This window comes from Oncorhynchus nerka, linkage group LG16 (assembly GCF_034236695.1).
Source record: "Oncorhynchus nerka isolate Pitt River linkage group LG16, Oner_Uvic_2.0, whole genome shotgun sequence".
Taxonomy (NCBI): Eukaryota; Metazoa; Chordata; class Actinopteri; order Salmoniformes; family Salmonidae; genus Oncorhynchus; species Oncorhynchus nerka.
In genome coordinates, this window is record NC_088411.1 from 27,863,201 (window position 1) to 27,935,289 (window position 72,089).

Here is a 72,089-nt window from a genome sequence, read left to right on the forward strand (position 1 = left end):
CCCCAAACTGTTGCCACAGAGTTGGAAGCACAGAATCGTCTAGAATGCTGTAGAGCAGGTATTCCAAACTGGGTACCCCCAGGGGTAGGCCCAATACCGTCGGGGGTGCGCTAAATAAAAATGTGATTCACATTTGAAATAGGTATTCCCAAATATTTTTTTCACATTTTCAAACAGTCCATTTAGATTTTACAACGGGACTATACATTTGGGTGAGTTTTTTGTTGTTGACTGAGTAGCCTTGTTTCACTGCCAAAAAATTAAATTAAACCATCTAGTGTTCAGCAAAATAACAACCCAATGTCAAATACAGGTAGTCTAGTCAAATATTTAACATCCAATCACATTAACCGTTGCTCTCTTGCGGGAATTCCACTAACAGTCCGTATGTAGCCAAACGTAGCTTCTGCTCATTCCGTTTGCTCGAAAATTGATTAATGGTTACTACCAGCAGTACTACACCTGCACCTGTTGACGACACAAGTTGTTCTGCTTCCACGAGCACATCCAATGCTAGCATTAGTAATTCCACATTTGTTGTTAGCCCTGCTAGCAAAAACACTGACAGTTTTAAGTTTGATGCAGCCGAAGAGCTACTGCCCCCTTACCCGGGAAAGCACCGAACAACAGACAGGGACGTTGGACCATCGAAGAGGTGCAAATATAATGAGAACTACATTGATTTGGGGTTCACTTATATTGGGAGTAGTGCCTTTCCTCAGCCACAGTGTGTTATACAGTATGTGCAAAAAGTACTATCTCACAACTCGGTGAAACCTTCACTCTTACCCAGACATTTAGAAACAAAACATGCCAATTTGAAAAATAAGCTACGAGTTTTTAGAGTGAGAATTAAGACAACTTTCGAGTAGTAAGACATGTATAGAAGCAACAGATACCATTAATAAGAAGGGGCTAGATGCATCTTATATGGTGAGCTACCAAGTGGCTAGGACAGGCAAGCCCCATACTATTGTGGAGGACCTAATTCTTCCTGCTGCCATGGCTATGGCTGGGACAATGCTGGGGGAAAAGGCCCAAAAAAACTATACAGACAATTCCATCATCAAACAACACCATTTCACAACGCATCAGTGACAATACAACCCAACATTGCAGAGTTATGTGCATTCTTTCAAGCACACCCTTCTCATTAACCTGTGGGGAGTTATTCACAATTTTCGATGAACAAATAAGGTTTAATTTGTAAGATGGTTAAATAAAGAGCAAAAATATTATTACTAGATTATTATTTGTGCCCTGGTCCTATAAGAGCTCTTTGTCACTTCCCAAGAGCCATGTGTCGTATAGTGTATGTGTGGCAGGCTTACAATAACAGCAAAAAACAACATTTGAGAGTGCGCTGACCCTGGTGCTAGAGGGAGTACGCAGCTGGAGGATGAATGTTTAAAAGGGTACGGGACTATAAAAAGTTTGGGAACCACTGGTCTAGCATGTCCTTGTATCATTGATTTCCCTTCACTGGAACTAAGGGGTCTAGCCCGAACCATGAAAAACAGCCCCAAACCATCATTGCTCCCCCACCAAACTTTACAGTTGGCATTATGTGTTCTCCTGGCATCCTTCAAACCCAGATTTGTCTGTCGGACTGCCAGATGGTGAAGCATAATTCATCACTCCAGAGAACGTGTTTCCACTGCTCCAGAGTCCAATGGCGGCTAGCTTTACGCCACTCCAGCCAACGCTTGGCATTGTGCATGGTGATCTTAGCCTTGTGTACTGCAGCTCAGCAATGGAAACCTATTTCATGAAGCTCCCGACGAACCATCCTTGTGCTGATGTTGCTTCCAGTGATAGTTTGGAACTCGGTAGTGAGTGTTGCGACTGAGGACAGACGATTTTTAAGGGCTACGCACTAAAGCACTCATTCTGTGAGCTTGTGTGGCCTTTGCTTCATGGCTGAGCCATTGTTGCTCCTAGACGTTTCCACTTCACAATAACGGCACTTACAGTTGACCGGAGCAGCTCTAGCAGGGCAGAAATTTGACAAACTGACTTGTTGGAAAGGTGGCATCCTATAAAGGTGCCACATTGAAAGTTAATGAGCTCTTTAGTAAGGCCATTCTACTGCCAATGTTTGTCTATTGAGATTGCATGGCGGTGTGCTCGATTTTATACATCTGTCAGCAATGGGTGTGGCTGAAATAGCCGGTTCCACTCATTTGAAGGGGTGTCCACATACTTTTGTATTAATAGTGTATCTCCACTAGACACTCCTGAACCCTGTCAAATGAACCAGAAGATTAACTCTTGACGGTGTGAGTTCCACTGTGGTGCTAGCCCAACAGGGTGCCATGTCGCTGCCCAGCCACTGATTCTGTTGGGGAGGGCAGTGGAGCGGCAGGCATAATGATTCCTCCCAACCCATCAGAGGGCACACTGTCCTGGGAAAGAGTGTTCAATGTCCCAGCTAATGTGGCCAACCCAATGCCAGTCCGGTCTCTAATGTGGGGGGGTAATGTTCCATCACTGCAGTTGATTCTATGCAAGCCTAGCGGCAGTAATCCAATATGGATTGAACAATGTCGTTAAGGGGCATGGATGACATGGTGGGAGAAAAGACATGAAGGTTGTTAACCCCTGTGATGTCACAAGTCCCTCTGCACTGCTAGAACACAGAGAAGGCACCTGGCTGAGGAGAATCTACCTGCTCCTCATATTCCAATGCTCCTCTCTATTTCCTATCACTCTTCTCCTCTTCTGTTCTGGACTATTTGTTCACTAATATAATATATGCCATTTAGCAGACACTTTTATGCAAAGCAATTTACAGTGATGTGTACAAACATTTCACATATGGGTCCCTGCGGAATTGAACCCATAACCCTGACATTGCAAGCACCATGCGCTCCCAATTGAACCACACAGTACCACTGAAGTGGACAAAATAGCTGAATTATGACTGTGACTGAACAGCCAGCTTGTACTGTATGTTCAGTCTTATTCAGAACACTGGCTAAATCAAAAAGAGGATTGTAAAGGATCTGTTTTCAATCTTATGTGTTGACCCCTGACTTTCCTGTGGGACTCTGCCTAATCCCAGGGCAGTTGCCTGATGGTCTGACGGTCTGATCCAAAGGCAGTTTGTTTGTGTTAGACTCTAATCCCAGGGCAGAATGTTATTCTGATAGCCAGATCCCAGGGCAGTTTCTATCTCACTGTAAACAAAACCCCTCTTTCTCATGATAGCTGCAGTGGATAATTGCCAATAATGAATATGTAGCCATTCAGATCCTTCAAATTCTTTTCATTGTTTCCACATTTATGTATGCCATCATATAAACTCCTCGTTAGTTACACACAACTAACAATAAAAGATAAGACTAACCCGTGTGGACAACAGAAAGGTCTGAAAAATCCCCCAGAAAAGGGTCCTGCAAAGAGCGTTTAGGCCTCTGTTTGTCAGAGAGTAGCAAACAAAATGTCAAAGGATATAAGAGCGAGAGAAAGCAGTTTTATTCAAAGAAGAAAAATATCTCATGGTCTTGAAGAGAAGTACCCATCCAATCGACTCGAATTTCACAAAGAAACAAAAAATAGACAGCAAGTGATTATATTCTGTCAATATAGAAACATAAATACAACTCAAGGAGACAGGATATCCTTTACAGTACAAATGAATAATAAACTAATTCCTTCAAATAATGTGTCAGGCAGGAATAATTTTCAGGATGTGTTTATACATAGATAAAAAGGTTGCCTCTCCTGGGTTTTCTCTCTAACTTTTGTTTTACAATGTTAGGAGTGAACAGTGTGGGATAGAGCAGATATCGCTCCTAAAATCTTCTATTTCACACATTTTCAGACACATGTTAAACTGTCTGCAGTTTCCATCCATAAACAATTGCAGTCTCTACCCAAGAGGTATCTTTACTCCTAGAGTAAAGGATTTGTAGTTTGTTCTGGGGTTGTTGATGTTAGTTTTTTTAGGGGGAGCTGCAGAGGTTGCTTCTTTATATCATTATTTTTCAGAAAGAAAATCACATGGAAGAAGTCCCTTAGATAGGGATATACAGCACCTTGGACAGGACATATCATCTCGCTGGGCTGCTTTCTCTCTATATATATCTTTTCAAGTCAATAAAGTTTTTTATTCATTTATCAACATGATATTACATAACACTAATAACAACAAAAACATAACACTCAACAAGACAGCAAACAAGACAACACCTTTCAACCATATATCAGTGGTTGGAATATTAAACAACAAATCAAAATAATTACACTAAAAAATGCACAAAAAAACACCCATTACATATATTTGTTCTAATTTATGCCCTACGTCCCTTATATCATTCAAAAAGTGTTCCCATATCTTGGGCATACATTTTAAAAAGTGTTCCCGTAATTTTGCTATCATTGATTCTCTACCATGAGTTTGAAAATCATAAAATAAACCTTCCCCCTCTGTAGGTTTGTCAACAACAAAAAAGCAACACTCTTCTTCAATAGTCTAGTCATAAACAGATTAAGGTGAAAACTTTCTTGCTGATTTGAGTCAGACATAGACTGTTCGTGAGAACAGATCACAGCATTATGCAGAATTTGACATGCCGCTGATTTAATGGTGGAAAAAAATAAAAGAGAGGCTGTCATTCTCATCAGTCTAATCTCATTATATATCCCATCTCCAGGCAATGACAGACATGCAGCTGAATTCAGCCAGATCGATCAATCTCGCAAATCGATCTGACCATCACATCTGGTAGTCTGCAGTACCATTGGTAGAGCATGGCTCTTGCAACGTCCGGATAGTGGGTCTGATTCCCGGGACCACTCAAATGTAAAACATTTATGCACGCATGACTTGGTTTAGATAAAAGTGTCTGCTAACTGGCATAGATTATTATATATATTACATCTCAAAATAATGCATTTTGGGACAATGTCTCAAACAATGGTTTCAGCTACATCTATGAGCTATTTGTCTTGAATATCTGTCTTTTGAGTAACCTTGTGACCCAGCCAGTTGGCTACCTAACCCTTTGATGACCTGTTCAACCCAGGGTTTGAAGGTTTCCTGTGGGGGCTGACAAGGCACTCAGAGCGCATACAAGAGAGCACCCAACTGCAGCGAAACCACAGCTTCCGGGTTGGTATCACAAGGACTGAGCTTTCTCATGAGAACCTTCTCAACTCCTTACCTCCTAACACTTAACTCACAGACAGACTGTACACACTTGTCTGTCTGCGTCTATAATTGTCTTTGTGTGTGTGTGTGTGTGTGTGTGTGTGTGTGTGTGTGTGTGTGTGTGTGTGTGTGTGTGTGTGTGTGTGTGTGTGTGTGTGTGTGTGTGTGTTGTGTGTGTGTGTGTGTGTGTGTGTAAGTGATTAAGTATGTGTTTTATTCAGACAAATCTTACTATCTGAATGATTTTCTGGCATATTTTAACAAATGTTTGTTATTATCAAACTTTTCCCCTTACTATTCTGCAGAGAACTGAAGAAAGACAGAAACGTTAGTGTCTGAAACAATGTAATTTAGCAGGATGCGGTGTTGCATAGAGTGCTTGTTCACAGTGACAGTGTCTAGACTGTTTTCCACCATGATTCACTTCTTTGCACACAGACAGATCCTCTTCCGGTTGGGTGTGTATATAGAACCCACTGTGAACATTTAACCTGCCTTCATTAAGAATCACAAACTGACTACAGTGTCAGTATCACAATCCCTCTCTTAGAGCAGCACCATTTTCTGATGTCTACTGTATCCCATCTGGTGGTATAAGTGAATCACTGCATGAGTTTATACTATTTAGCAGATACTTTTATCCAAAGTGACTTACAGTAATGCCTGCATACATTATATGTATGGGTGGCCCCAGCGGGAATCCTACCCCCGACACTTTGCGTAGCAAGTGCCATGCTTTACCAACTGAGAAACACAGGACCACATTCTGATGCCTTTTCCCCCTTAAGAATAATGGAATGATAGACTAGTATCACAGGGATATTAGGTGGCCTATTATTAATTTGTTTTAGGCAAGTCCTAGGAAACCAGTACTAATAAAGTGTATTTTCTAAATCAATCAATGGCATATTGTGAGTTTAATATGTTACTAGTCTGTAGGTTGCTGCATGCACATGAAATCAATATTGTGTTCATTAAACAGACAAAACACACTTAGTTACTTACAATGTGTCACGCCCTGGCCTTAGTATTCTGTGTTTTCTTTATTATGTTGGTTAGGCCAGGGTGTGACATGGGTGATTTATGTGTCTTGTTTTGTCTGGGGGTTTTGTACTCTATGGGGTTGTGTTCAGTTGAGTGTTCTAGGTAAGTCTATGGTTGCCTGGAGTGGTTCTCAATCAGAGGCAGGTGTTTATCGTTATCTCTGATTGGGAACCATATTTAGGCAGCCATATTCTTTAGGTATCTTGTGGGTGATTGTTCTGGTCTCTGTGTTTTGCACCAGTTAGGACTGTTTCGGTTTTTCCATATTTTCTTATTTTGTATAGTGTTCATGTTTTCATCTTTCATTAAAGATGTTTATAAATAACCACGGTGCATTTTGGTCCTCCTCTCCTTCCCAGGAAGAAAACCGTTACACAATGTCAACAGTGAAGAGGCGACTCCGGGATGCTGGCCTTCTGGGCAGAGTTGCAAAGAAAAAGCCATATCTCAGACTGGACAATAAAAAGAAAAGATTAAGATGGGCAAAAGAACACAGACACCGGACAGAGGAACTCTGCCTAGAAGGCCAGCATCCCGGAGTGGCCTCTTCACTGTTGACGTTGAGACTGGTGTTTTACGGTTACTATTTAATGAAGCTGCCAGTTGAGGACTTGTGAGGCGTCTGTTTCTCAAACTAGACACTCTAATGTACTTGTCCTCTTGCTCAGTTGTGCACAGGAGCCTCCCACTCCTCTTTCTATTCTGGTTAGACCCTGTTTGTGCTGTTCTGTGAAGGGAGTTGTACACAGTGTTGTACGAGATCTTAAGTTTCTTGGCAATTTCTCACATGGAATAGCCTTCATTTCTCAGAACAAGAATAGACTGATGAGTTTCAGAAGACAGTCCTTTGTTTCTGGCCCTTTTGAGCCTGTCATCGAACCCACAAATGCTGATGCCCCAGATACTCAACTAGTCTGAAGGACAGTTTTGTTGCTTCTCTAACTAAACAGCACAACAGTTTTCAGCTGTGCTAACATAATTGCAAAAGGGGTTTCTAATGATCAATTAGCCTTTTAAAATGATAAACTTGGATTAGCTAACATAACGTGCCATTGGAACACAGGAGTGATGGTTGCTGATAATGGGTCTCTGTACGCCTATGTAGATATTCCATAAAAAATCTGCCGTTTCCTGCTACAATTGTCATTTACAACATTAACAATGTCTACACTGTATTTCTGATCAATCTGATTGGCTGTTTGAAGGAAAGGACCAAGGTGCAGCGTGGTGAGTGTACATTTTCTATAATTACTCAAAATAATGCCGACAAAACAAACAATACAAAGCAAACCGTGAAGCTTAAGGCTCTGTGCCATCAAACAAAGTTAACTTCCCACCAAGACCGGTGGGAAAAAAGGCACCTAAGTATGGTTCCCAATCAGAGACAACGATAGACAGCTGTCCCAGATTGAGAACCATACCCGGCCAAAACATAGAGATAGAAAATCATAGAAACACAACTCATAGAAATGCCCACCCCAACTCACGCCCTGACCAAACCAAATGTGCGGACTCTGGCCGCAAAACCTAAACCTACAGGGGAGGGTCTGGGTGGGCATCTATCCGCGGTGGCGGTTCTGGTGCGGGACGTAGACCCCGCTCCACCTCTGGCTTGGCTGGGGACCCTGGACTGGGGACCCTCGTAGCGGGCCCCGGACTGGAGACCCTCGTTGTGGGTTCCGGACTGAAGGGCGCCTCTGGAAGCTCCGGACTGAAGGGCGCCTCTGGAAGCTCCGGACTGAAGGGCGCCTCTGGAAGCTCCGGACTGAAGGGCGCCTCTGGAAGCCCCGGACTGAAGGGCGCCTCTGGAAGCCCCGGACTGAAGGGCGCCTCTGGAAGCCCCGGACTGAAGGGCGCCTCTGGAAGCCCCGGACTGAAGGGCGCCTCTGGAAGCCCCGGACTGAAGGGCGCCTCTGGAAGCCCGGACTGAAGGGCGCCTCTGGAAGCTCCGGACTGAAGGGCGCCTCTGGAAGCTCCGGACTGAAGGGCGCCTCTGGAAGCTCCGGACTGAAGGGCGCCTCTGGAAGCTCCGGACTGAAGGGCGCCTCTGGAAGCTCCGGACTGAAGGGCTCCTCTGGAAGCTCCGGACTGAAGGGCACCTCTGGAAGCTCCGGACTGAAGGGCTCCTCTGGAAGCTCCGGACTGAAGGGCGCCTCTGGAAGCTCCGGACTGGACGCAGGCACAGGACTCACCAGGTTGGAGAGACACACAGGAGACCTGGTTCTGGGAAAAGGCACAGGACTCACCAGGTTGGGGAGACACACAGGAGACCTGGTTCTGGGAACAGGCACAGGACTCACCAGGTTGGAGAGACACACAGGAGACCTGGTTCTGGGAACAGGCACAGGACTCACTAGGTTGGAGAGACACACAGGAGACCTGGTTCTGGGAACAGGCACAGGACTCACTAGGCTGGGGAGACACACAGGAGACCTGGTTCTGGGAACAGGCACAGGACTCACTAGGCTGGAGAGACACACAGGAGACCTGGTTCTGGGAACAGGCACAGAACTCACCAGGCTGGGGAGACATACAGTAGGCCTCTTCCTTGGCTGAGGCACCGGATACACTGGGCCGTGGAGGCGCACTGGCGGTCTCAAGCACAGAGCTGGCACCACCTGTGCCGGGTGGCTGCCCGCTTCCACCTGGCAAATGTGGGACGCTGACACAGAGCACACCGGCCTGTGAATGCTCCGCCTCGACACCGTGCGCATCACCCCATAGCACGGGGCCTGACCAGTCCCATGCTCACAACGGTAAGCACGGGGAGTGGGCTCAGGTCTCCAACCTGACTCCGCCACACTTCCTGTGTGCCCCTCGGGCTTCCTTGCCAGCCGTGTTCCCTCATAAAGATGCCTCTCTGCCTCTACCTGCTCCCAGGGCAGGCAATCCTTTCCGGCCAGGATCTCCTCCCACGTGTAGGATTGCCGTCCAGGATGTCCTCCCATGTCCATTCCTCCTTACCACGCTGCTTGGTCCCTTGTTGGTGGTAATTTCTGTTTGGTGTTTTGCACCTTTCAGGACTGTTTCGGTTATTCCCTTTGTTATTTTGTTATAGTGTTCAGTTTTAATAAAGAAAGCATGAGCACTTACCACGTTGCGCTTTGGTCCGATGATTCCTCTTCTTCAGACGACGAATACCTTTACACTGATGTTATTTTCATGGACAAAAAAATAGTTTTTCTTTCAAAAACAAGGACATTTCTAAGTGACCCCAAACGTTTGAATGGTAGCGTTTATATATATATATATTTTTTTTTATTGCAGAAAAAACAGTATACATACAAGAGGTATACAAAGAGACAATGATTTCATATGGTTGGGGGTACAACAAATTATAGATTATACAAAGACCTTAAAAGATACACACGTATTGATTGTTTTAACAGCTTTCTTATTAGAAGAATGTATAATGGTCTTAATGTACTGCTCAAATTCCTTATAGAAAACACGGAACAGTGTTTTTTTTATTAGTGAATTTACATTCATGAATATTACATTTTCCATTAGCACAATTCGATTTATGAGGTATAAAAAAATCTTTAGCGTTATTATAGTTAAGGAAACCCAGTAGCACATTCTCCCATAACAAACTAAAGTCATCAAGCATATTAACAGTTATAAACCTATAAATATCTTTACATAATTTCTTTACATGTAGACAATGCCAAAATAAATGCAAAACTGTTCCTGGATGGTCAACACAAAAAGTACAGCTAATGTTAATGTCTTCTTTGAGTTTCTTCAGGTAATGAGTTGCAGGGTAATACTCATGGATCATTCTGAAAGAGACCTCTTTGATCTTGTTAACAAGAAGGTATTTGTGTGGTAATAACCAGGCTTTTTCCCAACAGATATTATTGACACATTTAAGTTGTGACATAAGGAATGGATACAATATCCCTTTGAAATAAAGCAGGGATGGATCTGTTGTTCTGAGGGAGCAAGGAGAAACACATTTTTCCTATTGGAGAGTCAACTGGATTAAGTGAGGGTAGGTCAAGAAGGTGAGGTCTGGCTACACCTCTAAACAACATGAGAGTTCCAGATGGAATAGCATCAAAGACAATGGGCAACTCTCTAGGTGTAACAGAGATATTGTAAAGAGATAAAAAAAAAATATATATCATAATTGAGTAAATCAAATCAAATCAAATCACATTTATTTATATAGCCCTTCCTACATCAGCTGATATCTCAAAGTGCTGTACAGAAACCCAGCCTAAAACCCCAAACAGCAAGCAATGCAGGTGTAGAAGCACGGTGGCTAGGAAAACAATCCTTCTGCATTAAAAAGTTGATTCACCAGCAGGATATGATTGTTATACCAGTTCTTAAAAAATAAATACTTTATTTTTATTTTTTATCAAACATCATTATTGTTCCAAATTACATACTTATGCGTGGAAAAATTATGTTTATATATTAATGACCATGCTAAGAATACTTGTCTATAAAAAGCAGATAATTCTGTAAGAATCTTATCAACGTTATAGTTACAAAGTAACATAATATTAAAGCCACCAAATGGGAGAAGATATAATGAGGGATGAAATTCCAAATTGAAGTTGGATTCTTTAAGAAATGTTTTGCCCAATTTATCTTGAAAGTATCATTCAAAGTAGGAAAATCAAAACAATTGAGACCACCATATTCATGTGTGTTCATAACGATTTCCTAATATAATGTGTACAATTTTTCCAGATGAAGTTGAAAAGCATCTGGTCAACACCTTTACCTATTTTGTTGTCAAGATGGAGGGACTGGACTGCATAAGTAAGTCTGTCGATACCTTCAACTTTAGAAAGCAATACTCAACCTTTCAAGGATAAATCCCTCTGCAACCAATGATTCAACTTCTTTTTGTCTTTTTCAATAATAGATATGAAATTTAGTGAGCATCTTTCCTATTGATCCTTAGATATGATAATCTCAAGGTATGTTACTTTTTCCTTGACTGGAATATTGCATATAAAGGGTATCACACAGTCTTTAACAGCAAATAATTCACACTTATTAAGGTTTAGGCAAAGACCAGATGTTTTTGAAAGAATATTCATCACATCGACTGCTCTAGGAATCTGGTCAGCATCTTTCAAAAGGTGGGTGGTGTCATCTGCAAGCTGACTTATGATAATATCTCTGTCAGTAATAGAGATCCCTTTTATATCGCTTGATTTAACAAAACTTGTAAGTTGGGTTGCAAGCAGGAAGTGGTAAGGCGAAATTGGGCAACCTTGCGTAATTCCTCTTTTCAAATCAAATGTAGGAGAAGTGGCATGCTTTAATTTAATGGAACTGTTCCCATTCATATAAAGAATTTTAATATGACTAATTAATTCCCAAAAACCACATTTCTCAAGGGAGAGAAATAGACACTCATGTCACTGTATCGAAGGCTTTATAAAAGTCTATTCGAAGATTAGATCAGAGTAGTCAATAAGGTCTATCACAAGTCAAATATAATTTGATATATGTCTATTCCTCATGAATCCAGATTAGGTCTCTTCTATAATTGAGTCCAATACCTTTTGCAAATATAGAGGTTAACATTTGGTTGTCATTATTGCGCAGACAGATTGGATGCCAATCATCGAGGAAAAGCAAGTATTTCTTGGGTTTAGGGATTAATGTAATCAGACCTTGAGTCAGACTGGGAGGGAGAGCATTATTTGCAATGCTTTCAGAAAAGACCTCCAACAGAAATGGGGCTAACTGTTGAGAAAATGTTTTGTAAAACTCAGCAGATATACCATCAGTCCCAGGAGACGTATTATTTTTAAGGTGTACAATAGAATAAATGATCTCTTCAACTATAATAGGGTCATCACACTGTTCCCTCTCAGCATCCCCAATTGATTTCACATCCCCCAGAGAGTCAAAGAAAAGAGTTGAGGAAACCTCACAATACTTAGAACTATATCAATTCCTGTACAAGTTGCAACTAAAGATAGAGGCTCATTTGGGATCATCTGTGATGAGACCATTAATATTTAATTGTTGAATTGTATTATTTTTAAAGTGGTATTTTTCTAACTTGAAAAAACAAGATGAATTTAGTTCACCCTCTTCTAGACACTGACAAAGGCTCCCTCTGCTTTCTGTTCATACATATCATCCAACTTGTGTTGTAGCTCAAACAGAACAGATGTGTTCTCCTCTGAGAGACTTTGAACAGGCTTTTGAACAAGAGAGGTGATCTTTGTAATGACATTTTCTTCTTCAGCTCTCATCGTCTTGGCAAGAATTCTCCCACAATTTCTTAAATATTTTCTAACCTCATATTTAAAAAGCTCTCAGTTATTACTGTATTAATTGTCATTTGTAGCTTTGTCCAGAAGTGTGTAATTAAATTGTTTTTCCATCTTGACCAACTCATGTTTAAATATTGAGCTGTTAAACTTCCAGTAGGATGCTCTGCCAAGGCCATTATCAGAGATAAAACGTTTAAAGTCATTTTGAATAGCTCTATGATCAGTAAGGGGAGTGGCTTGAATGTTAACAGAAATACCCTGTTTATCAAAACACTTAGACACCAGCCAAAAATATATGCGTGATTGTCTGGAGCCTGCCTTATTACACCAGGTGAATATCAATATCAGACCTTTCCATAAACTGCCTTAAACTTGTATTCATAGAAGTGGACTGTCCCGGAGGCCATCTATCAATTGAATTATTCAGATAAATATTAAAATCCCCACCTGTTATGAGTAAAGCATCAGGGAATAGAAAATGGAGAATATGCTTTTCCAAAGATTCAAGTAAACATTACGCCTGATTTTGGTAGGTAAACCGACGCTATAGGCTCAGACCACCATTCACCCACAGAGCCTACTCACCCCTAGAGTGCATGCACCATTCACACCTATCACTTTTTCATGGCTGTTCCAGCGCAATTCACAAGTCTATTTACTAGCAACCAGTCAGTATCTGGTGTGCCAACCACTTGCCTCGTGCAGCATGACACATCTCCTTTGCATAGAGTTGATCAGGTTGTTGATTGTGGCCTGTGGAATGTTGTCCCACTCCCCACTCCTGTGTGAAGTTGCTGGATATGGCGGGAACTTGAACACGCCGTCGTAGACGTCGATCCAGAGCATCCCAAACATGCTCAGTGGGTGACATGTCTGGTGAATATGCAGGCCATGGAAGAACTGGGACATTTTCAGCTTCCTGGAATTGTGTACAAATCCTCAGCATTATCATGCTGAAACATGAGGTGATGGCGGCGAATGAATGGCACAACAATGAGCCTTAAGATCTCGTCACGGTATCTTTGTGCATTAAAATTTCCATAGATAAAATGCACTTGTGTTTGTTGTCTGTAGCTCATGCCTGCCCATACCATAACCCCACTGCCACCATGGGGCACATCGGCAAACTGCTCGCACAAACAACGCCATACACATGGTCTACGGTTGTGAAGCTGGTTGGACGTACTGCCAAATTCTCTAAAACTATGTTGGTAGAGAAATTTACATTTACATTTAAGTCATTTAGCAGACGCTCTTATCCAGAGCGACTTACAAATTGGTGCACATTCACTTCTCTGGCAACAGCTCAGGTGGACATTCCTGCAGTCAGCGTCCCAATTGCATGCTCCCTCAACACTTGAGACATCTGTGGCATTGTGTTGTGTGACAAAACTGCACCTTTTAGAGTGACTTTTTATTGTCCTCAGCACAAGGTGCACCTGTGTAATGATCATGCTGTTTAACCAGATTCTTGATATGCCACATCTGTCAGGTGGATGAATTATCTTGGCAAAGGAGAAATGGTCACTAACAGGGTTGTAAACCAATTTGTGCACAACATTTTTGAAATATAAACTTTTTGTGCATCTGGAAAATTATGTGATCTTTTATTTCAGCTCATCAAACATAGGACCAACACTATAAATATTGCGTATATATTTGTGTTCAATATACATAGCCTTCCTGTATTTTGTTTAAATCAAAGCAGATTCTGTATAGTGGCGTGCGCTATTGAGTTTTGGCCGCTTTATATATATTTTTTACTATTACATTTATATTTAAGTCATTTAGCAGACGCTCTTATCCAGAGCGACTTACAAATTGGTGCATTCACCTTATGACATCCAGTGGAACAGTAGTGCATCTAAATCTTTTAGGGGGGGGGTGAGAGGGATTACTTTATCCTATCCTAGGTATTCCTTAAAGAGGTGGGGTTTCAGGTGTCTCCGGAAGGTGGTGATTGACTCCGCTGTCCTGGCGTCGTGAGGGAGTTTGTTCCACCATTGGGGGGCCAGAGCAGCGAACAGTTTTGACTGGGCTGAGCGGGAACTGTACTTCCTCAGTGGTAGGGAGGTGAGCAGGCCAGAGGTGGATGAACGCAGTGCCCTTGTTTGGGTGTAGGGCCTGATCAGAGCCTGGAGGTACTGAGGTGCCGTTCCCCTCACAGCTCCGTAGGCAAGCACCATGGTCTTGTAGCGGATGCGAGCTTCAACTGGAAGCCAGTGGAGAGAGCGGAGGAGCGGGGTGACGTGAGAGAACTTGGGAAGGTTGAACACCAGACGGGCTGCGGCGTTCTGGATGAGTTGTAGGGGTTTAATGGCACAGGCAGGGAGCCCAGCCAACAGCGAGTTGCAGTAATCCAGACGGGAGATGACAAGTGCCTGGATTAGGACCTGCGCCGCTTCCTGTGTGAGGCAGGGTCGTACTCTGCGGATGTTGTAGAGCATGAACCTACAGGAACGGGCCACCGCCTTGATGTTAGTTGAGAACGACAGGGTGTTGTCCAGGATCACGCCAAGGTTCTTAGCGCTCTGGGAGGAGGACACAATGGAGTTGTCAACCGTGATGGCGAGATCATGGAACGGGCAGTCCTTCCCGGGAGGAAGAGCAGCTCCGTCTTGCCGAGGTTCAGCTTGAGGTGGTGATCCGTCATCCACACTGATATGTCTGCCAGACATGCAGAGATGTGATTCGCCACCTGGTCATCAGAAGGGGGAAAGGAGAAGATTAATTGTGTGTCGTCTGCATAGCAATGATAGGAGAGACCATGTGAGGTTATGACAGAGCCAAGTGACTTGGTGTATAGCGAGAATAGGAGAGAGCCTAGAACAGAGCCCTGGGGGACACCAGTGGTGAGAGCACGTGGTGTGGAGACGGATTCTCGCCACGCCACCTGGTAGGAGCGACCTGTCAGGTAGGACGCAATCCAAGCGTGGGCCGCGCCGGAGATGCCCAACTCGGAGAGGGTGGAGAGGAGGATCTGATGGTTCACAGTATCGAAGGCAGCCGATAGGTCTAGAAGGATGAGAGCAGAGGAGAGAGAGTTAGCTTTAGCAGTGCGGAGCGCCTCCGTGATACAGAGAAGAGCAGTCTCAGTTGAATGACTAGTCTTGAAACCTGACTGATTTGGATCAAGAAGGTCATTCTGAGAGAGATAGCGGGAGAGCTGGCCAAGGACGGCACGTTCAAGAGTTTTGGAGAGAAAAGAAAGAAGGGATACTGGTCTGTAGTTGTTGACATCGGAGGGATCGAGTGTAGGTTTTTTCAGAAGGGGTGCAACTCTCGCTCTCTTGAAGACGGAAGGGACGTAGCCAGCGGTCAGGGATGAGTTGATGAGCGAGGTGAGGTAAGGGAGAAGGTCTCCGGAAATGGTCTGGAGAAGAGAGGAGGGGATAGGGTCAAGCGGGCAGGTTGTTGGGCGGCCGGCCGTCACAAGACGCGAGATTTCATCTGGAGAGAGAGAGGGGAGAAAGAGGTCAGAGCACAGGGTAGGGCAGTGTGAGCAGAACCAGCGGTGTCGTTTGACTTAGCAAACGAGGATCGGATGTCGTCGACCTTCTTTTCAAAATGGTTGACGAAGTCATCTGCAGAGAGGAGGAGGGGGGAGGGGAGGAGGATTCAGGAGGGAGGAGAAGGTGGCAAAGAGCTTCCTAGGGTTAGAGGCAGATGCTTGGAATTTAGAGTGGTAGAAAGTGGCTTTAGCAGCAGAGAGAGAAGAGGAAAATGTAGAGAGGAGGGAGTGAAAGGATGCCAGGTCCGCAGGGAGGCGAGTTTTCCTCCATTTCCGCTCGGCTGCCCGGAGCCCTGTTCTGTGAGCTCGCAATGAGTCGTCGAGCCACGGAGCGGGAGGGGAGGACCGAGCCGGCCTGGAGGATAGGGGACATAGAGAGTCAAAGGATGCAGAAAGGGAGGAGAGGAGGGTTGAGGAGGCAGAATCAGGAGATAGGTTGGAGAAGGTTTGAGCAGAGGGAAGAGATGATAGGATGGAAGAGGAGAGAGTAGCGGGGAGAGAGAGCGAAGGTTGGGACGGCGCGATACCATCCGAGTAGGGGCAGTGTGGGAAGTGTTGGATGAGAGCGAGAGGGAAAAGGATACAAGGTAGTGGTCGGAGACTTGGAGGGGAGTTGCAATGAGGTTAGTGGAAGAACAGCATCTAGTAAAGATGAGGTCGAGCGTATTTCCTGCCTTGTGAGTAGGGGGAAGGGTGAGAGGGTGAGGTCAAAAGAGGAGAGGAGTGGAAAGAAGGAGGCAGAGAGGAATGAGTCAAAGGTAGACGTGGGGAGGTTAAAGTCGCCCAGAACTGTGAGAGGTGAGCCGTCCTCAGGAAAGGAGCTTATCAAGGCATCAAGCTCATTGATGAACTCTCCGAGGGAACCTGGAGGGCGATAAATGATAAGGATGTTAAGCTTGAAAGGGCTGGTAACTGTGACAGCATGGAATTCAAAGGAGGCGATAGACAGATGGGTAAGGGGAGAAAGAGAGAATGACCACTTGGGAGAGATGAGGATCCCGGTGCCACCACCCCGCTGACCAGAAGCTCTCGGGGTGTGCGAGAACACGTGGGCAGACGAAGAGAGAGCAGTAGGAGTAGCAGTGTTGTCTGTGGTGATCCATGTTTCCGTCAGTGCCAAGAAGTCGAGGGACTGGAGGGAGGCATAGGCTGAGATGAACTCTGCCTTGTTGGCCGCAGATCGGCAGTTCCAGAGGCTACCGGAGACCTGGAACTCCACGTGGGTCGTGCGCGCTGGGACCACCAGATTAGGGTGGCCGCGGCCACGCGGTGTGGAGCGTTTGTATGGTCTGTGCAGAGAGGAGAGAACAGGGATAGACAGACACATAGTTGACAGGCTACACAAGAGGCTACGCTAATGCAAAGGAGATTGGAATGACAAGTGGACTACACGTCTCGAGTGTTCAGAAAGTTAAGCTTACGTAGCAAGAATCTTATTGACTAAAATTATTAAAATGATACAGTACTGCTGAAGTAGGCTAGCTGGCAGAGGCTGCGTTGTTGACTATGTAGACTAGCTGGTAGTGGCTGCGTTGTTGACACTACACTAATCAAGTCGTTCCGTTGAGTGTAATAGTTTCTACTGTGCTGCTATTCGGGGCTAGCTGGCTATTCAGCTACTAATCAGCTACCATCCTAATTCTAATTTTTGGCGTAACAGTAACGTTATACTATTATATTTGGTACTGTTATGTAGAATGCTAATGAATTATTATGTAAACTTCCAAGACATTGATTCAGCTTTTTATCTAACTTTACCAAACAAGCACCATTGTGCGAAGTGGAAAATATGTTGAATGAGAAACTAATGAGCATGGAGAGCCATCGGTGAAATACTTACTGTATAGTAGTTAGGCCTAACGGGCCTCTCCAAGTGTATCTGGAATCTAGCCCTTCAAGGATTTGAGAAATATGATTGGTTGATGATAGGCCTATGACATTGGCCTAAATTTCGTTGTGCGCTGCGCAGAAGAATATCAGTTCTCAACAATTATTGGAGGGTTTAACATCATCAGTTGGCTTACGTTTTCATAAACCCAGCGTGACTTTAAAAGACAGGTCGGAATGTCTGACAGCAATACTGGACAAGTTTACATTTAATTTCTAAATTCGGGGGCCTTACATTTGTTGATGAAATGCCGGGCTTGATTATTTGGTTGCGGGATAAAGGGCCAAAATGTTGTACTCTCCTGCACTATCCGGGACATGTGGTCACCCTTGGCTAGACGTTGGCTTATTTCAACTTGGAATGTAATGCTGGGGCTAGAGGTTGTTACATTACAAACGTGTGAAATAAATATCTAATCAATCATGAAACTTGTTTACTAATATTTTGTGTCAGAGGGAAAACCAGTACGTAGAACTACTGTCACCTGGTGGCGAGAGAGATGATAGGAGATTTATTATGATGTGTTATGGTGTGAAGCGTTTCAGCTGACGTTAGTGGCGTGCAATGATTATTGAGATATTTAAGCGACATTACTATCTCCAAATTTCACATAATGTTAAATTCCCCCAAACACATGTTTTTGATGGGTTATCTTTTTCCAACTTTGCTGTAAATCGGAATTTAAGTCACAAACGCTTTCTCTCGTTTCTGATTGGACAACGGATTACGACGTGACTATGGAACCTACTACTTCTGTACTTTATTACTGTTAAAGTGGTTCTTTCCGATGTTTATAAACATTAAAACTACGAAATCATTGTTTATTAAATGTTCCCATTGATATTAGGCAGAACGCATACAGAGCATATTTTTATGTACCCGTTATCAGAACTGTCGTTCCTGAGAAGTAGGAGCAGGAAGCGTCCCTCTGGTTCTGAAGTAAATTATATCGCTAAATATGGTTTTATGTCTGATGCATGATGATTTTCCCGTTCAGATTCACGTCGAATCAGTCAGTGTTACATTTACTTTATTACTACAATAGTAAACATAACCAGTGAACTGTTTGAACATAATGCTGCCTTATACATTTTGTGATAGAAGTCATTTATTATGTAATCCCCAATTTCACATGACTCAAATGGCCTATATTAGCATGGTCCCATATCTGCTGTGCTCTTGCTGTCATTCTCATTGTTCTAAATGAACATGCAGTGTCGTGCTTGATGATAACTTGAAATATAATTGCATTCAGTATTACATTTTCTCATCTATGAAACTCAGTGTCATCCTGAAAAGTCTATACATTGCACACCCCCCATCATCTGTGAAGACCACTTTCTTCATGGCAGATTTTATTTCTCAATAAAGGTATTACAGTAATGTGGGAAAGCCACTAAATATATTTGTATGTTTGTCTCAATATGTAATGCGATCATATTGTAACAGGTAGAGTTCTTGAGGTTCACAGCCCTCATGGCTGAGGCAAGAAGGATACTTTCAAGTACTCCACCTGTTACCAAATGTTCCAAGCACTAATATACTACATGACCAAAAATATGTGGACACCTGCTCTTCAAACATCTCATTCCAAAATCATGGACATTAATATGGAGTTGGTCCCCAGTTTGCTACATTAACAGCCTCCCCTATTCTGGGAAGGTTTTCCAGTAGATGTTGGAACATTGCTGCGCAAACTTTTTTCCATTCAGCCACAAGAGCATTAGTGAGGTGGGGCACTGATGTTGGGCGATTAGGCCTGGCTTGCAGTCGGCGTTCCAATTCATCCCAAAGGTGTACGATGGGTTTGAGGTCAGGGCTCTGTGCAGACCAGTTAATATCTTCCACACCGATCTCGACAAACCATTTCTGTATGGACCTTGCTTTGTGCAAGGGGGCATTGTCATGCTGAAACAGGAAAGGGCCTTCCCCAAACTGTTGCCACAGAGTTGGAAGCAGAGAATCGTCTAGAATGCTGTAGAGCAGGTATTCCAAAACTGGGGTATGCATGTTTTTTATCTTTAAAAAATATAGAATAATTATTCACATTTTCAAACAGTCTATTTACATTTTCCAACGGGGCTATACATTTGGGTGAGGTGTTTTTCTCGCCTGAGTTGACTTAATGATTAATTAAATCATTTAGTGTTCAGCGAAATAACAACACAATGTCAAATACATGTGTCCTAGTCAAATAATTAACATCTAATCACATTAACCGTTACTCTCTCGTGGGAATTCCACTAACAATCCATATGTAGCCAAACGGTAGCTGCTGCTCATATTGTTATCTGTACTGATGGCGCAAAAGCCATGACAGGGAGACATAGTGGAGTGGTAACGTGCGTGCAAGCAGTTGCTCCCGACACCACTTGGGTACACTGCAGCATCCACTGAGAGGCTCTTGCTGCCAAGGGAATGCCTGACTGCTTGAATGACGTTTTGAACACTAATGTGAAAATGGTTAAGGCCCCTGAACTCTCGTGTATTTTCTGCACGGTGCAATGATATGGGCAGCGACCATGTAACGTTTTTACAACATACTTAGAAGTGCGCTGGTTGTCAAGGAGCAAAGTATTGACACTTTTTGAATTGAGAGATATCTGACCACCTGTACGATGACGAGTTTCTCACATGACTGGCCTATCTGGGTGAGGTTTTTTCTCACCGAAATGATCTGAATCTAGGATTACAGGGACTCTCTGCAACTATATTCAATGTGTGTGACAAAATTGAGGCTATGATTAAGAAGTTGGAGCTCTTATCTGTCTGCATTAACAAGGACAACACACAGGTCTTTCCATCATTGTATGATTGTTTGTGTGCAAATGAACTCAAGATTACGGACAATCAAATGTCAAATGTGATACAGCGAAGCACCTGAGTGAGTTGGATGCGCAGGTACTTTCCTGAAACGGATGACACAAACAACTTGATTCGTTATCCCTTTCATGCCCTGCCTCCAGTCCACTTACCGATATCTGAACAAGAGAGCCTCATCGATATTGCAACAAGCGGTTCTGTGAAAATGTAATTCAATCAGAAGCCACTCCCAGATTTCTGGATTGGACTGCGTTCAGAGTATCCTGCCTTGGCAAATCGTCTGTTAAGACACTGATGCCCTTTGCAACCACGTACCTATGTGATAGTGGATTCTCGGCCCTCACTAGCATGAAAACTAAATGCAGGCACAGACTGTGTGTGGAAAATGATTTAAGACTGAGACTCTCTCCAATTCAACCCAACATTGCAGAGTTACATGTATGTGAATCCTTTCAAGCACACCCTTCTCATTAACCTGTGGTGAGTTATTCACCATACAGAGTTACATGTATGTGCATCCTTTCAAGCACACCCTTCTCATTAAGCTGTGGTGAGTTATTCACCATTTTCGATTAACAAATAAGGTTGTATATGTAAGATGGTTAAATAAAGAGCAAAGTTATGTATTTATTATGATTATATTATTATTCTTTGTGCCCTGGTGCTATAAGAGCCCTTTGTCACTTCCCACAACTCATTCTTATGTTTAATAAATGTAACGTATAGTGTGTGTGTGAGGCAGGCTTACAATGACGGCAAAAAACAACATTTGAGAGTGCGCTGACCCTGGTGCTAGAGGGGTACGCAGCTGGAGGTTGAATGTTTAAAAGGGTACAGGACTATAAAAAGTTTGAGAACCACTGCTGTAGAGTTAAGATTTCCCTTCATTGGAACTAAGGGGCCCAGCTCGAACCATGAAAAACTGCGTCAGACCATTATTCCTCATCCACCAAACTTTAAAGCTGACACTATGCATTGGGGCAGATAGCGTTCTCCTGGCATCCGCTAAACCCAGATTCGTCCATCGGACTGCCAGAGAACGCGTTTCCACTGCTCCAGAGTCCTTTACACCACTCCAGCTGACGCTTGGCATTGTGAATGGCGATCTTAGGCTTGTGTGCGGCTGCTCAGCCAAAGAAACCCTTTTAACTTTGCTCCAGATGAACAGTTCTTGTGCTGACGTTGCGCTGACATTGCCTCCAGAGGCAGTTTGGAACTCTGTAGTGAGTGTTGCAACTGAGGACAGAACACTTTTACGCGTTTCAGCACTCAGGTCCCATGTGGCTCAGTTGGTAGAGCATGGTGCTTGCAACACCAGAGTTGTGGATTCGATTCCCACGGGGAACGAGTATGGGAAAAAAGTTTGAAATTGTATGGATAAGAGCATCTGCTAAATGACTCAACTGTAGCACTTGGTGGTCCCTTTCTGTGAGCTTGTGTGGCCTACTGCTGTGCTGATGTTCCTCTTAGATGTTTCCACTTCACAATAACAGTGCTTACAGTTGACCAGGGCAAAAAGATCATTAACAGACTTGTTGGAAAGGTGGCATCCTATGACGGTGCCACACTGAATGTCACTGAGCTCTTCAGTTAGGCCATTCTACTGCCAATGTTTGTCTATGGAGTTTGCATGGCTGTGTGCTTGCCAGCAATGGGTGTGCCTGAAATAGTGTCCACATACTTTTGTACATATAGTGTATTTGCAATTGCTTTTAACACCCAGAAAAATAATTCACAAATTTGAGAATGAAGAGGACACTGATATGCAACTACATTCCTGTCTACACTTGAATCAAGTCTACTTCTGAGTTTTGTTTTTTAATGCAGTGAGTATGGAATGACGTTTACATTTTACGGGAACAGTCTTGTTGATGTACATTTCTGTCAATTAAAAGCTTGATGTTTGATTTGTATAGAGTATTTTAGTAAAGGTTTTGCAATGTAACTGAGGACATTGTAAATAACTGAGGACATTTAAGTTGTTCTAATGACTACATAGCTCTAACAACATCTTAGTGTTCTTTTCCCATTTTCGTCCAGCAGAGAGCAGTAGCTAGCTTATATAATTGGGAGAAGTGTAATATTTATTGACAGTATATTATGCCATTTGAGTAAATTAACCTTGCTTGTGGTGTCTGGCTCCCCTCTGATCTGGGAAAACATTTTTTTATGTGCTGTTGGCCAATGATGGTGCTGGATCGTGCGTTACCGGTATCGTTACCGGTATCTGTGTCCTTCTGAATTGAGACAATTTTCCGTAGGATCTGTAGATGCTTAGCTTTATATGCCTTCAATACACTTACCTGGAAACCCAACAGTGAATTGCATAGAATTCTACGTCGGGTAGAAATGAACGTTTGAATCAGGAAAGTTTCCTCTTACCATCTCTAAAAGCCATTATGTTGAATAAAATGATATTTGAACATACTGGTTATCCATGCAGTTGGCCCTTTTGGCGGTAGGAATGTGAGACAATATATCCACAGGAAAGTATCATTTACATCAACTTTTCAATGCCCTGGTAGTGCATTCACATTTCTATCACCTGAAGCATGTGCACAAGATACAAATGCATGTGCACCAGACAGACCATGTATACTTGCTGAGATTGTGCACGTGTTTACATGGTTCTACACATTTAACATGTTTTGCTCTATGACATTCACAAGTCACGCAAGAGTCTTTAGAAAATATTATTTTCTTCATAGATCATAGGAAATCCAAGGACATAGTGTCTATAATACTGTAATACATTCACACAAAGTTGCTGTCACAAACTCCAAACTCCATACAGTTGTCACTGACTAGTTGGATAATAATAATAATTTCCCACAGAGAAAACATTTCTGTACATTCATATAAATTCATTTTTTTCTGGATTTTGCTTTGGCAGACCTTTTTTTATTGACATTTGTCAATAAAACTTATGAATATAACTGTTTATGTCAAATCTAGTTCTGTTCTACTTGTAGCCCTAGGTGACTTGAAAAGAAAATGGTGAAACACTTCACTGTGAAGCTAAATCTGAGGGTTGTAGATGCAGATCAATTGAAGGGTTAAGGAAGGTCGTAAATAAACCAACCTCCCAGTCCCACATCAACCAAGAAAATGACCTCATGCCAGGCGTCAGACGTCCGAGCCAAAGATATCCATACTCAGGCCTTATGCACTAGCCCCTCCTCACAGGAACATACAGCCACATAGACTCACATGTCTGTACATACAGTATGTGTATGTACAACACGCACTCTAGACAAATCAAATCAAACTTTATTCGTCATAGGCTCGAATACAACAAGTGTAGACCTTACCGTGAAATGCTTACTTACAAGCCCTTAACCAACAGTGCAGTTCAAGAAGAGTTAAGAAAATATTTACCAAATAAATGAAAGTAAAAAATAATAAAAAGTAACACAATAACGAGGCTATATACAGTCGGTGCCGGTACCGAGTCAGTGTGCAGGGGTACAGGTTACTTGAGGTAATTTGTACATGTAGGTAGGGGTGACGTGACTATGCATAGATAATAAACAGCGAGTAGCAGCAGTTTATCAAAACAAATGGAGGGGTGGGATCAATGTAAATAGTCTGGTGGCCATTTGATTAATTGTTCAGCAGCCTTATGGCTTGGGGGTAGAAGCTGTTAAGGAGCCTTTTGGTCCTAGACTTGGCACCCTGGTACTGTTTGCCATGCGGTAGCAGAGAAAACAGTCTATGACTTGGGTGACTAGAGTCATAGACATGGATGAACACACATTCATATTTTCTCACACTCAACATACAATACAAACCCACACACACTACCATTACCATGTCGACATGTTGTACCCCGGCTCTGCCTCTCAGAGCCTTACGTCACCCATCTATTTCAGAGACACACCTGTCTGTCTCTTGCATATAAACACACACAGTCACACACACACACACCTGCTTGTGGTGGCTTAAAGCTGAGGAGGAGTCAAGGTGAGAAAGGGACTTTAGGATTAGATTTGTGTAACATCTACATTACAGACTCATCTAGTCTACCTCAGAGAAAAGTAATTTCTGTCACTGTGTCTGTCTCCCTACGAGTGGCTTGACTTATGAAGGCATTGGAGATGGCCCCAGATGGCCCCAGTAGTGATAGTACATCCTTGTAAGTGGAGAGTACTCTTTCAGCTGTTTGCCTACATCAGCTGGCATATGTCATCGATGTCACACAATAGGCACTGAGACGTGTCATAACTGGCTCTGGGCTGGTGAGCGATAGGGTGAAACTATCATCTTACGGGCGACATCATCTTGGAAGCGTCTTTGCCTCGCCAGGCCCGTACTGACCGTCAGCTGTCACTGATGGCCTTGCGCCATGTACCCTAAGCGATGTGTGTTTGAACTTTGATCTATATCATACTGTACAATATGTCAGGGGGGCTCTCTACCATTCTTTTGAAGCCCATGAAGGGTGATGACATCCCCTAAGGCATATAAATGAAGTTCTTTCTCCACAGGGTGATGTCATCCTCAGGCGAGGTCAGCAATCAAAGTGTGAATGACAGTCAGTGCTGTTATTAGTTCCATATTTAGAGTTCCTATGAGTACTGTCTGCCATCTTGGTCTCCTAATAATATACTATTACTCTTGGCTGATGACGTGTCAGGATGGTAACCAAACATATGACCTTATGATCACAGGCAAATTGAGATCATAGGTCATTTAACTAACGTTAACTTTGTTTATATATGGCTAGCTTAAGGATAGCATGACAACATGTCATTGGTAGTCATGATCCATCAGAAGCAGCCACATACAGTGGCTATATAAGTATTCACCTTTTTATTCACCTTTATATTCACATTTTATTGTGTTACAAAGAGGGAATAAAATAAATTAGGTGTAATTTTTTTTGTCAATGATCTACACAAAATACTATAATGAAAATGGGGAGGGAAAATCCTTACATTTCTTAAAAAGTTGAGAAAAATTATAACTTGATTAGATATTGTAAGTATTCACCCCCCATGAGTCAATACATGTTAGAAACACCTTTGGCAGCGATTACAGCTGTGAGGGTTCTTCGGTTAGTCTCTAAGAGCTTTGCCAACTGGCTTGTGCAATATTTAATACCTCCTTTGTCCCACCTCCCACACATGCGGTGAACTCACCCATTACAACCAGCATGTCCAGAGATACAACCTCTCTTATCATCACCCAGTGCCTGGGCTTACCTCCGCTGTACCCGCACCCCACCATACCCCTGTCTGCACACTATGCCCTAAATATATTCTACCATGCCCAGAAATCTGCTTCTTTTATTCTTTGTCCCCAACGCTCTATGCGACCAGTTTTGATAGCCTTTAGCCGCACTCTCATACTACTCCTCCTTTGTTCCGCGGGTGATGTGGAGGTAAACCCAGGCCCTGCGTGTCCCTAGGCACCCTCATTTGTTGACTTCTGTGATCGAAAAAGCCTTGGTTTCATGCATGTCAACATCAGAAGCCTCCTCCCTAAGTTTGTTTTACTCACTGCTTTAGCACACTCTGCCAACCCTGATGTCCTTGCCGTGTCTGAATCCTGGCTTAGGAAGGCCACCAAAAATGTGGAGATTTCCATACCCAACTATAACATTTTCCGTCAAGATAGAACTGCCAAAGGGGGCGGAGTTGCAGTCTACTGCAGAGATAGCCTGCAAAGTAATATCATACTTTCCAGGTCCATACCCAAACAGTTCGAACTACTAATTTTTAAAATTACTCTCTCCAAAAATAAGTCTCTCACTGTTGCCGCCTGCTACCGACCCCCCTCAGCTCCCAGCTGTGCCCTGGACACCATTTGTGAATTGATCACCCCCCCCATCTAGCTTCAGAGTTTGTTCTGTTAGGTGACCTAAACTGGGATATGCTTAACACCCCGGCAGTCCTACAATCTAAGCTAGATGCCCTCAATCTCACACAAATCATCAAGGAACCCACCAGGTACAACCCTAAATCTGTAAACAATGGCACCATCATAGCCGTTATCCTGACCAACTGGCCCTCCAAATACACCTCCGCTGTCTTCAATCAGGATCTCAGCGATCATTGCCTCATTGCCTGCATCCGCTACGGGTCTGCAGTCAAACGACCACCCCTCATCACTGTCAAACGCTCCCTAAAACACTTCTGCGAGCAGGCCTTTCTAATCGACCTGGCCCGGGTATCCTGGAAGGATATTGACCTCATCCTGTCAGTTGAGGATGCCTGGTCATTCTTTAAAAGTAACTTCCTCACCATCTTAGATAAGCATGCTCCGTTCAAAAAATGCAGAACTAAGAACAGATATAGCCCTTGGTTCACTCCAGACCTGACTGCCCTCGACCAGCATAAAAACATCCTGTGGCGGACTGCAATAGCGTCGAATAGTCCCCGCAATATGCAACTGTTCAGGGAAGTCAGGAACCAATACACGCAGTCAGTCAGGAAAGCAAAGGCCAGCTTTTTCAAGCAGAAATTTGCATCCTGTAGCTCTAACTCAAAAAAGTTCTGGGACACTGTAAAGTCCATGGAGAACAAGAGCACCTCCTCCCAGCTGCCCACTGCACTGAGGCTAGGTAACACGGTCACCACTGATAAATCCATGATAATCGATAACTTCAACAAGCATTTCTCAACGGCTGGTCATGCCTTCCTCCTGGCTACTCCTACCTCGTCCAACAGCTCCGCTGTGCAATCTGGTTTCCGAGCCGGTCACAGGTGCACCTCAGCCACGCTCAAGGTACTAAACAATATCATAACCGCCATCGATAAAAGACAGTACTGTGCAGCCGTCTTCATCGACCTGGCCAAGGCTTTCGACTCTGTCAATCACCATATTCTTATCAGCAGACTCAGTAGCCTCGGTTTTTCTAATGACTGCCTTGCCTGGTTCACCAACTACTTTGCAGACAGAGTTCAGTGTGTCAAATCGGAGGGCATGTTGTCCGCTCCTCTGGCAGTCTCTATGGGGGTGCCACAGGGTTCAATTCTTGGGCCGACTCTTTTCTCTGTATATATCAATGATGTTGCTCTTGCTGCGGGCGATTCCCTGATCCACCTCTACGCAGACGACACCATTCTGTATACTTCTGGCCCTTCCTTGGCCACTGTGCTATCTAACCTCCAAACGAGCTTCAATGCCATACAACACTCCTTCCGTGGCCTCCAACTGCTCTTAAACGCTAGTAAAACCAAATGCATGCTTTTCAACCGTTCGCTGCCTGCACCCGCATGCCCGACTAGCATCACCACCCAGGATGGTGCCGACCTAGAATATATGGACATCTATAAGTACCTAGGTGTCTGGCTAGACTGTAAACTCTCCTTCCAGACTCATATCAAACATCTCCAATCTAAAATCAAATCTAGAGTTGGCTTTCTATTCCGCAACAAAGCCTCCTTCACTCACACCGCCAAACTTACCCTAGTAAAAATGACTATCCTACCGATCCTCGACTTTGGCGATGTCATCTACAAAATAGCTTCCAATACTCTACTCAGTAAACTGGATGCAGTTTATCACAGTGCCATCCGTTTTGTTACTAAAGCACCTTATACCACCCACTACTGCGACCTGTATGCTCTAGTCGGCTGGTCCTCGCTACATATTCGTCGCCAGACCCACTGGCTCCAGGTCATCTACAAGTCCATGCTAGGTAAAGCTCCTCCTTATCTCAGTTCACTGGTCACGATGGCAACACCCACCCGTAGCACGCGGTCCAGCAGGTGTATCTCACTGACCATCCCTAAAGCCAACACCTCATTTGGCCGCCTTTCCTTCCAGTTCTCTGCTGCCTGTGACTGGAACGAATTGCAAAAATCGCTGAAGTTGGAGACTTTTATCTCCTTCACCAACTTTAAACATCTACTATCTGAGCAGCTAACCGATCGCTGCAGCTGTACATAGTCCATTGGTAAATAGCCCACCCAATTGACCTACCTCATCCCCATACTGTTTTTATTTATTTACTTTTCTGCTCTTTTGCACACCAGTATCTCTACCTGCACATGACCATTTGATCATTTCACTCCAGTGTTAATCTGCTAAATTGTAATTATTTGCCTACCTCCTCATGCCTTTTGCACACAATGTATATAGACTCTTAATTTTCTACTGTGTTATTGACTTGTTTATTGTTTACTCCATGAGTAACTCTGTGTTGTCTGTTCACACTGCTATGCTTTATCTTGGCCAGGTCGCAGTTGTAAATGAGAACTTGTTCCCAACTAGCCTACCTGGTGAAATAAATAAAACAAAATTGCCCTTTTTTAAAATATTTTTTATTCCTCAACCTCTGTCAAGAGTTTTGGGGGTCATGGCTAGACAGCAATTTTCATGTCTTGCCATATATTTTCAAGCATATTTAAGTCAAAACTGTAACTTGTCCTCTCAGAAACATTCACTGTCTTCTTCGTGCACAACAAAAGGTGGCCTTTTGTTACAGGTTATAGTCCTGCTGAAAGGTGAATTCCTCTCTGGTGTCTGGTGTAAAGCAGACTGAAGTAGGTTTTCATCTAGGATTTTGCCTGTGCTTAGCTCCATTCCGTTTCTTTGTATCCTGACAAACTCCCCAGTCTTTGCCAATGTCAAGCATACCCATAACATGATGCATCCACCACCATGCTTGAAAATAAGGAGGCAGTTACTCAGTGATGTGTTGGATTTGCCCCTAACATTGGGCTTTGCATTTAGGCCAAAAAGTTTAACATTACTATGCTTAAAGAGATATTCAATGTCTGATTTGTTATTGTTACTCATCTACCAATCATTGCCCTTCTTTATGAGGCTTTCAAAAAGCTCCCTGGTCTTTGTAGTTGAATCTGTGCTAGAAATGCAATACTTGACAGAGACCTTACAGATGGTGTATGTATGTGGGACAGCGGAAGGGGTAGTCATTTCAAAATCATGTCAATCCCTATTATTTCCATATAAGTTCAAAATGTACTTGCCTAAACATAAGGGTGAATACTTTTGCAAAACAACTATATTGTATTATGTATTTTTGTTTTGTCAATATTTAAACATTTGTAGAATTCTATTTTCACTTTGACATTATGGAGTATTTGATCAATGACAAAACAAAAAATCACAATTAAATACATTTTTAATCCCACTTAGTAACACAAAATCTCTGTTTTGGCTAATACTGTGTATTACCTTTACATACACAGCCCACATTCGGTCTGACAAAAGAATGAAGCAGCAGCAGACGGGGAGGATGATGCAACACAGAGCAATCCACTCAATAAGAAGTTGTGTGAGCAGCCAGGATAACAACAAGGCAACCCAACTAGACATCCAGCCCCTGTCCAACCCTCCATACCAGTCCAATTAGAACTAAGCCTCCTTAAAGTGGCGGGTACTAATTTGCCCCTCTGTGCTACTCCAACAGTTTGTGACAGGCGTATTCAACGACTCATTCTGATATTTAGTCATTCTCGAACTGTTGACCCACCAAAATACCTGCAAGTTTCTTCTCTCACCTGTTATTACACAATATAGCAACAGATGAAAGACTGTGAATGTATTGTTCTCAAATACAATCATTTCCCTTCATGTTAACATGATCAATATCAACATCTCTGTAAAAAAAAAAATGAAGAACTGTAATGAGAGTTCTCGTTTCATGTCATGATGCGCGTTTGTGAGACGGAACATCCTGAGACAGAAGGGATATTGTTGCATCTGTCAGTGTTTACTCAGTACATAAGCCCCACGAAACTCCTTCCCTAAAATGTACCAACTCTCCAGAGCCCCATGTGATCTTTGGGAGCCAGTCAGTCTGCTGCAAACAGTATAAAAATATCATAGACCCCTCGAAGCACAGGACTTCACAGCATCACTCTATTTTTCATCCAAATGATGAGCTCAGATGTCATCAGGTTGTCAGTTAAATCACAGAACTCATGAGATCTCAATTATGTTTAATATATTAAAGGTCACTTTTTAGTTTCGTATCACCAAAATAAAAACAAAGTTACAAAAGAGATTGTATAGAGGGTTTTCAGGACTCTTGAGACATCTTATAGACTTACAGTCACAATGTGCCCTAAATCCTTCAGACCCAAATGCTGGTATGAGTGAGTGAATGTACATACAGTATGAAGCCTGTAGGGAACTCTGGCCTACAGGTATACATGTATACAGTATCTGACCTTAAAAAGCTCCCAGATAAGCATACAGGGAAAGCAGAAAGGACAAACAAAGAGAGAGAAGCATCTGTGTGTGCATTCCTACCCTGTTTCTCTCTCCAGTTGAAGTTGGGCAGATGTATTTCACATACTGACCGCTTTTCGCATCTAGAAACACTTTTCCTCCTGCCTGTCCAGTCAGATAAACATATCAGGGAATTCATCGTTACAACTGGTCTGACCAGTTTGGGCAGGAGGCAGAATCACTTTGTAAAGAACCTATAAAACAAAGTTCATAGGAGCAAACAGAATACGGGCTAGGAAAAAAAAGTTGCTAATTTGACAAAAAGGAGTATTGGTTAAAGCTTTAGGCCTTTGTCCTGACTCCTGACTTAGAGGCCCAAAGCCCAAGCAAACCAAAAAAACGGTCTCATCAATGGCAGTCAAGTCAATAGACAGTAAGTAAAATAAAAACATTTAATTTATTCATGAATAATTATAAATCAAGTACAGTTATGAACAATATTTCTACAGCTCTAATATCTCAAGAATGATTCTCAGGCATGGGTACATTTAAAAATATAATATATTACTCTAAGCAGCATAAAACTTTAACCATAATAATATGTACATGTTTCCTTTTCTGTCTTAAAAAAAAAAATCCTTGTCAGCACAAGGACAGGTTGGCTTCACTGCAAGGAACACACCTCAAATGGTTTTCACATATAAACCACATCAACATAGATTACAGTTTAAAAGGCTAAACTTGAGATGACTGGGTAATGAAGCAGACACTGTATACTCTCTATACCGAATCACTGTGAGAGTCAGCTTCAGTACACTACACCTCAACGCTAATACAATAAGCCTTATGCCAACCAGTTCTTACAGTGCCCAATACTATTCTGTGATCAAAGATCCATAATTGGCATAATTCATATCTCGTACTACCATGTTGTAATGTCATGTACTTCAAAAAACACATTTATAGCTCAAAGGTCTAGTAACAATATGAAATGTACACACCACTGGTTACCCTTCAAAACATGTAAGATTGTATCTTTTTAGGCTAGAGAGATACTAAGATTAATCTGAAAAACTAAAATGTAATACCTGGTCACTCTGACTGGTGCCAAAAAAAGCTATTAGTGCAGGTCTGAGATTGGCAGGAGCCAGGGCAATCACACTGCAGTTTGGGTTGAGTGAGTGTGTGTGTGTGTGTTTGTTTGTTAAAAAGAGGCTTAACGTTTCTCTTCCCATCACGCAGGCTACCGAGCCTCTGCCAGAGAGTTTGTTGATTTCAGCAACATGTCAGACTGGTTATATTAACTGAGCATGGGACAGAATGAAGACGAATGAGCTTCGGTTTAGACTCCGAAACCTTTTGGCAACATTAAGGTGCTCGGTCAATTGATTGATTGTGGGCAAATCTGTGGATATGTTTTGTGCATTTTATAAAATAAAAAAATGGCTTAATTTTTTTTTTAAAGTCAGGCATCCGTTGGAAGGCCTTGGAGTTGCTTGACTCCTCCCTATTACTCTTTCCATTTCATTTTCTGTACACACCAACTTGTATTCATCATGTAGATGCAGGTCAATCCTTGTCATTGGCTGGGTTACCAGGGTACCAGAGTACCTGGCTAATAAATACCATTTGGATACATTCATACATCTATGTTTCAGCTAAGCTTGTCTCGCTAGTTACTCGTCTTGAAGATCACTTTGGCCACAAGCACGGAATGTTCAACAACGAAGGACATAACAAAATTAAACAGAAGTTCAAAATGTTGGGAAGGATTTGAGTCCCTGGCCTCAGTTTGATGCACATCCAGTCATTGCTTTTATTTGTCGATGAAGGCTTCTCAAGGGCTTTGTTCAGCCAAAGTCTATTCGTGGCCTGTACTCCAGGACCATGGGATATGTCTGAGGAGAGTGTAGAAAGACAGTGCTGTTTATTCTCAGTTTCCTGGAAGTTTATACAAAGATAACTTGCAAAGTAAATAGCCTAGTAGATGCTGGCACGTTCTGACGAGTGTATTTAACTAATATTTCACAGGAATGGATGCATTGAGACAGAATTGCCCCTTTCAACTGACTTCAAGCCAAAGCTTTCATGCATGGTGTTTTAAGGAGAACATACTATCCTGTGAACCATCCCAGATCCCTATAGCTGACAGCTGAAAGAAGACAGGGGGCAGTATTGGACATTCAGATTAGAGCCCTGCACAGGCATGACATTTAAGACCAAACCCTGTGACATCCCGGCGACATTCAGGCCCAATTTAATCTGCGAAATTTAAGGCCTGGCCAGAACCTGAAATTAGAAATAACATTATCTGTTAGCTGCTCATCTCTGTCTGTCCCTGCTCTGCATCTGCTCCATTCGCTCTCTGCGTGTGTGAGTATCCATAGAAACAGCTACGCTTGGATGTTGAGGAGAGAGAGCTGTTAACTAGCTACTTTTTAATCATTCTAAACTGTGACAAAACTCACTATTATTATTTTCTGTGAAGTAATCTCTCCTGTCGACTCGGATGATGTTCTGGTCTTATTTTATAAAAATGTTCTGGTCTAATATTTGACAATGTTCTGGTCTAATATTTGACAATGTTCTGGTCTAATATTTGACGAGGTTGAAGCACTTCTAACACCATGTTATGACAGTAAGATATGACTGTAGAGACACAGAGCAGCAGTGCAGAAGAGAGCAAATGGCTCCGCTTCAAAATGTTAGTGATCAATTGAATCATTCTATAAAATTATACCCAAGCCTGGCTCGTACACTAGTTATTGAAAAAAAAAACAGGCCCTACCCAGCCCTAACCTGATGTATAATGTCAGGGCCAGGTAGCAGAGCTCCAAGGCATTAAGTTATGCTTTTGGGATGTCTCAATTAATTATCTGCAGTCAGTGCAAACTTTACTGCTACTGATGATTTCTAGGGGTTTGCTGGATATCCATCTATAAAACACTGTCTAGATGTATTTGTAACGCTACACACACACACACACTCCCCTTCACACTTATATCTCTATTGTTGTATTCTACTAGGCTTAGTCTGGCCTAGTTTGGTGTGGCACAAGGTCAGGGCCTGAGTCTGGTATAATGGGTAAAAAGACCCCCTCTTTTTGAGGGGGAGACATGTAGTTTAAGGTAATCTTTATTTATTTTTCATAGGCTGATGAGCACAATATCATTCAACTTTCGATGCTTCTTTCCATCCACTTGGCTCTGTTTAACATGAGCGAGTTGTTCAGGATGTGGCAACATGACAAGGCTTAATACTCAGCCCCTTTAATAGGTCTAATGCCTGACCGTGGTACTAGTGACAGTTGGGCAAGAAGACGGAATTACTAAAGCTGAACTGCTAAAGTAAAGACAGCTGGTCGGAGGGCAGGGACAGGCATTCTGTTTTCAACAAGGTCCAGGGGACCGCATAGAAACTGGTATATTTCCTCACCATCAACATTTGGCAGAAATAGTCCTCTATCCATCGTTTCTGGAATTGTCTATGCTCTGACTGTCTAGCTTTCATTTGGGTGATTATTAACGAGCTGGACAGACAAGAAAGTGTATGAATGTAGGTCAAAAAAATTTTTAAAGTTCGTATCGAGTTCGTTCGTTCCCCCCCCCCAAAATCAAATCAAATTTACTCAAACCACCCACGGGCCGGATTGGAACCCCTCACGGAATGTTTGACAAGCAGTGATCTACGGTGTATTGGCTATTAGGGCGGGTATGGGAGATTTCTGGGCATGCCAGAGAGAACATGATATCTAAGAACCGGATGAGACAGGGGAAGTGTGGAGGAAAGGACAGAAACAGGACATGATATAAGAGACTCACGTTGTCACCGTGCAGCCTCCAGCGGGTCATGTAGATGAACTCCAGAGTGTGGTCCTTACCCATGATCTCCCCGTTACACAGCACATCCAGCTAGCGAGAGAGGACAGACACACACAGAGAGACAAAGAGAGAGACAGATAAACACGTGCTCGCTCGCTCGTAAACAAAGGCACGTTATAGACATTTTCTATACCCATCAGCAGTATAATATAAAGTCAAGTTATGTACATTATAAAATAATAACAGTAGTAATCTTACCTCACAAGAGCTTGAAAGCTTTAACTTTAGACTGAGAAACTTCTTGATGGTTCCCACCGTGACTCGACTAGAGCAGCGAAGGAACTTCTTCATTAAACACTGGGGTAAACAACAGGAGCATGTTTATTGTACATTCATATAGCACACAGAGTACACGCAAAGAATACCTGAACTGGCCCTGAGCATGTTGAAAGAAACACTCACACAGAACACTCCTATCGGAAGAGGAAAAAAGTTCAAACACACATACCCAAAAAATCTGAGTGGGCACAAAATATGTGAGGGGTTGTAGAATTTAGCATTTTTTAAACACCCAAAACAGCTTTTTCCTGCAATCTAGAGCCATAATCATTATGCTTAATTCTATGTAAAAAAATATGTTTATTTTTCTGCATAGCTGTCTGTATTCTCCTGACTGGTGGTTCTTCTTTTAAAGAAACTAAATATGCTTCTCTGCATCTCTGATAAAAAAAAAATGTAAAGATTGAAATTAAATGTGAGTCTTATTCAGTACATTTAGCAATTGCTTGCTTTTCTAAAGTCTACGAACCTTGCCAGCAGGCATGCCAGCTAAGATAAGTAGACAAGCTAGCTACTCTAACTTGATTGATATCCTGAAATGGCTTCTTGGTAGCTAGTTATGAGGTTGGGAGATTGGGAACCAATCTGGGCTGGCTAAAGACAACTTCATAAAATTGCTAGCTGGCTAGTAGCATTACAGAGAAACAACAACGACAAAAATATGTTTTTGTATTATTATTACAGGACAAATCTGAGGGGGCACGTGCCCCTGTTGCTTCCTATGGGCATGAAACTGCTACACACACACCTTTACTGTGTCGTCTGCAGCATATCCATTGTTGTGGAGACAGTCCAGGCAGATGGCTATCTGGGGGTCACTCCTGTGATAATCCTGACCATCTTCATCACCATCCTCATCATCACTGAGCCCAAGCCTAGACCCAAGGCAGTCTCCTGTGGGATAGCAGAGCACATGTGATTTTAGGAGATAATACTAGCAAGCCTGGCTGAAAAAGGTTGTCCAATATCAGTGCTTTACTCTATTCATGTGTAATGACATACTTATTACATTTTATAGTAACACACAGTACAATTTGTGAGTGTGACTTAGTTACTGAGATTTATTCTGTACCTTGTCCATTTTCTTTGGATGTATTCTTCCTCCAGAAATCAATCTCCTGCTGTTCCTCTTCTGGTCAACACACACAGTCATAAAGAATACAGAAGAAGTGCAAGGTACTTTCATGAGTCTCATTACATCTAATGACAAGTCTCCTCTAAAGAGTGATTGAAAGTATTGACTGACAGATCATTTAGAAATATGTCAGTTTTTTCCTAGATGACAAGAACTCACTGTCTCGTAATCCAGGTACAAGCTTGAAAATGATTTCCTCAAGAGTATTGTCCAACCTGAGAAGAGAGAGGACCAGTGAAGATGAGGACGTGACACGGGTAAGAGAAAGAGGAGGCAGTGGTTTGTGCTGACAGTGCACTTGCAGTATTTAAAGCAAAGTGAAGGCCAAGTGTTTGTTGTTAGCTTCACTCAGAAAAATAGTTTCAAAAGGGTTCGGCAGCTGTCCCCAGGTAGAACCCTTTTAGTTTCTATGTAGAAGCCTCTGCGATAAGGGTTCTACATGGGACCCAAAAAGTTCTACCTGGAAACAAAAAGGGTTCTTCAAAGGGCTTTCCGATGGAGACAACCGAATAACCTTTTGTTCTAGATAGCAGCTTTTTTCTAAGAGTGTTGTCTGTCAGGGATGGTCAAAGCTAGTGGAGGACTATGTTTGTATATGTCATACCTTAGCATCTCTAGAGGGTTGGTTTCATGGACTTGAATGCCACATTTGGGACAGTCATTACTGTCTTCAAAGTGCTGGATGATACAGCTCTTACAAACTGGAAAACAAGAAAAATCACACTACTATTATATTGTGTAAGATGCTTCTAGTGTGTGTGAGAGAAGATGGGAGTGAGGGGACGTTCAGAGATGAATATGTAATATCTTAATTTAAACAGTTTTTCACAGCAGGAAAATAATCCTGTAGCAACAGGATAATTATGTGGATTATAATTAAGGACATTTTTGTTGGGGTTGAAACTTTTTTCGTAAGGGAAGTCTGACATTTTAGTGGAAATTAAAACTTTAGAAGCCTTTTTAAAACTTGAATACACTACAATGTTGCATTACCTGGTGCACAGGAATTGTGTGATTGTGTGTGTGTACATGGGTGTGTGTTACTTACATGTGTGAAGGCACTCAGTGACCGTGGTGGGTTTGATCAGGTAACCTCTGCACACGTAGCAGGTAATGAAGTGGTTAAAGTCTTTGACCAGGGGTGTCCTCTGAGTGGCCATGGTCAGCCAATACAGAGCTGGGGAGGTCAGAGATGAGGTCAGCAATCACAGAGGTCCCTGCAGCCCCTGACACTGCTGCTGCGGTGACCCCTGTATCTTCTTCGTCTTCATCATCCTCAGCCAGTACTCATCGGCTGGGAAAGCCATTCTTCTAAAGACCATCTCAGATTACTTGTCAGACAGAGTAAGGCAGAACAGACAAGAAAGTAGATGATTATGCCATGTGCTGCACGCAGGTGAGGTAACAACGTCCCAGGATGACATTTAAATCAAATGTGCAAAATTAAATTTAAAAAACAATTTACCACGTTTCGGAATACACGACTTGCCTACATGCTTGTCAAAATCATACTTAAAAATGACTCGTCACGCTGCCACTAGAGCCTGCACCTGCTTCATCTATCCCCATCATAAACCATGCATTGACAACCATATAGCACTGTTTAAACACGTCCTACGGACAAAACACGTGTAAATTAACTATAAATAGTAGTCTAGGAAGACCGAAAAAGTCGGTACATGGAGGGGCACATAAAGGTGTTAGCGTCATACAAATGCCCTCGGTTTACTAGAACAATCCTTGACACGCAGTTAAGAAATACAAAAGGACCACACGCTTCATTGTGAAAATCCGTAAGCTACACACTAAGCTATCTCATCGTAGAGAACGTCACGGTTAGTGTCACCTGTATCATAACAACATTGAAGCCCCACACATATGGCTGCTGTCTGTAGCCACTACAACATTCGCGACACACCACATACTTTAAATAAAGTTACGACTCGCAAGGAGATAGCGGAATGAAGTAAAGTCGAGCTAAATAAACCTGTTCTATAAACGTTTTTAAAAAAGCACTAGCATTAGCAACCTACATACAGTTATGTCACACACGACAGACGAAACATAAGCCATCATCCCACCCCCAAAGTTTGACTGTAGGCTATAACCGGGATGATAAACCGATTATTTTTAGGCTATTTTCTGTCTGAAATGTTTCAACAACATAGGCTACATTTTTTCTTACCTCGTAACATCTCTACCTTTTCCATTAGGACTTATTATAGCTGGTCGAATGAGAAGAATTGGCTGTCTGTGACACTGCGTTCTCTATGTGGTATCAACTACGTAGGCTAGTATGAAACTAGTGGCAAGAATACGGAATTGATGGTGCGTTCATGACAACTGGGAACTCGGAAAAAACGAGCTCATAATGGGAAAAATCGTGACGTCAGTGATCTTCAGGTCGGAAAAGTCGTAACACTAGGATGCCGCGTTCAAAGCAACTGGGGACTCGAAACTCGGAAATATCCGGCTTTTAGACTTCAGTGCGTTCAAGACAACTGGGATCTCGAAATAAACGAGCTCCGATGGTCTAGAGTTCGGACTTTCCGACCTGAAAAATCACTGACGTCAGGATTTGACCTTGGGTTTTTGCGAGTTCCCAGTCGTCTTGAAAGCACCACGATGCCCGAGTTTCCGACTTTAAATTCAGAGTTGGATGACTGTCAAAGATTTTCCCAGTCTGAGCTCGTTTTTTCCCGAGTTCCCAGTTCTCTTGAATGCACTGAAGTGGGAGGTCGGAGATTTCCTAGTTCGGAGTTCATGCCTGATCATATCAAAAAAAAGTTCAGCGTTCACCTTCTGCTACCCTTTCTGTCAAACCATGTACGCATCGATAAATCCAACGTATGCACCACACAGAACGCACTACAACTGTTTCTGCAATGCAAGCACAGCGTTCCATTGGAAATTAATGTACTTCTGGTGTACCAAAATACACAATTGTTGTCGGTGTAATCAAGGCGTCAGAGTTGTCTTGAGCGCACCATTGTTGCGTTCATGTGCTATTGTAAACTTGGGACCTCCAAGTTCAAATGAACGTAAGCTATTTGCGTAGAGCTTCCTATTGGTTGATTCTGATACCTCCCAAGTGGGACACATGGGAAAAACCCGGGATCCGATTCTGTCACCTGGGTTAGCAAGTCGGACATTTGAGTTTCCTAGTTCCGACTAACATTCGAACGCGGCATTACCACAGCCACGCAGATCTTAAAAGTGGGCTGGAGATTTTCCAGCGCTTGTGATGCCGCCAATTCACACGCTGTGTGAACACAGGTTATTGCTGTATGGTACGTTTGACTTAAGTCTGTATATAAAAAAACGGAATCACGCTACACATGAACTCATTCTGTGGTTTATGCAGCGCTCACTTCCTTTCGGGAACTAGGAAACTCAGACATTTCCTACTTGCTAACTCACATGTGTCAAACTCATTCCAAGGAGGGAGGAGTGTATTGCAGGTTTTTGCTCCACCCTGCTTGATTGACGAATTAAGATCACTAATTAATAAGGAACTCCCCTCACATGGTTGTGTAGGTCTTAATTGGAAGGAAAAAACAAAAACTTGCAGAAACGCGGCCCTCTGTTGAATTAGTTTGACACCCCTGTGCTAACTGGTTGAACGTGGCACGTGTATAACTACAACAAGTTAGAAAGTTTGACATTTCTGCGTTTTCTAGAACCAACTATCAAGTGAATGCGGCATTACTACTGGTGGCCTACCGCATTGCAAAGCAACACGTTGAAAAAATCCAATGCTTGCAACACACGCAGTGTCACGCACCCGCAACCTAGTCCGGCAGATGAGTCGCAGCGGTGTGTATTGCCAATTAAATGAATGGCCTTCTGCCAGAACACATACAGTTTGCACAAGGTTATAGGGTTACTACAACCCAAATAAGTAATATTTATAGGGTAAAACAAGTCCTATTCATATAATATCCATACAAATGTGTTCATCGCAATTAGGAATTCAGGGTCATATTCAATACAAAAACTATGTTTTAATTGACATATTTAGTGTTGGCAATGGCCAAGAAAAACAGGAAATCCAAATTAGACACACATTAAACATATACACAAAGGTTGTACAGCAAATTCAGCTTATTACGCCTGCTACTGCATCACTGTAAAAACAATTGAAGTTGCATCAACTTATATATTTTTTATCACACAAACATTTAAGGCAACCAGCTGCAACACGATTTCTAGTTTCCTCAACTTTGGCATAGGCCTATATTAGTAATGCAGCCTATGCATGCAGCTTTCCTGTCCCAAAGTTGAGTAAACTAGATATTGTGTTGCAGCTAGCTGGCTGTTTTGATTTTGATCTGTTTCTTTTTGTGATATAATATAGGTTGTTTACCATAGGTTGAAGGCCTACAGTAGGTCCGATAATCACGGTTCGCCACTGGTCGCCGCTATAATAAGGGACAAAAACAATGGGGTGCAATTAAACACAAATAATAGTGCTAATTTATGATGAGACATCTGTGCTCATGATAGATACAATTTGAATTGTATCTCTTTCTTTCTCTGACTGAGGCAGAGATTTATTAACTTGGTGATCATGTTGAGAATGTTTTTATAGGAGATCAATCAAAGTTCCTATCAGTGGATTAACATGTGAGAGGGACCAATATTTCCTTGCTCCTTGGGATAAACCGCATAAAACATGATCATTCATATTATAATGCACTGCGTTATATAAAACCTGTAGGCTACTGTATACAACTAGGTCTCAGTCTTACGTCAGAATTAGACGTTCATCCATGTTTCTCACACAACACATTCCAAAGTTGTTGCAAACGTCACATTTCAAAGTGTTTAAGGTTAAGTTTAGGCATTAAGTCTGAAAGGTAAGGGTTAAGGTTTGGGAAAGGTTTAAAACAAAAAATCTCAAAAACAGCATTCTACAGCTGGTTTCAAACTTGTAACCTTTGGAATCAGAAGCAGGTGCTTATGCCCACCCACAACCAAAACTTATTTGAAGGTAACAGCGCTCAATGTTGCCCCTAGTGGCCGGTTTCCACATCATCTCCCAATGTCCCCAGACATGGATGGACGTCGAATACTGACTTGTATCACGGGTGACCTGGCTGTCTGTATAACAGTGGTCATGTTAATCAGTCATCACAAATATTTGAATAGGCTGAGAGTACATCTCTGTGGATTTTCAAAGGCTCAAATACAATCTTTCTGTTCTCAGTCTATTTTTGAACTTGTATTATTCTCATTGTTTCCCTTTAAAAGCAGCCTGAGAGAAAGAAAGAGGGAAGGAGAGAGTGAGAGATAAGGCTTTCTCCAGCCCTGAGATCCTGCATGTCTATTCTCCCAGTCTGCTATGGCCAAGATAAGACTGGCATCATTTGAATAATATAAAGTGGGTAGACACAGTGAGCCAAGGGAAATGCTGTGTCAGTCATTCACTCTGACTGGTTTATTATTAAAGGAAAGTTATTCTGATACTGGACTATGGGCATGCTAATTCTACACACAGTGCTTAAGCCCACTTATGGTCAAACCCTGCAGATATTGCAGATTTAAAACAAAACGGTGTGTACACTGTGAAGGGGTTACTGGGAATTTGACGGTAGCTTACGGGCAGCTCAGTGGCAAGTACAACTCTATATTTCATGTTACAGCACACTTATTGTAATATAAACATGGTATCAAAGTGAATACTCTGTAATGACACAGTACGATACCGTAAAAGGTACTGGATTGTACTGTAAAACGTAAATGCTACTGTAATCAGAATTAATGGATGAAATTAATTGAGGGGTGGGGTTTGTATTTCACAGTATTTTATTGTAATTCAAAGGGATTGCTGCAAGCAAGTTGGCTACTAGATAAAGTGTTTACACATGAGTATATTCATTCATATTTGGTGTTGGATACAGTATATTCGGAAAGTATTCAGACCCCTTGACTTTTTCCACATTTTGTTAAGTTACAGCCTTATTGTAAAATGTATTAAATCGTTGTTTCCCCTCATCAATCTACACACAGTGCCCCATAATGAAAAAGCAAAAACGGTTTTTTATACATTTTTGCTAATGTATTAAAAATTAAAAACGTAAATATCAGATTTACATAAGTATTCAGACCGTTTACTCAGTACTTTGTTGAAGCACCTTTGGCAGCGATTACAGCCTCGAGTCTTCTTGGGTATGATGCTACAAGCTTGGCACAACTGAATTTGGGGAGTTTCTCCCATTCTTTTCTGCAGATCCTCTCAAGCTCTGTCAAGTTGGATGGGGAGCGTCGCTGCACAGCTATTTTCAGGTCTCCAGAGAAGTTAGATTGGGTTCAAGTCCGGGCTCTGGCTGGGCCACTCAAGGACAGGCCACTCCTGCATTGTCTTGACTGTGTGCTTAGGGTCGTTGTCCCGTTGGAAGGTAAACAGTTGCCCCAGTCTGAAGTCTTGAGCGCTCTGAAGCATGTTTTCATTAAGGATCTCTCTGTGCTTTGCTCCGTTCATCTTTCCCTCGATCCTGACTAGTTTCCTAGTCCCTGCCGCTGAAAAACATCCCCACAGCATGATGCTGCCACCCTCATGCTTCACTGTAAGGAAGGTGCCAGGTTCCTTGTGGTAGCAGGATTACAGGATTATGTTATATTTATGCACCAAATGGTTGTTTTATTTAATAGAGTAAGGTTCTTATGACTCTCTCTCTCCTTACTGAGTTAACTGAGAGGAGTCTTTATGGAGCTTGGGCTGGCAACTGATTAAGTGATGGCTTGGTGATAAAAACCTACAGCTGGCATTCCATAGATCAGATGTGGTGGGTGTCACCGAGATAGAGATAGCCTGGAGGAACAGAACAAAGACCTCAGTATTGACGCTTGGTATTAAGGTCTGAGAGTCCTTTGGGTGCAATTTGGAAAACTCCAAGAAGGCTGTCGTGTGCCTTTTACTAAGGAGAGGCTTCCGTCTGGCCACTCTACCATAAAGGCTTGATTGGTGAAGTGCTGCAGAGATGGTTGTCCTCCTCCACAGAGGAGCTCTGGCAGACTGACCATCGGGTTCTTGCTCACCTCCCTGACCAAGGCCCTTCTCCCCCGATTGCTCAGTTTGGCCAGATCTAGGAAGAGTCTTGATGGTTCCCAACTTCTTCCATTTAAGAATGATGGAGGCTACTGTGTTGTCTTGGACTTCAATGCTGCAGAATTTTTTTGTTACCCTTCCCCAGATCTGTGCCTCGACACAATCCTGTCTCGGAGCTCTACAGACAATTCCTTCAAGGTCCTTATACAGACAGGTGTGTGCCTTTCCAAATCATGTCCAATCAATTTAATTTACCACAGGTGGACTCCAATCAAGTTGTAGAAATATCACAGGATGATCAATGGAAAAAGGAACAAACTGAGCTCAATATCGAGTCTCATATCAAAAGGTCTGAATGCAAATAAGGTATTTCTGTTTTGTATTTTTATACATTTCCTAAATGTTCTAAAAACCTGTTTTTGCTTTGTCATTATGGGGTATTATGTGTTGATTGATGAGAGAAAAAAATATTTTATCAATTTGTGAATAAGGCTGTAACAGCAGAATGTGGAAAAAGTCAAGCGGTCTGAATGCACTGTATCACTTGTACTTCTAGAGGCCTTAACAAAGGCTTCCAAACTGACTGAGACTACAGGGCAAACGGGACCAAAAGGAGGTGGCAAAATGCTGAACAATTTAAGGTTTAAGATTTGCTGCCACTCCAATATATCCCCTATACATGTTGATGAGGCACTATAACCACATAAGAGTTCAATTGATACAGCATTCTCACTCGTGTGCAACAAATATAGTATCTTACAAGGTATGCCTCAAAATATGTTAATGAGACAGAAATAACAATACCACACATCAACAGGTTTTTGGCACTCCGAAGATACAGTACGGTACTGTATTCTGTGGGGTGGAATTACAGTACCATTCAAAATACAGCAAGTATTTCCCTGTTCACAACATTTTCACACAACGCACCATAATTTACAGTATGCTGCAGTAACTTGTTTCAGAGTATTTTTACTTTTGATAATATCCCAAATTACTGTATTATTTAAACTGTTCTATTACTGTGGGCTATTTGACTTATTAGACCACATGCGCATGTTTTACAAAGGATAGGATTGAAGTCATATGTTTTTGATGCTCCACTTTGCCTGAAACAAATATGAAAGTTGTGTGATGATCAAAGCTGAAGATAAGAAACTATCTATCTGTATTCCCTTCATCCAGAGACATCACAGATCCATTCCTGAAATAGGCTAGGTGAGATCACAGCAGAAATGCTTTTATCAACAGCTGAGCGGTAGATAGGCCTATATTTACTCCACCATGACTGTTAGAGCAGGCTCAGTATAAATAGAAACACTACTGGTTCTATGGGCTGCATCTATTCAGTAGCATCTGAGAACATACAGTACAGTATGTTTATGAAAGCACATGTTCACGCCTGTCACACAGCAAAATCGTCAGGGTCCATATCCTGGTGTAAGCAGTTTTTGGTTTTGATGTGGTGTTACTTTGTGTTACTATGAATGGACTGAGTGCCAGCTGGTGTTGGTTTTTAAGTTGTTGTCAAAAATAAATGTTCTTCAATCACGGTGTCAAATTGTCCAGTGTTACTTAGTGTTGATTTTTCAGTGAAGTTAGATTTCAGAATTGTTTGTTTCAATATCTATATTTTTGCATGTACATTGATTGATTAATTAATGTTATGCTACTCAAATATATAAAAAAGATATAATATTCTAAACTAATCCAATCTGTCATATGTAATTATTGCATCTGTTACTGAAATGGTTGTTCCAGTTTAGATGCTTAAGTTAGCCTCATATCTTAATCTTCCCAACTATGCAGTCGTTCTGAATGCAGGTTGTGGGTGAATAAAAATTTAAAATGTTGGATATCTCCACTTTGGCTGGATTCCAATAGCAATTACACATCACTTTGCAAGCCAGCATAATGTGACTTGCAGGCCTGATTTTGCCTGTAAACCATGAGTTTACAGTCCTCTGTATTAGGGTTAAACTAGGCCCTGAAAATAAGGCCTTATGAATGTGTTGTATTGTGTTAATGAATAAAATGTTTATGATAACTTATTTGATTTAGGATCCCACTTAAAGAAGGCCACAATACTGAAAATGGATGAATGCAATAACCATGCCTCTGTCACTAACAAATACAGTCATGGGTGGTATAAGGCTACAATTCACTCGAAAAGCAAGGCAATCTGGGAAATATGCAAATTCGGTTTTGCACTAAGCAGTGTGTTAATTTAACACTGAAAAGTGTGGACCCATATAGACACTGGATCAGTGTTGATTTAACACGGGATAATTTGCTGTGAAAGTATCAGTGATCAGCGTAACAGTGTACATTTAACACGGAGTGGAACATTTTAATGCTGCTGGTGTTGGAAAGTATCTTTATTAAAAGGGCAACACTTTGAAAAGTGTAAATCCAACACTTTCTGGTGGTTCTCATATAAACACTTCAAAAGTGTGAAATTAAATACTCACAGTGTTCAATTTACCGATTGAATTTAGCTATGCATGCTCTGTTTATTTCGTAACACAGAGAGAGAGGCATGTACTGGGTTGTTCCATCAATTTGGTGCGTTGCGAAGTGTCAAATTTTGGGAGGGATTTCACCTCATTTTTACATTCTGTCATAAAGAGCACATGTTCAACTTCATCAAAAAACAATTTTTCTATTGCAAGAATTCAAAAATTCTATAGTATGTGCCTATTAAGTGCCAAATAAAAGGGTTGACCATTACAGAGGTTGACAATTTGATCTTAAATCAGCCCTAAATCCCCTTGTGACAAGGGTAATGGAAGCTTGTTGTGTGCAACATGGAATGGCAATTGAATGCAAGCTTCACAAAAAAAAAATGAAATTGTGAAAAAAATGATTGCCTGCCTATCAATGGGTTGAACAGCGTTGACGTATTCTGCTCGACCCGTTCAGTTTTCCACCACAAAACACCAGAAAATGTCCAAAAACAGTAGAACCAGCTCACCTGCTTTTACAATATGATTAGACTATTAGATGTTAATGTATCATTTGGAAAATTACATTTTAAAAGGAATAGTTTCACCATATTAAAACAAGAGTTCAGTTCAAGTAACATGGTTGACCTTAAGATGAGGAACATTAATCACTAATCATGAAATAAATAATGATGTTCTGAAATGACTTCGTCAAAGCAGCAAAATACAATACAATATTACAATGATGGTGAAACTTAGAGAAATGTGGGTGTTAAGTGGGTAAAAATATTCCTAGAAGTGACATGTCAAAATGCTGAATATTGAATTCTCTATGTGGTCTATACCATTTAATATAACAGGCTTTAAAATGAAATATTGGTGCACAATTTCTACTTTAAATATAAAAGGTATGCAAATGGCCCTCTTTTCATGGACAGACCCAACTGTATATTAACTGTCACTAATACTTGGACCCTTCTGTTCAACAAAAAAACAAAAACATCTGTTGAGTCTTTGAAAATATTTGAATTCATATTTTGAAGCAGCTGTAGAAAACGTTGTCCCAATGATCTCTTTGTTCCACAAATAGAAGAAAGATCACATACTTGTCACATATGTGCTACTCCCTGCTGCTCTTTAGACTGAGCGGTATGTTTTACAACACATCAATGTCCTGTCTGACAACCGGACATGTGAACTCCTTGGGGGAAACAACCTTGTCCCTAATCCTTCACACCCATCCTGCACGAGATCTGGGTTTGGGGGGTCTATTTCTGTGCCTCACATATCACAATGACACCAACTACTCTACTCCCCCTATTATGATTTATCCCCTAACTACTACACTTCCTCGAGTCCCCTCTCTAGCCTTGGGTCTGGGGATCAGGTTTTATCCCGTGCCTGGTGTTAGGTTGGTCTTCCACATCACAGGGTCTCTCTTGTCCAGCCCCACCCATTACACCTGTCCTTGGGCTGGATTGTTTATCCAACATTCTGACCATGCCATTGGGTTAACCCGTCTCTATTCGCTGTGTGTGGCATGAAGTGTGCAATATCTTTAAGATGTTAAGATGAGGTTAAGATGAGAGTATAAAAAAGAGCGCAGGTCAACAGTGTTTATTTTTTATTTTGGAAAAGTTTTATTGTTGCACTTCCTTTAAAACAGCTCATGTATTTTTGCACAATTTTATACACATAAAACGGCATAAAAGCATAAAACACAGTATTTGAATGTTACATTTAAATTAGTTAAAAATACATGTTGTTAAAACCAATAGAACAACCATGAATAAAAGTACTTTTTCTTGTAAAAAAACATCAAATTCTGTAAAAAGCCATTTAAAATGTGTACCAATGATTTAACGAAGGTAAAACATTTTTAAGACATGAAAAACATTTTAAAAAGTTACTGTTAAAAGGCTTTCTTCTGTCTTTTGTACAGGAACGGTGTGAGTCCTTATCAAACTTGCCTCCTCCTGCTCCTCCGAATCAATTACCGTCCTGTCCGTCGGGGCCCAGAGGAGATCCCTCCCCTAGGCGCATCGCCCTACAGCGCTGTCAGGCCGTGACCGCCGGGACCTTGGGTGTTGTGGGGGACCCTTCGCCTGGGGTTGAGGCCCCCTTTCTTCTGTACCACCCCAGGGCTTCCGTGACTACCATGGCCACTGCCTGGGGGGTGGTCTCTACTCGTTTCACTACCAGCAGGTTACGGGAGGACCACTGTGCATCCTTCAGACACGCCCCAGCTTGTGCTGTATGGGGTGGGCCAAAGGCCTATTCCACCGAAGGCCTTCGCCAAGCTCTGGCCCACCCCATACAGCACAAGCTGGGGCTTTAGGTCCTCCCCTGCTGACAGACACAGGGAAATCAGGGAGCCTGCTTCCTTCTACAGGTGGCTCTGCACTCCCAGAGCAAGTGCCTCACCGACCACTCTTGGCCGCAGCCTGGTAGTGGCACGCGGATATCCTCGCCATGTCCCGGGAGGGCATAACGGCCCTGACCGGGAGGAACTCGTGGGCAACCATCCAGGACGGGTCCCAGTGCCGAATCAGAAGAGCAGGATGGGTACGCGTTATGCCAAACCGTTATGGGCTCGCCTATAGCAAGCCCGCGCACTGGACACACTGGTTCCTGCTCCTGCACAAGAGAGAGAAGAGAGTGAGGTTTAGTTACAACCGTGACTGCTTCTTTCTCCAGTTTAAAATATCTTAAAAACGTCTGGAGCTGGACGTAGTGTGTGGGGAGCAGGAAAGAGACTGGGGCTCGCAGGTCGACTGGGATCAGACTCAGGGTCCTGAGGTAAGATCCCAGCCAGAACCGTGCGAGGGCCTGGGTCTTGTTGTTGACCGGGGAGGTGGCAAGAGTGAGATGTAACGCTGTGTAGCGGCTGCCCAGGAACAAGTAGAGGTCAGGCAAGCCTCCCCCCTTGGACCTGGGCCTCTTGACCACCTCCCTCCTCAGCCTCTCCCACTTGCTTCCCCACAGGAAGTAAAACAGCATCAACAATGAGTTTATGGACGAGGAATGTGTAACTGTGAGGGTGGGGTGGGTTTATGTGGGAGGAGTGTGTAACTGTGAGGGTAGGGTGGGTTTAAGGGGGAGGAGTGTGTAACCGTGATGGTGGGGGTGGGTTTAAGGGGGAGGAGTATGTAACCGTGATGGTGGAGATGGGTTTATGGAGGAGGAGTGTGTAACTGTGAGGGTGGGTTTATGTGGGAGGAGTGTGTAACTGTGAGGGTGGGGTGGGTTTATGTGGGAGGAGTGTGTAACTGGGAGGGTAGGGTGGGTTTAAGGGGGAGGAGTGTGTAACCGTGATGGTGGGGGTGGGTTTAAGGGGGAGGAGTATGTAACCGTGATGGTGGAGATGGGGTTATGGAGGAGGAGTGTGTAACTGTAAGGGTAGGAGTGGGTTTATGGGGAGGAGTATGTAAACGCTAGGGTGTGTGCACAGGAGAAGTGTGTAACCAAGGGGGAATGTGCACAGGAGTTTTATTAGTCATACAGGTATATACAGTACACACACACACACACACACACACACACACACACAGTTGAAGTCGGAAGTTTACATACACTTAGGTTGGAGTCATTAAAACTCGTTTTACCACTCCACAAATTTCTTGTTAACAAACTATAGTTTTGACAAGTCGGTTAGGACATCTACTTTGTGTATGACACAAGTAATTTTTCCAACAATTGTTTACAGATGATTTCACTTATAATTCACTGTATTGCAATTCCAGTCGGTCAGAATTTAAAGGCACAGTCAACTTAGTGTACTTAAACAGCTTGGAAAATTCCATAAAATGATGTCATGGCTTTAGAAGGTTCTGATAGGCTGATGGGCATAATTGAGTCAATTGGAGGTGTACCTATGGATGTATTTCAAGGCCTACCTTCAAACCCAGTGCCTCTTTGCTTGACATCATGGGAAAATCAAAAGAAATCAGCCATCCATTTTGTGAAGTGCACCAGTGCCTCCTGCAGCAAAGCACCCCCACAACATGATGCTGCCACCCCCGTGCTTCACGGTTGGAATGGTGTTCTTCGGCTTGAAAGCCTCCCCCTTTTTCCTCCAAACCTAACAATGGTCATTATGGCCAAACAGTTCTATTTTTGTTTCATCAGACCAGAAGATATTTCTCCAAAAAGTACGATCTTTGTCCCCATGTGCACTTCCTTGCTGAGCGGCCTTTCAGATTATGTCAATATAGGACTCGTTTTACTGTGGATATAGATACTTTTGTACCTGTTTCCTCCAGCATCTTCACAAGGTCCTTTGTTGTTGTTCTGAGATTGATTTGCACTTTTCGCAGTATGTTCATCTCTAGGAGACAGAACGCGTCTCCTTCCTGAGCGGTATGACGGCTGCGTGGTCCCAAGGTGTTTATACTTGCGTACTATTGTTTGTTCAGTTGAACGTGGTACCTTCATGCATTTGGAAATTGCTCCCAATGATGATCCAGACTTGTGGAGGTTTACCTTTTTTTTCCTGACGTCTTGGCTGATTTCTTTTGATTTTCCCATGATGTCAAGCAAAGAGGCACTGGGTTTGAAGGTAGGCCTTGAAATACATCCATAGGTACACCTCCAATTGACTCAATTATGTCCATCAGCCTATCAGAAGCTTCTAAAGCCATGACATAATTTTCTGGAATTTTCCAAGCTGTTATAAGGCACAGCCAACTTAGTGTATGTGAACTTCTGACCGACTGGAATTGTGATACAGTGAATTATAAGTGAAATAATCTGTCTGTAAACAATTGTTGGAAAAATTACTTGTGTCATGCACAACGTAGATATCCTAACCGACTTGTCAAAACTATAGTTTGTTAACAAGAAATTTGTGGAGTGGTTGAAAAACAAGTTTTAATGACTCCAACTTAAGTGTATGTAAACTTCCGACTTGAACTGTACATGATGGTGTTCTCTTCAGCTCAGGGCTGGTGCCAACTTATTTAGGTTCCAACACAACAAATGCAGAGCTAAATACTGTGTATCATCAGTCACCCCTCCAGCATGTTAGATAAACAGAGGGAATGCTGCTTCTCTTTGCCATGTCGATGATAAAGCACTCAATCAATAAACAGGGAACAGTCCACTCTAAATATGGACTGTTTTTACAAGTTATGTGTGACGTATGTGAGGTTGTACAGGTGTGTGTTTATGACGAGACCCCAAAACCCTTCTGTGGGCTGAAGAGTAGACTGAGCGGGAGGGCCATGATTATTAATAGCCCCTGGAGCCAGAGGTGTTACTAATGAGGGGGGTTTTGGGGGGTGCATATGTGTTGATGCCCCACTAGAGATTAGGGTGTCAGAATTACCCTCCTTGCCCGGTAACCCACTGAACTTGGCCAAGGATTAACTCCGCATGACAGAGTTTATGATGAGTATACAAGTGGTCATGACGCTGTGTGTGTGTGTGTAATTATTTTTTGCACTCTTGAGACCAAGGTCAAAGACACACTGCCGGAAGCTATTCTGGGTGCCATAGCTACAGAGACGCTATTATAATAATAATAATGATTATGACAATTATAAAAGAGTAACTAGAAGTCACTTTGCTTAGCAATACAGCAGCTGCTGGTATGAAATTAAGAATATACATATTCTACTGAGCCATTCACTTTGTTTGTATTCTTATCTTGTATTATTTCTTATTGTTGTTGCATTGTCGAAGGACCCTGCAAGTAAGAATTTAATTTGATGGTGTATACCATGTGTATCCCGTACATACACACACACACACACAGTGACGGATCTAGTTTGTATGGCTCCCTGGGCGATCCCCCCTTCAGCCCAGCACTCCAAACTTCTCTCTCACATTTTCCAATGTGGAAAATCTTTCCTGAAGGACTGAGGTTGCAGCATCAACAACAACATTGAAAAATGTCCCCTCCAGCTTCTTCAGGACATCGCTGAAAGGCTCATCAAATGATCCGTATGAAAAGTGTCGCTTTGTGGACCTCAGTCTTTTTTGTTGTAGGAACGGCTTCTACATTCACACCCTCACAAATATCCTTGGCTGACGTTTGTGCAGTCATAAAGCCTGTTGACCTGTAGAGACCTCTCTCTGTCTTTCTGAGAAGACTGACTGCAACATCCACATGCATACTGGGAGACTGCATCAGCTTTCTCACATGTTGGATCTGGCTCAAGCTGTCACACCACACCACTGTACAGATGCTGAAGCGGTATGATCCCACCTCCTCTGACAAGGACTGGGCCTCAATCTTTATCACAGGGTCTTTGGTTTGATCACTCACCTCAATCAGTGCCTCTCTCACCGCTGCTGCCTGATAGATCAGTGGCTCGACACTCTTAACTTTCCTCTCCCACCTTGTCTCAGTCCACATCTTCAAAGTGATATCCACATGTTTTTTCAGGATGGCCCATCGTTGTATGGAGGCTGAGAACAAGGTGTACAGTTTGTGTAAGATGACAAAGTAACCTGTAGCATCGACATAACTTTTAGCAGCATCAGCCACAACCAGGTTCAATGTGTTTAAAAAATGTATATATACAGTGGGGCAAAAAAGTATTTAGTCAACCACCAATTGTGCGAGTTCTCCCACTTAAAAATATGAGAGAGGCCTGTAATGTTCATCATAGATACACTTCAACTATGACAGACAAAATGAGAAAAAAAATCCAGAAAATCACATTATAAGATTTTTAATGTATTTATTTGCAAATTATGGTGGAAAATAAGTATTTCGTCACCTACAAACAAGCAAGATTTCTAGCTCTCACAGACCTGTAATTTCTTCTTTAAGAGGCTCCTCTGTCCTCCACTCGTTACCTGTATTAATGGCACCTGTTTGAACTTGTTATCAGTATAAAAGACACCTGTCCACAACCTCAAACAGTCACACTCCAAACTCCACTATGGCCAAGACCAAAGAGCTGTCAAAGGACACCAGAAACAAAATTGTAGACCTGCACCAGGCTGCAATAGGTAAGCAGCTTGGTTTGAAGAAATCAACTGTGGGAGCAATTATTAGGAAATGGAAGACATACAAGACCACTGATAATCTCCCTCGATCTGGGGCTCCACGCAAGATCTCACCCCATGGGGTCAAAATGATCACAAGAACGGTGAGCAAAAATCCCAGGACCACACGGGGGGACCTAGTGAATGACCTGCAGAGAGCTGGGACCAAAGTAACAAAGCCTACCATCAGTAACACACTACGCCGCCAGGGACTCAAATCCTGCAGTGCCAGATGTGTCCCCCTGCTTAAGCCAGTACATGTCCAGGCCCGTCTGAAGTTAGCTAGAGAGCATTTGGATGATCCAGAAGAAGATTGGGAGAATGTCATATGGTCAGATGAAACCAAAATATAACTTTTTGTTAAAAACTCAACTCGTCGTGTTTGGAGGACAAAGAATGCTGAGTTGCATCCAAAGAACACCATAACTACTGTGAAGCATGGGGGTGGAAACATCATGCTTTTGGGGCTGTTTTTCTGCAAAGGGACCAGGACAACTGATCAGTGTAAAGGAAAGAATGAATGGGGCCATGTATCGTGAGATTTTGAGTGAAAACCTCCTTCCATCAGCAAGGGCATTGAAGATGAAACGTGGTTGGGTCTTTCAGCATGACAAGGATCCCAAACACACCGCCCGGGAAACGAAGGAGTTGGTTCCTAAGAAGCATTTCAAGGTCGTGGAGTGGCCTAGCCAGTCTCCAGATCTCAACCCCATAGAAAATCTTTGGAGGGAGTTGAAATTCCGTGTTGCCCAGCAACAGCCCCAAAACATCACTGCTCTAGAGGAGATCTGCATGGAGGAATGGGCCAAAATACCAGCAACAGTGTGTGAAAACCTTGTGAAGACTTACAGAAAACGTTTGACCTCTGTCATTGCCAACAAAGGGTATATAACAAAATATTGAGAAACTTTTGTTATTGACCAAATACTTATTTTCCACTATAATTTGCAAATAAATTAATTAAAAATCATACAATGTGATTTTCTGGATTTTTTTTCTCATTTTGTCTGTCATAGTTGAAGTGTACCTATGATGAAAATTACAGGCCTCTCTCATCTTTTTAAGTAGGAGAACTTGCACAATTGGTGGCTGACTAAATACTTTTTTGCCCCACTGTATAATCATCCACTTACATGAGGAATGAAGAAGCCCTATGCACCATTAACATATCTATTCCTGGAGTAACTCCCTATCAAAGAGACTCATTAGATGGTTTGGCAGGAGGCCCTGGGCCAATGGGAGGTCAAGGTTGAGGGCTTAGGGAGAGCGAGAGCGAAGTTACAGACATGAAGATAGAACTTGAACCACTGACTAAGGTTGCCTTCAATCACAAAGGCATGAAACAGATGTCCAACACACCGGTTTGCTTGGGGAAAACGTTGTTTTACATTTTTAATTGGTTGAAGGATAGTCTTTGCAACTTTTCTGACAGACAGGACAGCACAACCCTCTCCCCCAACACACTCCTCCCTTTGAAAGCCATTGGGATTCTGTGTCTTTTACGCATCCATTTGTCTGATTGGAAGGTACCCTTATAGTCCTCATGTAATAATCAACAATGTAATTGTTAACTCTCTTGCTCTCTCTGCCAATTGCATTCAGTACCTTTATCCATCTCTTTACAGGTGGCACAGAGAAAATATTCCAAGGATCTCCAGAGCCTTCTGACCAACTACATGTGATCTCTCCAGAGCCTTCTGACCAACTTCATGTGATCTCTCCAGAGCCTTCTGACCAACTACATGTGATCTCTCCAGAGCCTTCTGACCAACTACATGTGATCTCTCCAGAGCCTTCTGACCAACTACATGTGATCTCTCCAGAGCCTTCTGACCAACTACATGTGATCTCTCCAGAGCCTTCTGACCAACTACATGTGATCTCTCCAGAGCAGAGAAGTAAACCCCGCTGGTGGTAATATACTTTATGCACTATGAAAATCTCCATCACAATTGCTGTCTTTCTAAGTGATGAGCGTATTATAGCATATTATCCAGGGCCACTGGTTGAATTGGATTTACTGTACTCACCCCAAAACTCATGCTATCTCCTCTCTCTAAAAGTCTCCCAGACAAACTAACGTGTCAATCCCCCTGTCCCCAGGTGAGTCTGCTGGGCCATGGAAGTTGAGAGCAGCACATGAAAAGAACCTGTCACTCTGTTGTCAGTTATCAGCAAATATCAAGGCTTTCAAAGGCCAAATTTGGGGGATGATCACCAAACTCAATAAAGTTTGGTATAAACTAATCATGTTCAAGTTGTTACAAAACAGTACATTTTTAATAGTCTGTTCTAAACATTTTTACTAACTACTTTGGTAACTTAAACATCATACAACATGCAGACTTTCTCCAACAAGACAGCACTTGGTGCATATGACTCCTAAAGGTCTAAAATCAATGCAAGTGTCATGTCCAGGGTGTATACATTTTTATTAATGTACAGTACATTCGGAAATTATTCAGACCCCTTGACTTTTTCCACATTTTGTTACGTTACAGCCTTATTCTGAAATTGACTAAATAGTTTTTTCCCTCATCAATATACACACAAATATATACAAGGCAAAAACAGGTTTAGAAATGTTTGCAAATCTATTTAAAATAAAACGTAAATAGCACATTCACATAAAGTATTCAGACCCTTTATGCAGTACTTTGATGAAGCACTTTTGGCAGTGATTACAGCCTCGTCTTCTTGGGTATGACGCTACAAGCTTGGCACACCTGTGTTTGGGGAGTTTCTCCCATTCTTCTCTGCAGATCCTCTCAAGCTCTGTCAGCTTGGATGGGGAGCGTCGTTGCACAGCTATTTTTAGGTCTCCAGAGATGTTAGATCGGGTTCAAGTCCGGGCTCTGGTTGGGCCACTCAAGGACATTCAGAGACTTGTCTCGAAGCCAATCATGTGTTGTCTTGGCTGTGTGCTTAGGGTAATTGTCCTGTTGGAAGGTGAACCTTCACCCCAGTCTGAGTTCCTGAGTGCTCTGTATCTCTCTGTATTTTGCTTCGTTCATCTTTCCCTCAATCCTGACTAGTCCCCCAGTCCCTGCTGCTGAAAAACATCCCCACAACATGATGCTGCCACCACCATGCTTCACCATAGGGATGGTGCCAGGTTTCCTTCAGACGTGCCACTTGGCATTCAGGCCAAAGAGTTCAATCTTGGTTTCATCAGACCAGAGAATCTTGTTTCTCATGGTCTGAGAGTCCTTTAGGTACCTTTTGACAAACTCCAAGTGGGCTGTCATGTGCCTTTTACTGAGGAGTGGCTTCCATCTGGCTACTCTACCCTAAAGGCCTGATTGGTGGAGTGCTGCAGAGATGGTTGTCTTTCTGGAAGGTTTTCCCATCTCCACAGACGAACTCTGGAACTTTGTCAAAGTGACCATTGGGTTCATGGTCACCTCCCTGACCAAGGCCGTTCTTCCCCTGATTGGGGCGGCAGGGTAGCCTAGTGGTTAGAGTGTTGGACTAATAACCGAAAGGTTGCAAGTTCAAAATCCCGAGCTGACAAGGTACAAATCTGTCGTTCTGCCCCTGAACAGGCAGTTAACCCACTGTTCCTAGGCCGTCATTGAAAATAAGAACTTGTTCTTAACTGACTTGCCTAGTTAAATAAAGGAAAAATAAAAAATAAATTGCTCAGTTTGGCCGGGCGGCCAGCTGTAGGAAGGGTCTTGGTGGTTCCAAAGTTCTTCCATTTAAGAATGATGGAGGACACTGTGTTATTAGGGACATTCAATGCTGCAGAAACCTGTATTCACTTTGTCATTATGGGGTGTTGTGTGTAGGATTTGTATTTATTTAATTCATTTTAGCATAAGCCTGGAACGTAACAAAGTGTAGAAAAAGTCAAGGGGTCTGAATACTGGTTGCCAACTAAAATATATTTCACAGACAAGCCTTGAAACATAGGACCAATTAAGTCAGTTCTTGTGTCTGTAGCAGTTTGTATAAATGAGTGGTTACATAAAATACTGACTGTTATACCTCTATGGCCCTGTGGTTGTCTGGCAGCATTCTGGTTTCTAATAATATTACTGACTGTTATACCTCTATGGCCCTGTGGTTGTCTGGCAGCATTCTGGTTTCTAATAATATTACTGACTGTTATACCTCTATGGCCCTGTGGTTGTCTGGCAGCATTCTGGTTTCTAATAATATTACTGACTGTTATACCTCTATGGCCCTGTGGTTGTCTGGCAGCATTCTGGTTTCTAATAATATTACTGACTGTTATACCTCTATGGCCCTGTGGTTGTCTGGCAGCATTCTGGTTTCTAATAATATTACTGACTGTTATACCTCTATGGCCCTGTGGTTGTCTGGCAGCATTCTGGTTTCTAATACTGTTATACCTCTATGGTTGTCTGCATTCTGGTTATATGGCCCTGTGGTTGTCTGGCAGCATTCTGGTTTCTATGGCCCTGTGGTTGTCTGGCAGCATTCTGGTTTCTAATAATATTACTGACTGTTATACCTCTATGGCCCTGTGGTTGTCTGGCAGCATTCTGGTTTCTAATAATATTCCTCCCTGTCCAGCTGAAATGCAATAACAACAAAAACATGAATAACAATAAGCCTAGTCAGGTAGTCATTTGGCTAACTAGGCTAATTAAGCATGCATGTATATGTGTTTAAGCCTATTCAGCAACATTTTACCAATACAGCCTATTTAATCAATAAACAGGCAGTGGAATGAAGTAGTGTTCAAAAGTCAGTAACAATTATTTAAAATATATTGTTTTTATTTTCCAGTAACATAACATTATTAGCTACTGTTTCCCCCCCAGCAGTTCGCTAGCTACATGTTATCAACCAGATGTTTAACTAGCAAATATATGTGCTTTCTACTCACATCTAAAGCTGCCTGATGAAGCCAGTCAGTTGATAGTGAAACGAGGATGAATATCGGAAGCCAGTTTAGCTGACATGAGCTGCTGTCAATTTCAAATGAAACGTACCATTATATCAAAGATTTGTATAACTAACCCAAGATAGACCAGAGCCTGTCATTTCCAATGGGAGCAAATGAAGCATAATGGGCGGAACAAGCAAGGAGGTGACAGAGCCAAGCACAAGTTAGTAAGATCCTATTGGCATGTTCTAGCATTTATTTGCATTTCCCAGTTAAACGCCTACTCTGTGACTTATGCAATAACTAAATTCATCCTGGCACTCCTTCTAAACAACGCAACTTTGGCAAATGGTAAAGTCTACAAAATGCAGTCCACTCTGTTTGTTACAGTTTCTAGTTTTGGAAACAGAAAACTGTATGGAGATCAAATGTTTCAATCATGAGAAAAGTTGCAGAATGTTGGTCAAAATCCATCTCTTCTCTCACTGCCGGCTACTGAGCTTCCTCTCATCACCATATTTGGTAGGAAGTGGAAACGCCAAACGGATGCTTCACATTTATACATATTTCACATGTTAACTGTGCAATATGTAGAAATCGCTCCACCATTTCCTGGTTGCAAAAAAAATATAATAGTTTTCCTAATTTCAGTTTATGTGACAAAACAAGCAATGTAGAGAATCATTGTACCAATCAAACCGCTGTGAAATATCTTTTCAGACGCAAAAACAAAACGTAAGAACAGGAAGCATAGAAACGGCACACATAAAACAGATCTACCGCTTCTTAGACTTGCTTTCAATGACAGATCTGTAAATCATATTTCTATGTGGTTTTGGCTGATCAAAAGTTCCTGCCACCAAAGCTGCTCAAACCAGTTTTTTTTAAACTTGCAAATCTCTTTCTACAAACTTACAAAACATTCTAGTTTTGAAGTTTACGAATCCAACGTGACAATAGTGACAGATTTTTGAGTATGCACAGATAAAAAAAATCTCCAAGTGTATTTTATATTCACAGCAGAATATGAATTGTTGTAAATGGACTTTTATGGAAAATGGAAAATGATGCTTGTAAATCTTATTGAATGTATTCAAATGTCAAGTTACAAGTTTGTGAAAAAATTCACACCTCATGATACAGCTTGCATATTTAAATCATACTTGCAACCACATCTCAATGTGCGACCACGGAAGAGTTTTGTCATCATTATTATACCATACAAACTGGTTGAATCAATGTTGTTTCCACGTCATTTCAATAAAAAATAAATAAAAAATCTATGTTGAATCAATGGAAAGCTGATTGGATTTTTCTGTTTTTCAGCTAACCTTTAAACTAAATCCAATGGCATGGTTGAATTTGTTCTTGATTTGACTTTGAATTCATGTTAGTTGCCAAAACTAGATGCTGAACTTGTGTAAGCATGGCATCAATGCTCACAGAAATATAATACAATAATATACTAACGACAATACAATGTCCAACTGCACCTTATCATAAAAACTGATAAATACAGCTGCAGGATTTACACTGCTATTTTTAGAGTCAACAAGATATATTTCAAGAACAGGAATCTCACACAGGCCTATTTTTAATTCAGAAATACTCCTATATCCCTCAGGACTTGACACTGTGACCTGCAGGCTACTGGAGCAGAGTCTTATCAAGTACAAAGGACATGGTACAAACAACTACAGCTGCTCAGTGGTCATCCATTGAAACTCATTGTACCTTGCAGATAGGGGCACAAAGACAAGGGTGATGAAACAAAAGAGGTTGTCTTGGTCATACCAATAGTTTGAAAGGCAATTAATACAGTACAATACAGTCATTTTCCTTGTGTCAGCACCATAATCATTTTCATGATCTTGTTTGTGGTAGTGATACTACTAGACTTAACCTGTGACACACTCAACCAGCCTCTTCTGTGGCCTTTTAAGGACAGGTAAAATGAGTGATGTTGGTAGCCTACTAAATGGATGTCTGAATGTCAGATCTAGCCTACAGTTCAAGCTGTGTTCTCTAAAAAAGGCAGCTGCTGACCATGCACATGCCTCCACATGCTTGCCATAACAGACCAACATTTATAAGGGCACCATTCAAAATAGTTTACCAGCAATAATGTTTTAATGAGTTACTCTGTAGTTATGAACATGTCCTTTGACATGAGTGATCCAAAAAAATCATAACTGACAGGCCTACTATGGAATTGACTTTTTTGGTAACATTTTGCATTCATTAAGCTACATAGTCTACATAGTTTATCTTTATAAAACAGTTATAACACAATTTGAAATTGCGAAATTGTTATATTGGTTCATGCCAAATAGTGACCTTATGACTGCACTGCTATTGATTATACCTATTATTGTTATTATTAATATTACTAGCTAGTAAGCCTGTATACAGAATTATGTGAAGTGTTAAACACTTATATAGTAGCCTCGTCCAAATAACAAATTGTAAGTTCAATGATATATTTTTTGTGGCACTTTTCGTTGTTGTCTTTAAATAGCAGCATATATGAGGTAAGGACCTCTCATCATGTACCTTTTTACCGTATGACCTTGTGCGTGTCGAACTCAAGCTGCATGTGTCAGTCAGCTGTTTATGGCAAGTGCGAGTGGGTATCACGAACGGAAGCGCATAGTTGAGAAGTTTTGTCACCGTCCGCGCAATAAATCAGCTCTGACTGACTAGCCATTAGGCAGGCATTCTGCGATGTCACCTTATCTATGAGGAGGGTGCAAATGATTGAAGGTGTCTAGCGGTTAAGGAATTACATTTTTACAAGCCAGCAATGGTGACATCAGCGCATACCACGGACGCATGCCAGGCGTGACCACTGACGAGACACCTTGGCTGGGGCTGCGCGAGATGGTAAAGGGTGAATAGCGGGAAACATGACCTCATTTCTGTTTTTTTTTTGGTTCCTAATCACAAACTCGTAGGCTATATAAGAGATGATGGATCTCATCCTCACCCAGAACAGAATTGAGACTGGCCACTTCGGGAGTTGAGACACTGGAATACTTTTTATCACACAGACAGACTAGACATGGGACTGCACAGCGTTGAAGAGCTGGTAGGTTGTTTTTTGCATGTGTGATCGGGATTCACTCTGCCTAATCTATTATTTCCTCTGGGTTTGGGCATTCTAGATGTTGTTGCTGACAATATTAGTCTCTGATAGGTAGACAGGGCCGGCTCCAGGCATAAACGCTTAGGGCCTCTGTCTGGCTCTCAATTAATTTACTGTTGAGAGTTAGACTCGTAGAATATATATATAAGGTGCAAGTTCGAAATTTGGTTCTGCATCAGCAATTTTTATCTTGTTATGCCAATCACTGACAGTCACTCAATTAGCAATGTCAACTAACAATTTTTATATTGGTAAATTAGTCTAGCCAGCTATCTAAACTTGTAGTAATCATAGCTGAATAGCAATCGTGCATGCAGGGCACATGCCTAGAGGCCCTGTCCTCCAGGGGGCCCTCATACATTTTTAAGTCCCTCTCACTATGATATTACTAAAATGGTATAAATCATGGCAAAATGTATAGAATTTCAGGAAATGTCTTATAAAATTGCTGTGTAGAACTGCAGAGCACTAGTTTTACAACGGCAACATTTTCTCTACACCCCATGGCGAAATATGTAGAATTGCAGGAAATGTACTTTAAAACAAAAAAATCTCTCTGCTGTCAAGAGGGGAGCCACTAAAATGTTTTGCCTGCAAGGGGGGGGGGGGGGGGGCAACCAAATCTCGTTTAGGGCCCCCAAAAGGCTAGAGCCGGCTCTGTAGGAGATCTTTCCGTTTGGTAATCTCCATTTTTCAATCTTTCCACACATTTCAGACTTGATTTTCCCTCATGACAACTGTATCAATCTCCTACAAAAATGTCCATTAATTATAATCCACATAATAATTCACATTAATTCCTGTTACTGCAGGATTTTTTTTCTGATGTAGCAAACATGCTCAAATTAAGATCCTACATCTATCTGTACATACAATTAACAAAACATTATGGTTTTCATTTGGTCCAAAATAATCCAGCAGTTGGTTGTCTGCCCAGTCATCTAAAAGGGTTGGCTTTGATCAGTCTGTAAATGAGTTGGACATTAGACAGCACACATTTCTCTATTAGCACCCCAATACTTCCTTCTTTGGTCCTTTATTAGGACAGAAACATCTCACAGAGGGAAGGCTTTGTTGTGAATGGCTACCTGTCCTCTATTCTGTTTTTTCCTTTCTTGGAATAGAAAGTACTGCTTAGGTGGATGGCCAGCTCATCTCCAATCTGTTTTCTCTCCCAGGTCACTGGTAAAAGGTGTGAGGGAAAGGAGGCAGGCCAGCACCTATCGGGGGCGTGTTCAGAGAGTGTGTACGAGGCAGCCGTCAACCAGGAGAAACAGGATGGCCGGAGGTCACACAAAGACCTTATCCCAGAGGAGAATGAGAACAGCACTCAGGAGGAGATCACAGTTGTCAATCTCAATGTGAGTTTTTATTTCCTCATATGCTTAGTACTCAATTAGAAACACTGAACATTCTACTTGCCTTCCAAAATGTGGCCCAACATTCTGTATACCTTATTCCTTTTCAGACCGACAAATCAGGCCGGCTGAAACTAGAGACCGTGGATGACCTTTTCAACATCCTGAAACTGAGGAAGAGGAGGAGGGAGAGGAAGGTGCAGAACAGGAAAGAACCAGAGCCAGAGATCATTGTACGTCCCGCCACTATTCACTCTACACAATCTTTCTCTCCTTCTTTCTTTAAAATTCCTCACCATAATCAAGAAGAGGGAATTCAATGTAGAAAGGCCGGCAACGGATTAAAACAAGTCAAACGGCACTAAGCTAATGCAACATGTCTCTTTTCATTGTCACACAGCCCGACACAGTGGATGAAGACACGTTCCTGAAAGCAGCTATGGAAAATAAACTGCCTGTGATTGAGAAGTACCTGTCAGATGGAGGTGACCCCAACGTCGGTGATCATGTGAGTACCGCATCATGTCTCTCTTATGATGACACATGGACAGCCATCTAAGTCAGTCTTTTGACATGCCAGAAGCTACATCGATTGAGATACAACATCTTGAGTTACAGACAGCCGAAGGCCAATATAACACTAGTCTCACAATGCCACAGGACAAGTAACAGGAAGCCAAACGAATCTCACTTAACTCTGTCTGCCCTCCCTCTCTTACAGTTCCTAAGGACAGCACTACACAAAGCCTCATCCAAGGGCCATGTGGAGATTGTGAAGAGACTGCTGGAGGCTGGGGCTTCCATTGAGAAGAAAGACAGAGTAAGTTCTCTCTCTCTTTCTCTTAGTCACAAACTCAGATACTCACGCAGTCATGCAAGCATACACGCACTCTCACTCACTTGCTCACTCAATCACTCATCAGAGCTCTAATTACATACAGTACATGGGAAATGGTTCAGAATGGCTGGGAACTGTCATCATCCTAACACTGTTTGTTTTGCCCACTCCCTCCAGTTGGATGCCACTTCAGTACACTGGGCCTGCAGGGGAGGCAGCTTGACTACTCTGGAGCTGCTTCTCAATGAAGGAGGGAAGTTCAACTCCAGAGACAAGGTACAACACTGAGACAGAGAGCCCTTAAACCCAATTTGTGATGCCCAACATCAAAAACATATAGGGTTTTACTTAGGGATATATACAGTCCAGAGCCATATATAGAGCATATTAAATGGTATATGGATAGTTGAGCAGTCTGTGTTTGTGGTCTGACCCCCCCCTCTCTGTTTTCTCTCAGCTGCGCAGCACTCCTCTCCATGTGGCAGTGAGGACGGGACACAATGAATGTGCTGAGCACCTCATCCACTGTGGAGCAGACGTCAACGCTAAAGACAGAGTAAGACATACAAACCCTAATATGACAAATGCAAGCATGGGGCAAATCACAGAGAGGCTTCGCAAACCCACCAATTGTACTCCATGCTATCATTTGTACTCCCGCTATCATCCAGAAGGCGAGGTCAGTACAGGTACATCAAAGCTAGGACCGAGAGACTGAAAAATAGCTTCTATCTCAAGGCTGTTAAATAGCCATCACTTGCCGGCTACCACCCAGTTACTCTTAGAGGCTGCTGCCCTATATATAGTACATGGACTTGGAATCACTGGCCACTTTAATAATGGAACACTAGCCACTTTAATAATGTTTACATACTGCTTTACTCATGTATATACTGTATTCTATTCTACTGTATTTTAGTCAATGCCACTCCGTCATTGCTCTTCCTAATATTTACATTACCGATCAAAATGTTTTGGGTCACTTAGAAATGTCCTTGTTTTTGAAAGAAAAGCTTATTTTTTTTGTCCATTAAAATAACATAAAATTGATCAGAAATACAGTGTCGACATAGTTAATGTTGGAAATGACTATTGTAGCTGGAAATGGCTGATTTTTAATGGAATATCTACATAGGCGTACAGAGGCCCATTATCAGCAACCATCACTCCTGTGTTCAAATGGCACGTTGTGTTAGCTAATACAAGTTTATCATTTTAAAAGGCTAATTGATCATTAGAAAACCATTTTGCAATTATGTTAGCACAGCTGAAAACTGTTGTCCTGATTAAAGAAGCAATAAAACGGGGCCTTCTTTAGACTAGTTGAGTATCTGGAGCATCAGCATTTGTGGGTTCGATTACAGGCTCAAAATGGACAGAAACAAATACATTTCTTCTGAAACTCGTCAGTCTATTCTTGTTCTGAGAAATGAAGGCTATTCCATGCGAGAAAATTGCCAAGAAACTAAAGATCTCGTACAATTCTGTGTACTACTCCCTTCACAGAACAGGCCAAACTGGGTCTAACCAGAATAGAAAGAGGAGTGGGAGGCCCCGGTGCACAACTGAGCAAGAGGACATTAGAGTGTCTAGTTAGAGAAACAGACGTCTCACAAGTCCTCAACTGGCAGCTTCATTAAATAGTACCCACAAAACACCAGTCTCAACGTCAACGGTAAAGAGGCGACTCCGGGATGCTGGCCTTCTAAGCAGAGTTCCTCTGTCCAGTGTCTGTGTTCTTTTGCCCATCTTAATCTTTTATTTTTATTGGCCAGTCTGAGATATGGCTTTTTCTTTGCAACTCTGCATAGAAGGCCAGCATCCCGGAGTCGCCTCTTCACTGTTGACGTTGAGACTGGTGTTTTGCGGGTACTATTTAATTTATATTTAATGAGGCTGCTAAATATGTGTATGTGACCAATACATTTGGATTTGATTTGATTTGCACTATTGTATAGTATGGTTGTGTATTGCGTTTTTAATAGCTACTTTGTTTATGACCAGGATGGAGACACACCCATGCACGATGCAGTGAGGATAAACCGATTCAAAATGATCAGGCTGCTGCTGATGTATGGAGCCAGTCTTAAAACTAAGAACAGTGTAAGTACTCCATAATCTTCCAACATGTCTGTCCTCATACAATTTTGGCTCATCTTTTCACATTCATTGAGTATATTCCAGTGACGTCGGTATGATTGTTACTGGCTATTGTGTGAGCATAGCACCATTTACAGTCCATTTGAATATTGATGTTTGATACAGTAAGGTGATCCATTTTACAAATGCTTAGTTCATTTGGATGTTTGTGTTTTTTCCCCTTGCAGGAAGGCAAGTCCCCTAGTGAGAATCTTCTGGCCTGGCAGAGTGGTGCTAAAAACCTCCTGTGTAACATCAACAATGTTAAATAGAACAATGACTTCTCAAGGTCTTGGGGAGATCTATGGCTATTGAAATCCATCCATTCATTCAGATTGTCATTGATAACTGATACTGATAGAATTGTTGAATGCCGATATTGCTGGCCAATGTTAGAGCTGTAGCTTCCATGCATTTTGATGTTGTGTTGAAGTTGGCTATTGAGATTCTGGGGAGATTTATGTGATTGTTGGTTTTATTTTTATTTCACCTTTATTTAACCAGGTAGGGCAGTTGTGAACAAGTTCTCATTTACAACCTGGTCAAGATAAAGCAAAGCAAAGCAAAAACAACAACACAGTGTTACACATAAACAAACGTACAGTCAATAACACAATATAAAAATCTATGTACAGTGTGTGCAAATGTAGAAGAGTAGGGAGGTAAGGCAATAAATAGGCCATAGAGGCAAAATAAATGACAATTTAGCGTTAACACTGGAATGATGATGATGTGCAAGTAGAGATACTGGGGTGCAAAAGAGCAAGAGGATAAGTAACAATATGGGGATGAGGTAGTTGGGTGTGGTATTTCCAGATTGGCTGTGTAAGCTGCTCTGACAGCTGATGCTTAAAGTTAGAGAGGGAGATATATAAGACTCCAGCTTCATGGATTTTGCAATTCGTTCCAATCATTGGCAGCAGAGAACTGGAAGGAAAGGTGGCCAAAGGAAGTGTTGGCTTTGGGGAAAACCAGTGAAATATACCTGCTGGAGCGCGTGCTACGGGTGGGTGTTGCTATAGTGACCAGTGAGCTGAGATAAGGCGGGGCTTTACCTAGCAGAGACTTATAGATGATCTGGAGCCAGTGGGTTTGGCGACGAATATCTAGTGAGGGCCAGCCAACGAGAGCATACAGGTCGCAGTGGTGGGCAGTATATGGGGCTTTGGTGACAAAACGGATGGTACTGTGATAGACTACATCCAGTTTGCTGAGTAGAGTGTTGGGGGCTATTTTGTAAATGACATCGCCGAAGTCAAGGATCGGTAGGACGGTCAGTTTTACGAGGGTATGTTTGGCAGCATGAGTGAAGGAGGCTTTGTTGCGAAATAGGAAGCTGATTCTAGATTTAATTTTGGATGCTTAATGTGAGTCTGGAAGGAGAGTTTACAGTCTAACCAGACACCTAGGTATTTGTAATTGTCCACATATTCTAAGTCAGAACTGTCCAGAGTAGTGATGCTAGTCAGGCGTGAGGGTGCGTGCAGCAATCGGTTGAAGAGCATGCACTTAGTTTTACTTGCATTTAAAAGCCGTTGGAGGCCTCGGAAGGAGTGTTGTATGGCATTGAAGCTCATTTGGAGGTTTGTTAGCACGGTGTCCAAAGAAGGGCCAGATGTATACAGAATGGTGTCGTCTGCGTAGAGGTGGATCAGAGAATCACCAGCAACAAGAGCAAGAGCAAGACAAATGCAATTGCATGTACTGTGGGATTTTACAAGGTGATATGTTACTGGAATACTTACAGTACAATTGTATGCTCAAAAGACTGAACAAAAAATGAGTATTAACCAAAGCTAGTTTCTGGTTACATTCACCTGTTTCAGTCTAAACACACAGACAGAAGTGATAGTAGTGAGCTGGAATGGAAAGTTGTTGTTGGTTTAGAGAATGTTTTAAATAGGAGATAATTTGAGTGATATTTTTGATGTTTTTTTTTTTTGTTGAAAAGACTAGAATGCAAAGCGTCAAGAGACCTCACTGAGTTTTGTATTTATTGTAAAGTTAATCTGTATATTATGCTTGTTATTTATTGTTTGTTTAAGTCAATAAACCAATCTGATATTTTCAAATACTTATTTTGTGATCAATTGTAAATGTTTTTGATATTTGAGTCTCTGTAAGCAAACAGTGTAGCCTATAGCTTCAAAATATTAAACTGGGTGGTCCTTGCATTCATAATTTCTCTGAATTTAAGATTGGATCAGCTTACCTTGGCTTTCTCCAGCCCCATCCCTCAGCTTTATAGCAAATCAAGTGAAGGGGCTGCTGTTTGGCTGACGAATTCAGGATAGTGGTTTTAAAAACAGACTAAGGAAGATCTGTGTTGAAGCAGAGATCAAAGTAAATCATAGAGATGTGGGCATATGGATATTATCTAAGGCAGAGTACAAGAGGAACCAGGAGATGAGAAAGTTTGCAGACGACCCCGAGCCACACATCAAACAGCAAACCCAATTGGTAAAATAACTCCCTGTACAAATTACCCTTAGAATAGAGCTGCTTAACCCTCTACTGAGTCTAAAGAAACTCCTCTGTGTATAACCCTGGTGGAAGCCCTGTCGGCCCAGCTCAGTGAGAAGGAACAGGACCTACTGAAATGGAGGAAGGAGCGAGATACCGTGGTGGAAGCCCTGTCGGCCCAGCTCAGTGAGAAGGAACAGGACCTACTGAAATGGAGGAAGGAGCGAGATACCGTGGTGGAAGCCCTGTCGGCCCAGCTCAGTGAGAAGGAACAGGACCTACTGAAATGGAGGAAGGAGCGAGATACCCTGGTGGAAGCCCTGCCGGCCCAGCTCAGTGTGAAGGAACAGGGCCTACTGAAATGGAGGAAGGAGCGAGATACCGTGGTGGAAGCCCTGTCGGCCCAGCTCAGTGTGAAGGAACAGGACCTACTGAAATGGAGGAAGGAGCGAGATACCGTGGTGGAAGCCCTGTCGGCCCAGCTCAGTGAGAAGGAACAGGACCTACTGAAATGGAGGAAGGAGCGAGATACCCTGGTGGAAGCCCTGTCAGCCCAGCTCAGTGAGAGGGAACAGGAACTACTGAAATGGAGGAAGGAGCGAGATACCGTGGTGTAAGCCCTGCCGGCCCAGCTCAGTGAGAAGGAACAGGACCTACTGAAATGGAGGAAGGAGCGAGATACCCTGGTGGAAGCCCTGCCGGCCCAGCTCAGTGAGAAGGAACAGGACCTACTGAAATGAAGGAAGGAGCGAGATACCCTGGTGGAAGCCCTGCCGGCCCAGCTCAGTGAGAAGGAACAGGACCTACTGAAATGGAGGAAGGAGCGAGATACCCTGGTGGAAGCCCTGCCGGCCCAGCTCAGTGAGAAGGAACAGGACCTACTGAAATGGAGGAAGGAGCGAGATACCCTGGTGGAAGCCCTGTCAGCCCAGCTCAGTGAGAGGGAACAGGAACTACTGAAATGGAGGAAGGAGCGAGATACCGTGGTGTAAGCCCTGCCGGCCCAGCTCAGTGAGAAGGAACAGGACCTACTGAAATGGAGGAAGGAGCGAGATACCCTGGTGGAAGCCCTGCCGGCCCAGCTCAGTGAGAAGGAACAGGACCTACTGAAATGAAGGAAGGAGCGAGATACCCTGGTGGAAGCCCTGCCGGCCCAGCTCAGTGAGAAGGAACAGGACCTACTGAAATGGAGGAAGGAGCGAGATACCCTGGTGGAAGCCCTGCCGGCCCAGCTCAGTGAGAAGGAACAGGACCTACTGAAATGGAGGAAGGAGCGAGATACTCTGGTGGAAGCCCTGTCGGCCCAGCTCAGTGAGAAGGAACAGGACCTACTGAAATGGAGGAAGGAGTGAGATACCCTGGTGGAAGCCCTGCCGGCCCAGCTCAGTACCTCATTTTCAAAAGATAAAGCTAAGAACATGAACAACTTCATAGTTAAGAACACTATAAAAATATGGAAGAAAATTAAACTTACTCTACAAGAACCAATATTACTCCCTTAAAACACAACCTAGTCGAATAATCCTTGGGTAGCTTTTCAGAATTCACTGATAAACTGGTCCACATTGAAAACTAAAGGCATAAGAAACCATAAATGACTTGGTAACATGAATTGCATTTATTTCCATGAGAGAATTCAAAAGTAATTTTGGACTCACCAAAGTAGATAGTTTCAAATATATGCAATTTAAAAGGTACATATCACAACATTTCGATTAAAAATATGTTGGCCCTCACGCAACCTTGAGTGAATCTTATTTGAGTCAGATAAGGATGTTCACATGATAGGGAAGATATACAAAACCTTGCAGAGAGCTTATCCAACTGACATTCTCCTAGAAAAATATATAAACTATTGGAATTTAGACTTTAAAATAATTTATGTTGGCACAAGATGGAGGGAAAGTTGGAGCATAACTAACGAAATTACAGTTAACGAAAATGTACACTTAAAGCAGTATAAACTACTGCATGTAATGAATTATACAAGAGACAAAATACAGCACAATGGCAGTGATGTCTGAAGTGTAAAACTAATAATGATTCAATAATCCATGCTTTCTGGGAACGCTATGGAGTCCCGGAATTGTGGGTGGAGCTAGAAAGTTAGCTGTCAGAAGACTTAATATACAGTATGAATGTAGGTGGAGGTCTAGATACCGAAACTCCTCTCCAGCAACGAAGACGAGGATAAACAGATTAGTATCTGCTGCAACACCACCTCTCAACCAGCAGAGGTCAGTGAAAGCACAGACATGATGGATTGTTTGCTTGGGACTGTCAGAAACTTTTTTCATTTGGGATTATACAATTAGCACTATTAAATAGTCAATCTGCGATAAAAACAAACAAAAAAACTTTAAGATTAATGATATACTCCCATTGATTCTTGAAGAACATAATTTATAAGTGCCTCAGGAGTTTAGTTCAACGGCTGTACTACTCCACCAAAACCCAACATATAAACGTGTTTTACAAATGTATTTGTAAACAATGTTATTGTAAACAAACACCGCATATCATTAGAATGTGGTGAAAATGATCATTTTGATATCATAGACAGTCCGTCAATTTTTTTGCTTATGCTACAAGATTGCACGAGACAGACATACAGTAAATTCAAGATAAGAACAATATGTTCTGTGTCCTGTTAATTCCCGTTAGTATGCACTTAGAAATGTAGCGAGAACTGAAGGTCAGAGTGACCTTGGAAGAGGATCAAAGGGAAATTAAATTTATTGGGTGGAATTTAGAAATGCTTCGATTTTTATCTGCTGTTTTTCTTTATTAGACCCACCACACCCCAACCCTTCCCTTGCCTGAAGTCTGATTATAATAGTTGCTGGCTCTTACAGAGTCTGATTTAGATGCTAATGAGGATGTGGTGTCCCAAATGCCAGTCTATTCCCTATATAATGTACAGTGTTGGGGAAGCTATGATGAAAATATAGTGTAACAAGCTATACAATTATTTCACACTGGAAGCAGTTGAGCTACAGTAAAGCTAGCCATAAGATAAATATTGTTCGTTTAACTAAAGTTACTATGAATAAGTAGTTGACCGAATCAAAATGACCTCGTGAAAAATGATATGTAATACAAAGTTGAGACACATGACAGCAAGAACACATCACTCTGTAGTAAGATGTTAAGAGTGCAATGAGATCCGTGTGACAGCCAGAACACATCACTCTGTAGTAAGATGTTAAGAGTGCAATGAGATCCGTGTGACAGCCAGAACACATCACTCTGTAGTAAGATGTTAAGAGTGCAATGAGATCCGTGTGACAGCCAGAACACATCACTCTGTAGTAAGATGTTAAGAGTGCAATGAGATCCGTGTGACAGCCAGAACACATCACTCTGTAGTAAGATGTTAAGAGTGCAATGAGATCCGTGTGACAGCCAGAACACATCACTCTGTAGTAAGATGTTAAGAGTGCAATGAGATCCGTGTGACAGCCAGAACACATCACTCTGTAGTAAGATGTTAAGAGTGCAATGAGATCCGTGTGACAGCCAGAAGACATCACTCTGTAGTAAAGATGTTAAGAGTGCAATGAGATCCGTGTGACAGCCAGAACACATCACTCTGTAGTAAGATGTTAAGAGTGCAATGAGATCCGTGTGACAGCCAGAACACATCACTCTGTAGTAAAGATGTTAAGAGTGCAATGAGATCCGTGTGACAGCCAGAACACATCACTCTGTAGTAAGATGTTAAGAGTGCAATGAGATCTGTGTGACAGCCAGAAAGTGTGGTCTTAAAGGAAAACATAGTCCCAAAATGTTTTGCTTGTCAGAACTCAACTTTTCAAGATACTGTATGAACTTTCAAAATACAGAAATCATCCCCATATGATGCAAAACGCAGCACCATATGATGAAAAATGGGGACAATTGGGGACAATTTCTGTATTTTGAAAGTTACATACAGTATATGGAAAACTTGAGTTCTGACAAGAAAAACATTTAGGGACTATGTCAACAAAGGACTAATGAAACAAATACAAAAATATCCTTTTTGGGTGGAGTTTTCCATTAATTTCTCAGTGGTCAGAGAGAGAGAGAACAATAGGGGGTTGTTTTTTGTAAAACATGTATGCCTAGTGGGTTGTTCTATATAGAAGTTAGGTACACCGATACATGCCAAGAAAACTACTGAAAACACGATAAGATTTTAATTTCGTTTAACTACCACCAAGCTGCTGCAAAACGTAGTTCAATTACTAGTTGATTACAAGTAGTGGAACTACTCCCCAACACTGGCGAGGAGTAGTCCACTATGTGCCAAAAGTAGTACACTATGCAGGGAATAGGTTGCCATTTGGTAGTCCACTATGTGCCAAAAGTAGTGCACTATGCAGGGAATAGGGTGCCATTTGGGACACAAACTTGCTGCTGGCATGGACATGAAGACTGGCTGGTACTCAAGGTTTTGGACAAAAACAGGGTAAAAAAAAACATGCATTTTCCTGTGTGCTATGTCTTCTGACAACCACATTGAAAATAAGTATTTTTACATTTCATGTGTCTTAATCTGTGTTTCTTGTACTTTTAGATACTGTTTTTAAACTGTACAAATTGTTTAACCCAAAATAAAATCAATGAATCATCAACTCATTTAAATGTCCTAGGCCCATATTCACAAAGGCAGTGTTTATACAGGCAGCCCAATTAT

At 42.2% G+C, this 72,089-nt stretch overlaps 2 protein-coding genes and 1 long non-coding RNA gene across 4 annotated transcripts; 1 reads left to right on the top strand and 2 right to left on the bottom strand.

Moving 5' to 3' along the window:
• Positions 1-30,572: 30,572 nt before the first annotated feature.
• LOC115144364 (polycomb group RING finger protein 5-B-like) lies at positions 30,573-39,117 on the bottom strand. 2 transcript variants are annotated; one of them, XM_029685332.2, is made up of 9 exons: positions 38,302-39,117; positions 37,165-37,447; positions 36,721-36,817; positions 36,276-36,331; positions 36,054-36,110; positions 35,730-35,875; positions 34,901-34,999; positions 34,643-34,732; positions 30,573-32,719 (listed from the first exon to the last, which is right to left on the bottom strand). In XM_029685332.2, exons 2-9 carry the CDS (start codon positions 37,274-37,276, stop codon positions 32,672-32,674), a joined length of 705 nt encoding a protein of 234 aa, XP_029541192.1. In that variant the 5' UTR covers positions 37,277-37,447; positions 38,302-39,117; the 3' UTR covers positions 30,573-32,671. The 2 variants fall into 2 exon arrangements, with proteins under 2 accessions (XP_029541192.1, XP_029541191.1); XM_029685331.2 differs by having other exon boundaries at positions 31,260-32,719; positions 36,054-36,113; positions 38,302-39,115.
• An 8,544-nt stretch (positions 39,118-47,661) lies between these two features.
• LOC115144365 (uncharacterized) lies at positions 47,662-57,675 on the bottom strand. Its single transcript, XR_003865808.2, has 3 exons — positions 57,466-57,675; positions 51,880-52,022; positions 47,662-48,248 (listed from the first exon to the last, which is right to left on the bottom strand). It is a non-coding gene; the product is annotated as an uncharacterized LOC115144365 (long non-coding RNA).
• Positions 57,676-60,382: 2,707 nt separating this feature from the next.
• On the top strand, positions 60,383-67,012 carry LOC115144616 (ankyrin repeat domain-containing protein 1). The gene is made up of 9 exons (XM_029685654.2): positions 60,383-60,553; positions 61,789-61,971; positions 62,079-62,201; positions 62,369-62,476; positions 62,690-62,788; positions 62,984-63,082; positions 63,264-63,362; positions 64,811-64,909; positions 65,134-67,012. The coding sequence occupies exons 1-9, from the start codon at positions 60,527-60,529 to the stop codon at positions 65,215-65,217; spliced, it is 921 nt and encodes a 306-aa protein (XP_029541514.1). The 5' UTR covers positions 60,383-60,526; the 3' UTR covers positions 65,218-67,012.
• The last annotated feature ends 5,077 nt before the right edge of the window (positions 67,013-72,089 follow it).

Excerpts from the sequence above, each read along its gene's own strand:
- LOC115144364 (XM_029685331.2), bottom strand. The coding sequence starts at position 37,276 with ATGGCCACTCAGAGGACACCCCTGGTCAAAGACTTTAACCACTTCATT. Across the intron at positions 36,114-36,275 it reads TGTACCTGGATTACGAGACA|AAGAGGAACAGCAGGAGATT; the intron begins GTGAGTTCTTGT and ends TGTGTTGACCAG. Across the intron at positions 35,000-35,729 it reads CTGCAGACGACACAGTAAAG|TGTTTAATGAAGAAGTTCCT; the intron begins GTGTGTGTGTAG and ends TGTTTACCCCAG.
- LOC115144616 (XM_029685654.2), top strand. The coding sequence starts at position 60,527 with ATGGGACTGCACAGCGTTGAAGAGCTG. Across the intron at positions 61,972-62,078 it reads TCACAGTTGTCAATCTCAAT|ACCGACAAATCAGGCCGGCT; the intron begins GTGAGTTTTTAT and ends ATTCCTTTTCAG. Across the intron at positions 62,477-62,689 it reads ACCCCAACGTCGGTGATCAT|TTCCTAAGGACAGCACTACA; the intron begins GTGAGTACCGCA and ends CCTCTCTTACAG.